The 70,458-nt window shown below is 39.1% G+C and overlaps 3 protein-coding genes across 18 annotated transcripts in view; 2 read left to right on the top strand and 1 right to left on the bottom strand.

Annotated features, from left to right (window-relative positions):
• Positions 1–23,640, top strand: part of PPFIA1 (PTPRF interacting protein alpha 1) — a 53,537-nt gene extending 29,897 nt beyond the window's left edge. For 3 of the 12 annotated variants that reach the window (XM_018081818.2, XM_018081822.2, XM_018081827.2), the window contains 19 exons: positions 196–275; positions 509–641; positions 1,167–1,169; positions 1,270–1,493; positions 1,639–1,873; positions 5,115–5,266; positions 5,999–6,171; positions 6,301–6,394; positions 11,925–12,006; positions 12,128–12,328; positions 13,125–13,187; positions 13,731–13,757; positions 15,164–15,339; positions 15,431–15,528; positions 16,208–16,383; positions 16,932–17,000; positions 18,460–18,625; positions 19,861–19,931; positions 21,248–22,646. In XM_018081818.2, the coding sequence (XP_017937307.1) occupies positions 196–275; positions 509–641; positions 1,167–1,169; positions 1,270–1,493; positions 1,639–1,873; positions 5,115–5,266; positions 5,999–6,171; positions 6,301–6,394; positions 11,925–12,006; positions 12,128–12,328; positions 13,125–13,187; positions 13,731–13,757; positions 15,164–15,339; positions 15,431–15,528; positions 16,208–16,383; positions 16,932–17,000; positions 18,460–18,625; positions 19,861–19,919 (2,211 nt within the window). In that variant the 3' untranslated portion in view covers positions 19,920–19,931; positions 21,248–22,646. Of the gene's footprint in view, positions 1–195; positions 276–508; positions 642–1,166; positions 1,170–1,269; positions 1,494–1,638; positions 1,874–5,114; positions 5,267–5,998; positions 6,172–6,300; positions 6,395–11,924; positions 12,007–12,127; positions 12,329–13,124; positions 13,188–13,730; positions 13,758–15,163; positions 15,340–15,430; positions 15,529–16,207; positions 16,384–16,931; positions 17,001–18,459; positions 18,626–19,860; positions 19,932–21,247 lie in introns of all 12 variants that reach the window. The other 9 variants (XM_018081817.2, XM_018081823.2, XM_018081815.2 and 6 more) reach the window with 8 other exon arrangements.
• A 2,083-nt stretch (positions 23,641–25,723) lies between these two features.
• CTTN (cortactin) lies at positions 25,724–49,052 on the top strand. Of its 3 annotated transcripts, XM_008923133.3 has the most exons (17): positions 25,724–25,859; positions 28,554–28,637; positions 28,905–28,978; positions 30,033–30,162; positions 31,880–31,990; positions 32,708–32,762; positions 33,278–33,388; positions 34,251–34,361; positions 34,985–35,095; positions 36,372–36,482; positions 38,178–38,233; positions 39,340–39,409; positions 39,878–40,026; positions 44,875–44,964; positions 45,057–45,246; positions 46,148–46,219; positions 47,249–49,052. In XM_008923133.3, exons 2-17 carry the CDS (start codon positions 28,554–28,556, stop codon positions 47,383–47,385), a joined length of 1,662 nt encoding a protein of 553 aa, XP_008921381.3. In that variant the 5' UTR covers positions 25,724–25,859; the 3' UTR covers positions 47,386–49,052. The 3 variants fall into 3 exon arrangements, with proteins under 3 accessions (XP_008921381.3, XP_017937339.1, XP_017937338.2); XM_018081850.2 differs by lacking the exons at positions 33,278–33,388; positions 36,372–36,482 and having other exon boundaries at positions 25,728–25,859; positions 47,185–47,260; XM_018081849.2 differs by lacking the exons at positions 33,278–33,388; positions 36,372–36,482 and having other exon boundaries at positions 25,729–25,859.
• Positions 49,053–66,204: 17,152 nt separating this feature from the next.
• Positions 66,205–70,458, bottom strand: part of SHANK2 (SH3 and multiple ankyrin repeat domains 2) — a 324,279-nt gene continuing 320,025 nt past the window's right edge. For all 3 annotated transcript variants that reach the window (XM_018081844.2, XM_018081842.1, XM_018081843.1), the window contains one exon: positions 66,205–70,394. In XM_018081844.2, the coding sequence (XP_017937333.1) occupies positions 69,821–70,394 (574 nt within the window). In that variant the 3' untranslated portion in view covers positions 66,205–69,820. The remainder of the gene's footprint in view (positions 70,395–70,458) is intronic.

The raw sequence follows: 70,458 nt of genomic DNA, 5'->3' as shown, positions 1-70,458 counted from the left end.
GCAGTGCTGTATTGTGTGCAACAAAACCAATTTTTACATTTTATATTGTTGATGGGTGTGTTTTAAAATCTGTTATTTCTGAGTTTCACAGAAATGAGACCAAAATCTTAAATGTTAGTTTATAAATCCCTATTTGATACTGATTGTTTTTTCTGAAGGCATATTGTTATGTATTTGATGTATCTATTTTTGCAGGATCAACTTGCAATAAATGTTGATGCATTAAGGGCTGAAAATGACCAAGTGAGACTCAGAGCCACATCACTCCATCATAGGTACCAGCAGTATTTCAATTTTTTCTATTTTCTTTAAAGTCACTATGTGAAATGTAATTTTGTGTTATATAGCTATAAAACCTATTTTTATAGAGCATATAAGACAGTTTTTATGCAGTGCCTAAAAGCAATTGGCACTAGTAGGAAGAGAGAAATCATTTGGGTGAATATTTTTGGTTTCTTTCCCTCTTCCCTTCCCTTTTTAAAGCTAAATGATTGTTTGTGTGTACCAGCAGACCAGATTTCAGATTCCCTATGACATCTTCCTCTGTGGGTGACACTCACACAGACTCCTTTGGCACCTCCTCCGTGCTGAGGCGTCCCCAGAAGGGACGTTTGGCAGCTCTCAGAGATGAACCTTCAAAGGTAACAGAACTCTGAAATGAAAATACAAATAAATCTGTGACGAAAAAATAGATTACATAGGGCTAATCATTGTAAGGAGTTTTTAGAACTGGAGTACCTAGCAATAAAGTAGATTTTATAGATCCTCTTTCACTAACTAATGCACCGCTACTGGTCTTTGTAATTGTTAGCAAAAATTGCAAGATTATGGTTTTGAACTCAAATTTTGGTTTTTAATTTTGCTAGACCTATAAAATATAATTTAAAACAGTCCTACTTCTGTGTCTATACACTATTCTAATGTGTTACTGTTCTGCAAACTATTTCAAGTCCCTTTCAGGACTGATTCCAAAATTTGCAAGGAATTGATAGCAAAATTCTACCATAATTCAAAGTGTGTATAGCCAAGATATGTGATGTTTGAATTTATTCAATAAGCCTGTCCATTTTGCATCTTCCAGTGAAATGAAATTTAAAAGTTACCTACATTTTAGCTTTTTTTCTTTACATTTCTCTAAAAACTGCTATCTTAATGGATGCATTCAGCATGTAAGTAGATTTTAAAAAATTATTTTAAACATCTTGAAAATCAATAGAAACATCATGTTTTTGTCCACTGAGTTTGGATTTTTTTTCATGGATTTTTTAGGTTCAGACTCTGAATGAGCAGGATTGGGAGCGAGCCCAGCAAGCAAGTGTGTTGGCAAATGTGGCACAAGCATTTGAGAGTGATGTTGATGTGTCTGATGTGGAGGATGACAGAGAGACCATATTCAGCTCAGTTGATCTGCTGTCACCAAGTGGTCAGGCTGATGCTCAGACTTTGGCCATAATGCTTCAGGAACAGTTGGATGCCATCAACAAAGAGATCAGGTATGGCCTTTCTGCTGTCAGGGCTTTGATAAAAATCACTTGGAAAACGGTCCTTTTGTACTGATCCTTCCTAATGCCCCACTCCTTCTGGTCATATGGCCCTTGTTTGAATGTCACATTCCTTTAAAACTCTTTTATCCCTTAGACTTATCCAAGAAGAGAAGGAGAACACGGAGCAGCGAGCAGAGGAGATTGAAAGCAGGGTGGGCAGTGGCAGCCTGGATGCCCATGGCCGGTTCCGCTCCATGAGCTCCATCCCTCCTTCCTATGCCAGTGGTTCCCTGGCTGGTTCCTCCCCCCCTGGCAGTGGCCGCTCCACCCCAAGGCGGATCCCACACAGCCCAGCTCGAGAAGTGGACAGATTGGGGATCATGACACTGGTAAGTGCCCATTAACTCCAGGTTTTTTTTGGAAGAGCGTTTCTTTTCTCTAGGAAATGGGTTGTTTGATTTTCCCCCTCCTCTCCTTCTTACTCAGCTGTATTTTTCCTTTTTCTAGATTTTTCTACTGCTTCCTTACAACATTTATAAAAAGTGTAAGATACAGTTCATAATGATTAGGAAAAACTTTCCTATTATTTCGTCATCTTGACCTAAGTATTCCTTCTGTTGTTATGGTCTTTCTTCAGACTCCCCTTCCTACAAGAAATAATGTTTTCTTTTCAACCACTTTCTCCCTCTGCTTTAAACTTCATTTTTAGCAGTCCACTGTTCCACTAAACATTCAGCTAAAAGGTGATTTGCATATTAGTCTTGAAGACTGTGGTGGTATCACTGCTGTTTTATTAATAATGAGTGCTACTGTCCTGTTTTAGGCTATTAAAACTGGTAGGGAAAAGACATCTGTTAGACCTTGCGGCTGATGAAGTAGTTCAGGCTTAGCAGTTCAGTGAGTTGAGAAAGATAGATCCATTCTTTTGACATTCTGATGACTGCTTAGAAAAATTAATCCTTCTAGGAGCTGCTTTGTACATGGAAACATATCTGTAAAAACAAGATACAAGTTTTCCCCTTTCATATTTTTACATAAATAAACAGTTTCTCTTCTTTAGGATACCTTTCAGGAAGGAGCATCTTGGATACTGGTATTTATTTGCAAGCACTCTCCAGGAAAAGCTTCTTTTCTGATTTAGTTCTAGACACTTTACCTTGTCTCCAGATTTCCATATGGTTTTGGAAACTGTACTTACTAATTGTGCTATCAAAATTCAGGATATGAGGTGCTTTATCTTTTAACATTTCACAGTAATAAGTAGATAAGCAAAGTACTTCTCATGCATAAAACCGTATACAAATTTAAGTGACTCTTTTCCAAAAAACTGGATTAGGAGAATGTGTCTTATAATCTAATGTAATTGAAGAAAAGTGAACTGTAATTAAAGTTGACTTTACATCATAATTTTGAATCAAAGTCACTTTATCTGCCGTTTGCAGTTGCATTTGGTGGTTTTTGTACCTGGAAACTGATTTGTGAAAGCTTGAAAACAAGAAGCTATGCTTCTAGAATTACAGAACAAGAGCTTTCTGGAAACTTCTGGAACAGCTGTTATGAATTATTGGACTAAATAATAGTTCTACTGTGTTTTTCAATGTTTTAATAGGGAGTTGCATCAGTTTATGATCATGTAGGCAAATTAGCTTAAGGCTACCTGCAGTAGTGGTTCTGCAGTTCAGTCAGTTGAAAGCTCCTCATGATTAAAAAGCATCAGCATGATAAACTGTGAAGCCTACAGCTCTCTTGGCCAGTTTTTGTGGACAGTTTTCATTCCATATAGTAAACATTTGCATTTTTATGGAGCATCAGATTTAATAGATAAAAGATCCAGCAAGAGTAAAATGAGTCAGGTGTTTTGTCAAGAACTTGGGGAGGGACTAGATTGTCTTTAAAGGTCCCTTCTATGATTCACTGGATGATTTATTAATGTAGTACTCTACAGTCAGATTGAACAAAACTTTCCATATTAATGCTGCATAGTTTACATGTATTCTAAATCAAAAATGATTAAAAGGCATCCTTTGTGCGAGGGAAGCAACACCCTCCTTGTCCCACTTGTCCCCCGCCTTGTCCCACTTAAAAGGGGACTGACTTTATTTTTGGTTATTGTCTTTTTAAATAATGAGAACTGTTAAACAAATTACCTACATTTAACTTTTATCAGCATCAGTGGGAATAACTTGTTTGTGTAACTCAAGGTTTCTGCCTTGCTCTGTGCACTGGCAGAGGTGAACAGTACCTGGGAAATGAGGAATTCTGGAGTGGATGGAGGGTAAAATAAAACTGGTGGTGGACTCTTGCTCAAACATTTCAGCACTTCAAACTTAGAACAGAATCCTGTTACTGTATAGAAACCAACTATTGTTGGCACTCCTGTCTTTCACGGTTATTAAATACTGGCTGCTTTTTGTGCTATGTAAGAAAGAGCTGCAGGAACCACTAAGTTGTGAGGAGGGACTAGTGCAGGCAGTGTATTTAAGGCTGCTGTGGGTGATATGTAGGTTCAAGGCAAGCCCTTGACACATAATGGGAAGTCTCTCACCTTTTAAAAGCAACACTTCACTGTTTTTCTTGCTGAAAATGCTGCACTTTTTGTGTGCTAATTTGCCTGGAGTACCAATACACTCAAACATCTACAGTACTTCAGTAGATAACCGTTTCTAAGTGTTTATTTTTTTCTCTTCCTCTCTTCTGGGATACATTTTAAGTAATCTGTGGTTTGAAGAGTACTTCATACTCAGTATCTTTCTCTGTGCCATTGTTGTAATTGTTTTTATATTCTCCCTAAGATGTTTTGTCTCTGTACTAGTTGTTTCAGTCTGTGCTGCAGTTTACAATAAATACAGCTTTTCCAAATTTCTTTTCTTTGCATGCATCTGTCAGCCTAGTGATTTAAGGAAACACCGTAGAAAGGTAAAAATCTTTAGTTTGTTTAATGGTGTGCTCCTTCATCTCCTTCCCTGACCCCGAACTCATTACTGGATAACAGGAACATAAAAGAAAGCATTTGCAGGGTAACTCTGTAATAAAGCAAGATTATGGTTTATCATTTTAGCATAAGTGTGGGTTTGTTTTGTGGGGTTTTTTTTTGTTTGTTTGCCTTTTTTTGCTGTGTGGAGACTGTTGTGCTGCTTTCTGTTTGTAACCACTGTTTTGCAGTCTTGATGCATCATTGTTTAATATTAAAGATCTGTGAAGTTATAATTTCTGTTATTAAAACTTTAAGATCAACCGTAGCCACAAATATGAAGACTTCATCAAGTCAGTAATCTTGCCAATGATCCTTTTCACAGGACTCTTTTGATTTTTGCACTTGCTCTAACTGAAGTGAGGTACATTAGTTTTGTGGTGCTACTACATTACTTTAGTTCTTAGCTCTCTGAATGAACTAAATAAGTGCTACTGGCTTATTTCAGTAGCTAAGACTGAAATTTAGTAGTTTATCACTGAAGGTAACAGGAAATTCAGAAAGAAGTCAAGCCAAAAATAAGCAACTGGAGAATGGTAATGGCAAGAGTAATCCTTTAACAGTGAAATAATTGATTTCTCCTTTCAATGTTTTGTGAAGTGTTGATGCTACATTTGTGTTTTGGCTTTTCCCCAAGTTTTCCTTGATTTTTCCATTAGTCTCCAGCTTCCAGAGAAGAGGTACGAGATGATAAAACCACAATAAAATGTGAGACATCACCACCTTCTTCCCCTCGGTCTCTGCGTTTGGACAGAGTCCAGAAAGGAGCTTTGCACACAGTGAGCCATGAAGATATCAGGGACATCAGGAAGTAAGTTCCTGGGACACTCAGACCTACCAGAAACTCAGTTTTCACATCATCAGAATAAAATCCTAAATCTGCAGAGCTGTTCAGCCTGTAGGATTTTAGTCTGGATGTTGAAGTGTTCCTTGAAAGTCAAGAGTATGAACACATACTGTTGCATAAACAATAGGAATACAAGTTTTGTTAATGATCAGAAATGGCTTTATATGAAGAATTCTTCTGGTACTCAAATCTGCATTAAGTTTACTTCATGTTGAGGAAATGAGAAATATGCAATTCCGCTCTTCAAGTTGGAATTTAGGTATAAATTTAGAAATAACTTGCAAAATAACTATCACTTGGATGGACAGATGGACTTTTCAAAGTGCCTGGGATGGATTCCATTCAAGTATTTCAAACTTTCATTGTCTGCCTCAGTTGGTCAGGAACTTGTGTTGGCAATTTTAGCCTCTCTGAATTGCACTTTAAACACTTCTATTGACTTGTAGTTCCATATTATAGTATATAGATTTTATTTCCCTGTCTTCTTTTCTTGCATTGTTTTCATTGTTTTTTTTATTTAATTATTTGTATTTTAATGGATAAATTTCTTTTCTTGACTCATAAAAACTGAAATTAGATGTCATTAGTGAGTTACTGAATGTTAATCAACTTGCACAGAACCCTGAACTTGTCTCTCACTGTTACACTGGTGAATTTGTTTTACATGGGCTCCTTTATGACTTTTTGTGGGTAAAGTTCAACAGGTTCTCAAGATGGGCAAACAAGTAATCCCAGTAGCAGTAACAGTAGCCAAGATTCCCTTCACAAAGCTCCCAAAAAGAAGGGGATCAAATCCTCCATCGGCCGCTTGTTTGGCAAGAAGGAGAAGGGACGACCTGGACAAACAAGCAAGGAAGGATTAGGACAAGGTGGGTTTGCTTTTTGTTTTGTACGGGGTGTGGGCTTGGGGGTTTGGCTTTGTACATGATCAGTAATATTACAAAGGATTAAATACTTGATTGAGAACATAAGGCTGGTTTTTGGGTTGTTTTTTTTAGGCGGCATGGGAGAAGCAGATGGTTCCTCTCAGGATGCCTTAGGTCTCAGCAAGCTTGGAGGTCAGGCAGAAAAAAACAGGAAAATGCAGAAAAAGTAAGTTATCGAATATTTTTAGTCCTCTGTTGGTAAAGTATTGCTTTCTTTAAAAATGTTGTGGTTTATTTTTTAGTTTCATTTTTGGATATTTCTGGCTAGTATGCTGCTATGGCTAATAAGCCTCTGAAGGTTTGGTTTTTTTACTATTTTTTCCAAACATCAATAGTAGCAGAGGTCATGGTAAGTTTGAAATGAATTTCAGTGCTGAAAACTTATTATTGGAATGCTGTAATAAACTCAGAGATAAAAATGGACTCTTATCAACCCCCCCCCCAAAAAAATTTGTTATATTTAATACCTGCTTTGGGCTGGATTCAGTTGGAAAATTTCCTAAAGTTGTCTGAGGCTGTTACTTGCTCTAGAGTGTGAAGGAGTTGACAGAGTGAAAGCACAAGATGCTCAGTGCTGACATCCTTCTGTATGAATTTCCTATTTCTTCTCTGCCCTTTTGTGTTATAGCTGCTAACTGCTTTTCTCTTCACTTATTTTTTTCACTTCTGTTTAAGGTTTTCTTGACATTCTGTCATATATTTTAACAGCTGAAATCTTTTTTCTTGCACCATATAATGCCAATTTCCCCTTTTTTAATCTATTGTGACTATTTTTTTATGGCACCTTTTAGGCGTTTACCTTTTCCTAGTCATGAGAATTTTTTCACTGTTTTTCCAAGAAATCTTCTTTATTGTTCAGCTTTTGAGTATCTATTTGCATCCTTGTTATTCCCAGAGTTAGAAGAGATGTAGCAAAGATTGTAATTATAGGTGTAAAATAGACATTGCTAGCAGTAGAAATCTTGATTTAAGGCTTAAATTGGTAATACAGGAAACACTGAAATTTGTGTAAGTAGGATCAGGCATTCTTTGCGTTTTTTCACCCAAAGCTGAACCATATACCTTGAACTTCTGTTGCTTCTGTTCAACCATTATTGTGTCAAAAAGCTGACAAAGATCAGACAGGTCTTGCTTTTTTACTTGCCTTCTGAAGTCAGTGAATATTGAAAAAAAAAGTGTGTTAATTTTCTCTTTGTGAGGGATTTTTTTGCAGTACGTAAGTTCTCTTAACAAATAAGAATAATGCCTGGTGGCTGCTAATGAAAACCAGCAGTGTGTTGGTTTGGAAAGTCGGAATGGAATGTGGGTTTGTTTGTATAACAGAAGGTTCAGCTGTTTTTCCTCAGACTGCTGCACTGAAGGCAATCATACGTTATTATGACCCGGTATTTTCCCCTTTTCTACAGAGCTTTAAAGTGATACCCCACATCTTGGTTGAATAAATAGTTAGTCTGGTCATGTCTAAATAGTGGGTAGGGTTGTTCTTTGATCAATATAGGTATTTCTCAATGCCAACCACAAATTTCAGTCTCAAGGAGAACAGTCTACACTGCCTTGCTTTAAGAAATGCAAAAAGTGCATTTCTGCCCTTCAAAATTATACTGGTACTACTTAAAGTGTAATTTATGGCTGCATGTTGTTGACTGCTTAAGAGGCAAGTGTCTGTCTTAAACAAATGAAAGCTTTCCCTAGGTATTCCTAAGTCCCTCTCCATCTTTCTTGGAGCCCTTTTAGATACTGAAAGGGGCTCTAAGGTCCCCCTGGAACCTTCTCATGGCTTTTTTTCAAATAAATGAATATAATCTAACTAATTTTAAAAATCCCAGTAAGATATTTTAATGCAGCTGCTTCAGAAGCCTGGCAGGTTTCTGAACAATGTTCTGAACAATGTTATCACAAGGGACCAAAGATCCCTTGCAATGCTGGATATCTAAAGGAAAAAGTGGGAAAGCTGCTCTGAATTACTTTTCATTTTGATATTGGAGGACGGTGGGTTAAAACAAATTCTTGGGGCTGACTGTTTGCTTTTATAAAATCTTGTATTCCGCAGAAAGAATTCCAATTACCTGAATACTTGGAACAATGACAGCTACTTCTAGTTATAGTTGTCTCTAATCCCTATTTGCTTACTTATCTTTCTGCTTTCTGCATGCCTGTGCACAAACAAGCTGAGGGCAGTATTCAATGGCTACTAACAAAAACCTATTTATAGCTACAGAATTAAATTACAGTCCACATTATTTGTTTTTGTATGCCTTTGAGTTCAGTTCAATCCTAGTTTTAAATTTTTCCTTCATTATTTTATTTTTCTTTTGTTTACCATTTCATGTGGTAGCGCAAAATCAGGGTAAGTTTATATTTATTTTATTGGGATTTTTGTGGAAGTATGATAGATCTCATTTGGATTTTTTAGCAATATATTAAAAGCTCTAACTTTTTTCAAAAGAGTCTGATTATGAGAGGAAATTCTAGATTCAAAAGAATATATTATGAAAATGTGTTGCTGAAATAAATCCAGTGTCACCTAGTGCAATGTGAAATGTAGTTCATTGTCTTGTCTTAATTTGCATGGTGTGAATTTTTATGATGGAAATATTTACCCCTACTGAGATTAAATTAGTTTTGTAGTTTGGGGTTTTAAAGTTGTTTAGCAGTAGTAAGTATTTGTGGCAGTTTGTTTCCAAGGTAGATTTAATTCTGTAGAACCCTTGCTTCTGTTTACTAAACCTGTGTTGGTTTTAGTGTTGTGTTCATCATCTTTGTGTATTGACAATGTTTGCCACAACTGTTTGTGCTTTTCTGTGTACAAACACAACAAACTTAATACTGTATTAATCAAAAGGGAAGGCAAACCTAAATTTAAGATACCTCTCTTAAAGTTTTACACAATAAGCTTATTTACATAACTGAAATAAACCTATAATAAGGATATTAAATTTCCCCTGACGTTCTACCTGAAGTTGGTCAGTTATTTTCATGTTGTCTACTGTTGCTTTTCAGGTTTTACACCTTTAAACTCTCACTTCCATCAGTATCACTCTTTCCTCCTGCCCACTACTGTGTTTTCTCTGTTCTGAGCTTCTTCCAAATCAGTTCTCTTCAGTTCCTTCCAAGAAAATCTGGAATACAGCATTCCCCTCTGGCTACAAGGCCTGAGTTTATCCATTCCCATGCTGTCTTAGTCCAGTGACAAAGTGAGCTTGCTCAAGGCTGCTTTATTTTCCTTGTTGGGGTTATTGTATCCTTGTCTGTCAAGAGCCATTCCAAACACAGATCCTTCAGATGGTCCTTGAAGGGTCTTGTGCATTCCCTGCTCCACCAGTCACCTGCAGTTTGGACATCATTTCTCATCCCCTATGTCCACAGTTCCTTTGTTCTCCACAGGTGGTGTGAGATGCCTCTGGAATGTGTCTAACGACAAGCAGCAGCATGTTTGGGCTCCCATTCTAAGTGAATTTCTGCTAAAGTCTGTAGACATCTATCCCTTGGTTTTGTCACCTAGGAGTTATTCTAGTAGCCAGCTACTCCTTTGGCATTTTTTTGTCCCTCACAGTACCAGGTTTATCCCATCTGTTAACACTGCTGACACTACTGCAGTATTTTTTTCCCTCACAAAGATGTGAGACTGGATTTTGCACCCACTTCCTAACTGGGGGAATTGGATGGCCTGTGAAACTCAGTTGGCCTGAGAGTTGTAATCTTTCAGGGATTTCATCACATATTACTGGAATGCAGTGAATGTCTTGGGAAAGCTGGAAGGGGATAGTTGGAAAAGGGAAGTTCTGTGCTATAGGAAAAGAAACATTTATGTATCATTTGCAGATGAAACAGCAGCTGTCTCTGACTTCTTTTTCTGAAATGCTTTGGGCCTGTGCTACATCTTGAGTTTTGGGCTTAATGATTTCCCGTGAAAGCAAATTTTTTATCTCTTACTGCATATGAACAAATTCTGCAATTAATTTTCCACTTCATGGTTGATTCCTCTTTGGATCCATTGAATAATTTCTGTATAAAGATACTGTATAAACATTTTTTATTTTGTTTGATTCTATTTCTGCATGTTTGCTTCCATCCCATAACACTCCGTTCCAGCCACACAATCTTTTTCTGCATTATTATACCACCGTGGGTTTCAAGTTTGCATCATAACCTCTCCTTAAATTTTTGATATATTCCCTGTACTATTCCCAAGGATTTACTGTGTCATGGTTCACATGAAGTACACAGTGAGATTTATAAAACTCCCAGAAATTACACTGAAGTTCTCTGAACTCCATACAATACAACCATCAAAAAGGATCACAAAGACATCAATTTGGAAGTTAAAGTTCTTGGAAAAAACATTGTATTCCTTTCTGGCAAATACAGTATTAAGCATTTTAATCTGTTCTTGCATTTTAATTTTTTCACTAATTTTTAAAACTTTAAGCAACAAAGCGAAGCAGAAGTGAATGTGTTCAGGGCTAATGATTTGTGGGATTAATGTGAAGTGTTCCACAGCAGCAGGAAAATAACTGATCTTTTATTCCTAATTTAGAAATAGATGTATCTTTTTGAAGTGTACAAATATGGTTTAGCTTTTATAGTCTTCTCTTCTTTGTTAGTGAAATTTAACTATTAAGCTACTGACTGCTGAACACTATTCTGCCTTAATTGTTGAGTCTTTAAATGGTACCTCAGAATCATTTATAACCAGTTGTCTGGTAGTCCCTTCCTTCCTCCCTTTTTTCTATTTCTGGGCAGCACATGTAATTAGGAAAAATTATTGGGAGGTTCTTCTGGTGCAGTAGGAATTTATTGTCATGCAGGTGAAGTACCATCTATTGATAAAACAGTTCCTAGTATATTTATTACTTCATTGATTGCTTTTTAGCATTATCTACCAATATAACAGGAGGATCCCATATATGTCTAAAAGACCTGAATGCTGCATATCCATTTTGTACTAGTAGCAAAAAAAGCTCCTACTCTGTCAGTAATCACTGTTCAAGATGCCCCGTGTTTTTATATATATATATATATATATATATATATATTTCTGAATATTTTATCATCTTAGATCTGTCCCGTGACACGGTTCAGAAGGCAAGGAGATTTTATTTGATTTAAATAGTGAGAAAATACATAGTGTAGGACCTTGGTTCCGTAGTATTGCTGCTTATCTTCTTAATTCTACATTTGCAGGCATGAATAAATAACATAAAACAGTAAAAACTGTTTAATTAGGTCAAGTTGTTTTTTCAGAATTTCTAAGGAGAGTGAGTGGAGGCTTAACCATATACAACTAGCTTTCAAAGGCAGTGTCAATATGCTTTTTTTAGACTTTATCAATTTTTACAGACGGGCATAGCCAAGCAGCATTACATGCCTATACCCTTAACACTAGTTTTGCAGCAGTTGAGAATTTAATTGCCAGATGAGTCTGACATCTCCTCTTTGGGTTGGGAGTGTTGGTTAGAGTGTCACTAGGGCTTTTAGACAAAAATTTCTGAAAGGGAAGATTCAGCATCTCTGCTGCTCTCAAATTTCCAGTCCAGTTCAGCTTTCATCCCTACATATTCCTTGTACATGTGCTGTACCTGCCTTAGGGAGTGTATCATATAAGGCATAAGTTAACTCTTGGAAAGAAGGTAGTTTGAATGCAGTGTTTAAATTGTAACATCAATTATATGTCATGACTGTGTCTGTAATTTTAGGCATGAGCTGCTGGAGGAAGCCAGAAGACAAGGTTTGCCTTTTGCACAGTGGGACGGACCTACTGTGGTTGTGTGGCTGGAGGTAAGTGGCCCTTCCAAAATAAACAAAAAGCCCCCTCAGTGTACAGCCTTCTAAAGAATTGAAGGTTTTGAAGCTAGGACTGCTTCCCAGATCCTGTGTACTCCCTGTTTTTGTGTTCCAGCTGTGGGTTGGGATGCCAGCCTGGTATGTGGCTGCTTGCCGAGCAAATGTGAAAAGTGGTGCTATCATGTCAGCCTTGTCTGACACGGAAATACAGCGGGAAATTGGGATCAGCAACCCCCTGCACAGGCTCAAGCTGAGGCTGGCCATCCAAGAAATCATGTCACTGACAAGCCCATCTGCCCCTCCCACCTCAAGGACGGTAAGGAAAGTGATCCAGCATGGAACATCTTTAGAATTTCCCAAAATTTCACTCTAAATATGTAACAGGAAGGATTTGAGCTTCTACTAAGAATTTATGGAAACATTAAGTTGTAGAAGGAACACATTATTTAAATGTAGGATGTTTCTTCCTTTCATGGGAATTAAATGAAGGAATAACTCAATTTTCTTTCTCAAGGGAAAGGGAAGTTTATTTCATTATGTGTAATCCAAAATATTTAGGGTGTGTGTTATTTGCCTCATCTTTTGGCCTTGGCAAAATTTATAATACAGACGAAGTAGACATGTGTGTGCAGAAATTTGTAAAATAGTTGGAGGTTTTTTTAATCCACATATCAGGCCATCAACTCCAAATAATTCAGACTGTATAAACTAGGAGTTCACCTGTCTCTCAGGAGTCTGTGTGCCCTGCAATCTAAAGTTATTCCTGGGATTACATACTAGATTACAAATGCATTTTTTGGATTAGGACAGAGCCAAGTGTTTACCCATTGATTAAATCAGTGTAAGCCAAGTGTTTACCCATTGATTAAATCAGTGTAAGCTATTGATGATGTTCAGCTTTGTTAATCTCTGAAGGAATTTGGTCCCCGTCAGTAGCTTTTATTGCATGCTATGACTTTCAGTAGATGTACCTGTACCTGACTTTAGCCACCATTGCTTTGCCCATGCCTGCTCCTTACATGTACCGATTGCTTATTTGTTCTGCAACCTCTCCTCTTTGTTACTGCTTTCCTTTCACTGGATGGGATTGATTCCCTGTGGGCTCATATTAGACCACGGGAAATGTCTGGGTAACACATGAAGAAATGGAAAATCTTACAGCCACACAACAAACGGTTAGTTTACAGTGTTGCCACTTCTGTTCTTTAGAGTGCTTTTCCCACGTTTTGAACTTTTGAATCAAGTACCTTTTGATCTTTTTTTCTTCTTTTTTTTTTCTTTTCTTTTTTTTTTTTTTCAAATTAACACACTAAAATTCTGGATTGTTGCTTCTTCTAATTATTAACTTGTTACCTGCATCTTGATTTTTTTTTTCCAGAAGGGAATAAAAAAAAGTAAATCAGCATTGATAAGATTGTAAACAAAACTCTAATCTGTAAAATGGAGCTCTGATTTGATTAACTAATAGCCAAATTGAAGTATTGGTGCAGAAATTTCTTCTCTTCACTAAACTTAATCAGTAGATGGGTTTTGCAACTTCCCATACAAAATAAGTGCCTTCTCTATGATTTTTTACATTGCATGATGCTTGCTTTTTCTAGATTTTTTTTGGTATGCAGTAGAAGTAGAGTCTTGCAGTGCACCATTAACTTTGATCTCCTTACTAAACTTAAATACTAATATGTGTGTGTTCTTTTGCTTTTCTAACCACGTAACAGGAAGATGAGGAGGGAAGCTGGGCTCAGGTTGGAAACTTTATCTAATATTACAGACTGTATGTAAACTGTCCCAATAATTAGAGCATAAAAGAATCTGTTTTTCCTTTATAGCAGCCTCTTTTAGTGATTTTTTTGGATGTGACTTGGGGATTGGGAGAGGGGGGAACTAGTCTTATCTCTGTACAATGCATACTTGGAAGACACCTCTTTATATTTAGGTGATTTCAATATTTTAGTGTTTTGGCTCTGGGAAGCCAGAATTCCAGGAAAAATAACTGCTCTGTGCAGGAAGTCCCTGTTAAACCCAGCCACCATCACAGGTGTGCTGCAAAACACCCTGAGCCTAGATAGTTAAGTAGATTTCTATGCACTAATTCTGTAATCCTTCTTGATTAATTGTTTTGTCTTAAAGTGGTGATAAATCCTAATTGTATTTTCAGGCATTGATATAGTTGGGTATTTATACAGGGATATAAACAAAACTCAGGATTTACCCATGCCCCCTATCTTTGGACAGCGTAGTCTCTTCTTGCTTGGCTACCCTCCAGCTTAAACCTGGTTAAGTCCCATTAACTAAGTCTCTGATACTCATTTGCTTATTGTCAGTGATAACAATCACAACTTGGCTCCCTGTGCCCACAGTAACTTCACTCTGCTACCTACTGATGGCTTGGAGAAGTGCATTTCCCTGTGGCCCTGTTCCTTTCTGGAAGGTGTTTCCTCCAGAGGGGAAATGAAGCTTTTGACTTTTAAATGCACAGGGGGAGAACAAAAGGAATTATTACCCTTTTGAAAAAAGGAACTGCTGGGTTTTGCTGCTCAAGGAATTATTAGATATATAGTTACAAACTCTTACAAACTCTCATCTTTTTAGATGTTTTCTCTAAAAAATGCCTGGTTGATTTGCAGATCAAAACTGCAATGAGAAAAGTCTCTTGGGATAAGAACTGGGATTTACAATGGCTTGGTTTTGAGTAGTAGGTTTTTATTATTTTGTGAAAATAGCTAAGTGTATTAAAAACTCTCTGCAGTTATATTTGTGATATCTTGTCTTTAAAAAGTCACATGACAAATAAGATTCCCCTCCAGTTATCAAGACAGTCAGCATTTGTAACATCTCAACACAATGAAATTCTATGGCTTTTGCTATCAAACCACATAGATTAGCCTTTTTTTACTTTTATTAGCTCTTGCATGTTTTTTTCATACTATTCCTTGAAATATATTAAGGCAGTTTTACTTGCTGATCTGCATATCTGAACTTGCTTTTCTCCATGAGGATTCCTTCTTCAGAAAACACACATGTAGTATTCAGTATTTTGATGTGCTTATCTTCATAGACTAAGAATTAAGTAAGCAATTTCTTTAAAATATGCTGTGTAAAATAGCTTTTTCTTTTATTTCTCATTTTTTAATTTTAAAAAAAAAAACAGACACTTGCCTATGGTGATATGAACCATGAGTGGATTGGCAATGAGTGGCTCCCAAGCCTGGGGCTCCCTCAGTACCGCAGCTATTTCATGGAATGTCTTGTGGATGCTCGAATGCTGGACCATTTAACTAAAAAAGACCTGCGCGGGCAGCTCAAAATGGTGGACAGCTTTCACAGGTAAAGAGATTTAAGCTGGAGGTCTAACTTTCAGTAAATGTTTTCATTGTCTCTAAGGTTTTTTTCCATTATTTTTCTCTCTTCTGAACAGAAACAGTTTTCAGTGTGGAATCATGTGCCTACGAAGACTGAATTATGATCGAAAAGAACTTGAAAGAAAAAGGGAAGAAAGCCAGAATGAAATCAAGGGTTAGTGTAGTGCCTTGACCTCAGTCTGATTCTAACATGTTTCCACTGATCAACCTCAAAAATTTATTGACAAAGAAAAGTCATTAGAGCAAGGAATCATTTATAAAATACTAAGTGTTAAATGAAGGAGATGTCTGGATGTAGGCTCTGACCAGTGAATGATGAAACACATAATTAAATCATTTACTTGTGCAGAGATGTGCTACAAATGTGAGAAGTCTTGAAACTCTTACTGCTCTGAAGTTTGAAACTAAATGTTTTAGGAGGATGGGGGGGAGTTTCCTTATTTCTTCTTTTTTTTTTTCCCCAAACATTTTATAAGAAAATATCCAAGTAACTTAGGTATTTAGATCTTCCAAATTTGTGGTAATTATGGAACAAGGAGGAACAAGAAAAAACAGGGTTGAAACTCAGTTTTCCAAGACTTCCCATAGAAATTTTGTTTCCTGCCTAATATCAGAAGTCTTTTCTGATATCTGAGACTAAAAATTTGGGGTTACCTTGTATAGAGCTTGCTTAGCAGCCTCGGTGCCTGCTCTTCTTCTCCTTTCCTATTACAGTATAAAACGCTTTCCAGCAAACTTATGTTTACTTTCCACTTGAAATTTATGATTGGGGTGATTTTGCTCAGAAAAGTTGTATTGTTATAAATCTGCCAACATTTTTTTTTCCTCTACAGATGTGCTTGTGTGGAGCAATGAAAGGATGATCCATTGGGTCATGTCCATTGGTCTTAAAGAATATGCGAATAACCTTGTCGAGAGCGGAGTTCATGGTGCTCTTGTGGCCTTAGATGAATCCTTCGATTACATTGCATTAGCTCTCCTATTGCAAATCCCCACCCAGAACACACAGGTAAGCAAGCAGAAGCTGCTTTATGGCTGGTAAGAAGGTTAAAAATGGAACTGACTGGGTTTTTTTCATAGGTATGTGCATGGCTTTCTATTCCCAGCTCTAGAAAGTTCAGAAATGGAAAATTGTCCATTATCATATAAGAGAAAAAACTTAAAATTATGCTTTTCTTATAGTTTTATACTTGTTAATAACAATTTTCATTGGTAGATTTGTTTGAGGGGAAAGAAATGGTTTAAGTATTTTCCTCATTGCCTATATTCACGACACAAGTGTACCACTCATCATTTTTGTTGTTTGCTAATTTTTACTCTGAAATAATTGCCAGAATCATGAACTTTAATGTCATAGCTAAGGGAAAGTTAAGTCTTCCTTAAATTTTTAATAAGTTACAAATTAAATTGTAACTTTTCAAGTATCAGGTATGTTTATTAATCTGATAAGAAAGTATTAAACAGCTTGGGTTCCATTACGTTTTTTAAATCATTATAGGTTACTAATTACTAATTTTTTGGAATTAATTACCATTTCTTTCATACCACAAACTTTAGGCTCGTGCTGTTCTGGAGAGGGAATTTAATAACCTTCTTGCTATGGGCACTGACAGAAGACTTGATGAAGTAAGTTACTTGAGCTGTTGACCCATTTTACAGTCCTGGAAACTTTATCAGAACTGTTAAATGAAAGAATTTAGCTTGAACCTTTTGAAGCTTTTGACAGGATAGTGACAGAAACCTTAACTTGAAACTCCTTGCCTTTGAGAGTTTCTAAATATGACAGAGTTTGTATATTTAGGTAAGATGACTTTGAATATGAAAGTATGGAGAAGATTTGCAAGTTTACTTTTGTAGCTTGTGTGGTTAATATCTAATAGCAGCACTTTGGGCTGAATCTTCTTTATCTAAAATATGAGAAAATTAGTGACCAGTGTGGCAAATTAACAAAGTTAATAATAGAGAAAGACACTTTGTCCTAACAAGCAGTATTTCAAATAGCTTAGAGTGTTTTTTGAGAAATCTTGTGGTGTTAATTTTGATTAATACTAGAGTAGAGGATCACCAGGTGTGTTCACACATCAAAGTGATTTCTGACGGACAGTCTGTAATCTTAAATGTATAAACTTCACTGAAATGGAATGAGTATAAAACTTTGGGTGTGAGACTATTTTGTAGACCCTGTGAACTCACAGCATAAGGGAGATAGTGCTGCATCTTTAACCTTTTCAGTTGCTCTGTGCTGTAATTCTGTGAACAGTTTCAAGCAGGTGTTACTTCCCCAAGGCAGTCTTAGCTCTGGGCTGCCTCCTCTTTGGTGCTGGTGGGAGTTTATGTAGTGAAAGTGGTTCGGATTAAGGCTGAAGTGGCAAACCCACAAACCTTGGTTATTTTTGTGTTCATCTCTTGCCTAATGCACTTGTTGCAGCCCTTCTGTGGCACATCCTGATAGCTCTGTTCTTTGTGTGCATCTCTACTAAGCTTTAATAACATATCAGAAAACAGCTTGATTGTTTTCTGAGGTACTTTTCCTTAGACTTCAAACTGCAAAAGGAGTTTGGAGGGAACAGATGTTTTCTCTGTTCTAGTGGCACAGGGCAATTTGATCATGGAGATCTCTTCAAATAACATAGATGCTTGTCTCCTAATTCTAAATTTGAGGTAAAATGGCATTCAAAGGATTGAACTGTTTCTAAATGGGAAGCTGGCAAATGGAGTGCCTAGTGGGTATATTTGCGTGGACACAATACCTTCACTGCAAAAGATGGGTTTGAAAGTGGGACTCAAACTGTATTTAGTAAATGCAACATTGTATTTCTGAAGTCGGAATATGACTTGAAAGATGCAGGTATATTAATGGGTGAAGGAAAATGCACTTGGGTAATTTCAAGTTAAATTTAAACAAGTGCTTAAGCAAAACACTGTGTGACAATACAGTATTTATTACACTTGCTATTTCCTCACAGTTAACTCAGTGTTGATACATTTACTTAAGATTGTCAGTAATCCTTATAATGTCAGTAACAATCCTTCAATAACAATCCTCCATTTTTGGCATTGGTAATGTTGTTTATCAATATGACAGGATGATGATAAGAGCTTTAGGAGAGCACCTTCATGGAGAAAGAAGTTTAGACCAAAGGACATCAGAGGTTTAGCTGCTGGATCAGCAGAGACTCTTCCTGCAAATTTCAGAGTTACAACCTCAATGTCTTCACCCTCTATGCAGCCAAAGAAGATGCAGATTGATGGTATTGGTTTTGTATTATTTTAAGCATGATGTGCTTTTTTTGCCTGAGATTTACAGGGGAATCAAGTTCAAATGACCTTTTTACTGCTTAAAAGCATCTGCCTTGTGCATGGTTGTATGTTTAACACTGTGTTTAACCATAGGGTGCTTTGCCATTTCAGGAAGGTCTACTAGATGTTGAGTTTCTTTTTTACATCATTGGAGTAACAAAATCAGAATTATAGTTAGAAATAAGTGTAATTTAAACTAGGAAAATAAAATGGCATTTTAGTAGAAGTCATTTAATAATCTAATGCATAATTAGTAATTACCAGCAATTAAGACCAATGGAAGTCCCACTTCTGAAATGCAGTAACATGCATTCAAGAATGATGTGAGAAAACTTACTCAGATAATTTTGAGATTATTAAAACTTGAGTAACCTGTGCATTACCCCCTACAGTGGTCACTTAAATATTGATCATACTTGAAATCACTGCTTCATTGGTGTACACTTAATGGTCTATATGTATGCACAGACACTGATATGAATTGAAAAAAACAACAAAACAACAAAAGCAAACCCCAAAAGTCTCCTCTGGAAGTGGAAGTTGATTACATCTCACATGAGGGATCTTGTCTGTTTAAAAACAGCCTCTGTAGTATCATGAGAATGAACTTTGACTTGAATTTGTTTTACAGAAGACAGCTAAAAAATGTATTTTGTTGGATGAGAACTGCAGCATAATCTATCAGAGTTGTCTTAGGTTCTGAAAATTGTATTTATGAGTAAAACTCAAAGAAGGAATCTTTGCATTTGATGAGCTCTTTTAAATCTTAGATACTGTCACTAGCACAAAATATTTTCAAGAATTCATGTGGAAAACTCCATAAGTTAAAATAAGTGAAGTCTTTGCTAGTCTTTGCTAAGTGAAGTCCCTTTCTGAGATATTAAATAAATACTTATGAACTACATAAAGTAGTAAATAACTTATAAAATTACCTTTACCAATGTCTGCGTGCTAGTTGACCTGCAGGATTTTTAGAATTCTTTGTTAGCCACTGAAACTGGGAGTGGTTAATATATAGAGACTGTAAAACAAATTCTGCTTTTCTAACTTGTAACCTTAGAGCTAGGTGAGTACCAGAGCTGTAATCACATTGCTGTGATGGTTTGGGGTTTGTTTGTTTGTTTCTTTTTTTGAAAACTAACATGCATGCTGTGTTCTGCATGTCTTCCCATGCTTCTTGAAATAGGCAGTGTATCAGGAACACAAAGATTGGATTCTGCTACAGTAAGGACCTACTCCTGTTAAAGCCTTCTCCTGGTGAGTAAAGTTGATAGGTCTGCTGGTAAAGCAGCTATTTATGGAATAAAACATCAGGTATTTTATTACAGTGGTTTTACACTAAGAAAACTGTTCAAGTTTTCAGAGTAGATTTATGCTGAAAATCTAGAGCTTGTTTCCTACAATGAAGAGTGAGTGTTTAAATACTTAGTTTTGTCAATATTGTAGCTTTTTGAAGGTTTTCGGCAGCCTGTGCTATGTAGAAAGTGTTGAAATCAAAAACTGGGTGAAACACAGCTACTGAAAGTGGGAGGGAGGGAAGAGAACTAAGTTGGGCATGTAAAGGAAAGAAAATAATTTAATCTGTGACACTTCACTTCTGATTGTTGATCTTTCAGGGTCTTTGCTTGGTTAAAGTTATCCCACTAAAACACACTTCAATATTGAATGGTTATAGGGATAATTCCATAGTTCTCCAGTTCTTGGATGCTCTATGCCAGTATGATTGCTTAGGTTGGATTTAGGTGATTGCAGCCTAAATTTGGAGCAGTGCTGACAATAAAAGGCAGCTTGATAGCACAAGTGTAACACAAAATACATGTATTGTGGCTTGTGAAAGGTCTGTAGTCCTGCCTTCCTAGAGGATTTTGAATGTTTCTTCAGCAGCCTGTGCTGTATTTTCTCATGAACAGAATTTCTCTCCTTTTGCAAGTAAGTCAGGAAACTAAATTTTTTAATATTTACTATAATTGATTTAAAAAAAAATTCAGTGAATCTTTCTCCTTTGTTGGTATTTTTTATGGACTGTAAATTGTCTCTTCTTGCACCTTCTTTCTTCTTACTGGTGGCATCCCTTCCAACTCATGTACTGACTGCCTTTTCTTCAAATTCTGAACCTTTTTGCCTGTAGGAATTTAGTTGTAAAAAGTTCTTCTGTATGGAATTCTGAGAAGGGAAACTCTTGCACATGGAAACTCAGATCATGTGAATCTGTCAGTTCATAATCTCAGGGGCTATTTTAATTTTTTTTTAGTTCCAAGGAACTGAAGTTTTAAGTCTTCCCCTCCCCCAGATTGTCCCCATGGATTTTCTGTAGTCAGGTGACCTGGGATGAAAATCTTCCAAGCAGAAATACTTGACCTTATGTGCTTTACTTTGCATTGCAATAGGAGATTGCAGAAGGCAATAAAATTCCATACAGCATGGCATAGCAATATTTTGATACGTGACTGCTGCACTACTGAGCTGCTTGTGAAAGTGCTAGAATGAAATGTTAAAAACCTGCTAATGGAATTTTTTGTGTGTTTCTTTTCTTGTTTGTTTTTTCCTTGTTTGTTTTGTTGTTGTTTTTGCAGTTTACCCACACTATTTCTACCGGTGATATGCAGCATTTTGAACATTTGGAACCCTTAACCTGTTAATACTTGTTAAATGGACACTTTGAGATATTTTATTACAGAGTTTTTAATTAGCAAATAAATTCATGAGTACTACAGAGAAAATATTTTAGAATCTAAATGTTTCCTATATTTATGTGACTTCTCATTTATATAGTTACTTACTTTTTCAGTTTCTATTCAGTCTACAAATCAAATCATTGCTGATTTTTTATTCTAATTTTAGTCTTTCCAACTGAATGTACTGTAATGCTTGTATGTATATGTCCCTATGAGCAATATAGGGTTTTTGTAAATTATGCAGTTACTGTAATTATCATTGTTTTTTAATAATGAAACTGAAGGTGAAAAGGATTTTAATACCTTTGTAAAAGTATCATGACACCAAGCAGTATATATTTTGTCTTTTTGGAGCTGTTAGACCTGAAAACAAGCCCAGCTTTTTTTCAGATATTGATATAGGAGCTGTGGTACACAAGTGTTGTTCTCCTCAGAGCTGTATCTTTCCACACAGAGGACTTGTCGAGTAGTGGCAGTTTGACTTTATTCAAAATAGAACGTGTTTTAAGAGCTGGGAGGAACTGAGGAGAACACGTTTTAGAAGTGATTTTGACTCACTCATAACACACTCTGCTGTATTTGTAAAGCGACTCTTCACAGTGACTGAAAACAAGCCATAAACCAAGAACTGTTTGTATTTTTTCTTTTCCTTAAGTGAGGAAGACAGACTTCATAATGATTCCTGGTCATAGGCCACAGGCCACAGAGAGGTTTTTAGGGTTTTTTTGGTTGAAAACACTTGTGGAAAGATGCTGGTGGAACTAGTTTTAATGGACCAATCTTAAAGCACTGCAGCCTCATGTCAGGTGAGTAGGGAAAGATGAAGGTACAATGGGCTGAAACCTCAAGCAGTGCATCTTCTAATAAAGGCCTTACTTTTCTTATGTAAGTCATCTTATATGTTTTGTAAACTTGTTCTAAAGAGTTGTCTGGACTTTAATTTTGATGGGTGTTGCTATTTTGGACTGTATGAGTAGAAAATGTATCTGATACTTGTAAATGGCATATTAAAAAGCCAGCAAGAATCTGTTCAGATGGTGCATTATTTATTATGCAGCAATATATATAGCATGTCTTTTTTCTCTTATTTTGTTTTCCACTTTTAACTTTGCTTGTAAAACTGAAATTCATTGTTATTGTTCTGGGTTTTTTTCTATTAATCTTTTGTGTATCTTCAGATTATGTAACAATATGTACAGTCTACTTTTGAACTATTTTTATCACAGTATTATTTATTGCTTTCTTTCAATAAAGTACTGATGCATTTTCCACTGCCAATAAAACACTATGGAAAAGCTGAGATCTAATTGTGTGCAGGCAGAAACTTTTGCAGTGAGCGGACATGATTGTTTGCTGCCCTGTAGATCTTGTTTCAGATGATGACCTTTCTCCAGTAGGAAAAAAGTACTCCATTAGAGGTGACATTTTCTTTGGAATTGTTCAAGTTCACATGCATTAATCAGTTTTGGAAAAAAACAGTTTTCTGAAGAAAATGGTTTTATTGCCTCCTTCTACTCATAGTTACAGCTGTGATTTGCTTTTAAAAATGGTAACAAAAACTACCACACAACTTCAGTGTGTTCTGGTCCACGTGACGGAGATTGAAGTGCTGTTCTAGGTAGCACCAAGAGCTGCTTTGTTAACAAAATGAGATTATGACCATAGTGATATTTGGGGAGAAACACAGGAGTCGAGGGAACCAATACAATATTGGGTCACAATAGGGCTGTTTATGTCAATTTTAATACATTTGTAAACCATTTCTTGTGTAGAAGAGAAGACAGAAGGATAAAGTTACAGAATAATGGAAGCAGTAGTGAAGCATATTCCATCATGTCCTCTGGATCAACAGAAGGAATGCCTGGAATGGAGAAATATTGTCACTGATGCTCTAAACATTGTTCAGTAATGCATCTGTTTGTCTGGCTTGTCTGTATGAGTTGCTCTCTGTTAATTTGCAGGCTCTTTTATATTTTCAGAGAATCTATCTTCCTAGAAAAAGCTGAAATGGAACTGCAAAAGGAGCTCCTGACTCGCTGTTCAGCTGAATTTCACTGTTTAGAGAAAAAATTGCATAGACGTTGCTGGTCACTGATGTAATAGTGGGTGTTCAAAGTCGTGTATTGTTGCTTCTCAAAAGTGAAACCAATGCGGGGTAGACTTGTAAAATGTGAAAAGAAAATGCATTTATTATTTTAAGGCTGTAAAACCTTAAGTGTTATGGAACAATGGAACTGATATGAGAGCTAGAATAAATGAGTGAAATGGCAAAAAGCTTTCACAAACTGGCATAACTGTGTGGTGGCTTCCTTCTGAATTACACAGCTAAACTGTCTTGGGTAAAACAAGAAAAACATTTATTTAATTTTCATGACACACACAGACCCCCTCCCTGCCCAAATTAAAAATAGTGTGGAAAAGGCACATGGGTATGTTATAGTAATCTGTAAATAACACTTGATTAAATAGAGCTTTTTGTAAATGGCCCGATGTCTCTAAAGGCTTTAGTTGGGAAAAGTGCTGTAAAAATTATAGTTGGCATTCTGTCTGCAATCAGGAGATAGTAGAATTATCTGAGTGAACTTCAAACTTGCAATTTTTACATGTTTAGAGGACAGGGAATCTCAAAATAGATGTTTTAACTTTGTCTTGCTCCTTTCAAACTGCTATACAATTAGAGCACAGGAAGTTGCTTTAGCAGTGTTTTAGGGACAGGAGTGACTTATGCCAAAATTTGGAGAAAGGTGAAGTAATGAAGTAGAATAAATTCAAACAGAATTTATTCTTGGAACTTGGTAAAGATTGGGAGGGAGGACCAACAAAGTAAATTTCCAGATAAATAAAAATTGATACCATGTTATGTTTGTGGGTGATAATTTTTGAAGAAAATAAAGAGTTACTTGGCCTTTAAAGGAAAATTTTTCACTTTGCATTGTCAGCGTTGTAGATTTGGTGCACTGCTTAAACTCAAGTTATTCTAAATTTAATTAATTTCATTTTTTGTTAATAGTAGGGGTTTTGGGGGGCAAAAATGCAGTTTTGTTAACTTAGGTAGCAGTGCCTTGTGGTTTTGTATGGGATGTTGGAACAGATGGGTGAAAAGTGGTATGTATAAATGTGGTTGGTATTCCTACCTGTACATAGAGGGACATGCGAAGACTCCAAAAGGGCCCAGAACAGAGCCAGAAGTAATTACCAAAGGATTCAGACTCTCTGAGCCTGTGTTCTCCTCCAGCAGGCAGCTTTATGAGAGGAAATTTAGCCCAATTTTTAAAGTAGACTTTATAGGGAAAATTGCACTATATTTAATCCAGAAAAAAGTAATTGAGCTTGTTTATACTGTGAACTGGCTACACTTGGAATTAATAAATATTCCTGTTCACCTGGATTTTTTTATCTTAGCCTTTATTACAATTTGTGTATTTATTTGTCATGTTTATTTGCTGGAAATGTTGCTCCTTAGAGTGTGTTTCTCCTCCTCCAAAAGACAGAGTGGGCAAACAAACAACTCCAATTACAGTGTTAAGGCTGCATTTTTAAACCCATTTGTTTTCCTTTTGGCATCTGTTCAGTTTAGGTCCCTTGGGAGCAGCCAAACCTTTTTGCCTAGTGATGAAAGTGATGGAAACTGGAAAACCCTTGGGACAGGGTAGTTGTGGTTTCCAAAACGTGATGGGACAAAAGTATTAAAATTGATAAAGAAAAAAAAAAAAAAAAAAAAGGAAGAGGGGAAAGGGGGAAGAGGAAAGAGAGGAAGGAAAAAATGAGAAAAAAAGAAAAGAAAAAAAATGAGGGGGGAATAAAGAAAAAGAAGGGAAAACTAAAAAGGAGGAAGGAAAAAAGAGGAAAGAAAAAGTGAGAAAAAAGGAAAGAAGGAAAGAAAAAAAGAAAAAAATTAGGGGAAAAAGAAAGAAAAAAGGAAGGGAAAAACAAAAGGAAGAAAAAAGAGGAAAAAGAGAAAAAAGGAAGGAAAAAAATGAAGGGAAAAAAAGAGGAAGGAAAAAAGAGAGAAGAGTAAAGAAAAAAAAGGAAAAAAGAGGGAAAAAGAAAAAGGGGGGAAAAGGAGGAAGGGAAAAGAAAAAAAAAAAGCGAGGAGGCAGAGAAAAACGAGGAGAAAAATAGAAAAAGTCTGTTCCAAGCTGCCCCAAATTCCCCTGGCCGTTTTAAAACTCCTGATGGTGCATTTTTGGAATAGCGCTTGTACAGCGCATTTTTCACAGCGATTTAAAGAAATAGGGGAAGGAGCAGCTGCCCTACTGCCTCCAATACACACATTTATTATCATGGCAGTGCCTCTCATCCCGAGTGTCGCTCCCGGGGGGCGGTGTTCCCAGCACAGCCCCGCCCGGGGGCGGAGCGCGGCCCGTCCCGTTCCCACCTGGAGCCGGGAAGAGGAAGTGGGAGCTGGGGAGAAGCGGAAATTGCAGCAGCAGGAGCCGCCGCCAGCCCGGGAAGCACCGGGGCGATCCAGGGCCGAGGAAGAAGAGGAGGACGAGGAGGCGGCGACACCGTGAGCGCGGTGGGGCCGGGCGGGAGGGGCCGGCGAGGGGCGGCGGCGGAGCATCCTGCAGGACCCCGAGATTCCTTCTGCCGGCAGGGGCACAGCCGGGGCTGCGTGGCTCCGTCTCCTTTTTTTAATGTTATTTAATGTTATTTAAACTCGGCGAAGCAGCGCAGCGCTGGTCACTAGAGGGGAGAGGAAGCGTCTTCTCCGGGACGCGCCGCGGTGATGCCGCGCCGGGGCTCTGACTGCCGCACTCCCGAGCCCCCTTTTCCTCGGTGCCCTCCATCCAGCTTTGCTTCTCTTCACCTTAAAGCCTCGGCGTGTTCCTCCAGGAGCTCGTCCCAAGGCCCTGGGAAGGGGAGAGTTCCCCAGGGCGCCGCTAAAGGCGCTGGGTAGGATGATGTGTCCGCCCATGAGTCAGGAGCGGGATTGGCCGCATAAATCTGCGGTGTACATTTAGGGTCGGTTTGTGTTCGAGCCGCAGCGTTTTGCTTTTTCCTTCAGAAATTTGGCCACGTGAACCACTGAGTCACAGAGAGATCATGTTTCTCCTCGGTCTGCCCTGGAATTGATGCTGGAAGAGAGGCCGAAACGAGCAAAAATTCCTGCTGGCTCTGCACTGAGATCTCTTGTCACTGCGCTGCTTCGCTCTCCCGTTTGTAATTCACTTCGTATAGTGCAGGGTTGAGGTGTGGAAAAATGTTGGCGTTTATCCACATAATTTAGGAAGAAACATGTTGGATTCTGGATTTTGCATAGAGGAGCGTATGAAATCCTTCTTTGCTGCGCTATTGTTTGTGAGAATTCCAGGAGGAAGCAATGAAATCTAGGCTTAAGGATCCAGCTTTTGTTCTTTTAAATATCTGAGCACAGCTGAATTTAGGAAACACATCAGTCAAGTGAACGTATGAATCAAATACATGGGGAAAAAAAGGGTTTTGCACTAAATATGTAGAGATTCGCCATATGCATATGTACCTGTGCTTCAGCTCTTGTCACTTGAATTCCATTTCTAAACATCTTGCACAGAGGGTTGGATACAAAGCCATCCCTCTTAAGAGAAGTTACAAAGTTAGAACCTGGATTCCATGTTGAATTTCATTATTGAGCTGTTTTGAATCTGCTTTCCAAGGCTTTGCAGTTTTTTTGATGAGAGATTAGATTTTAGTAGGAAAATGTAGGAAAATCTGAAACGCAATCACATCATAGAAGGCTTTAGACAGGATATTCTAAAGACAGTGATAAAATACCAATGTTCTAAAGGTTTATGTTATAAACCTGTAGTTAGTTTTCTGCACATGAAGTACTGTTATAAATGCTAGTTCCTTAATAGCCAGAGGAATTTGGAGATGGGAGACCTGAAGGAGCATAAGGGGAAATATACTTTCAGGATGTCATCTGCTCTGCTTTTACACCCTCCTCCCAGGCTGCTCCATCATTTGTTACCTTGGTGTTTCACTATCAGTTTTTCAGTTGTTCTCATTCATGTTGCCAGTCCTGAAATTTCTGAAATGCTCCATAAAACTGGCTCATCAGCTCATTCTGTCAGGCTGTAGAACAAGCCTGACAGAGCGAGTGGTGGACTTTACCCATGGATTATTATTTATGCATTTAAAAGGGAGTTTTCATTCCACCTACTGAATTATGCTTGTGTGAGTGAAATAGCCTGTGACAATCATCCTTATAATCTATTCTTAATTAGAAAGATAAAGGTAAGTGGACAGAATGATGGTATGTGAAAAAACTGAGCTCTAGTAGAATAGCAAAGAAAAACCCTTTCTCTGACGTGTATCTGAAAAGCTGGGAGAACAGGAGGCTTGTTTTTTGACGTTTTAGTTTTGCTTTTTAGAATTTATTTGTCTTGACTTACTTAGAACAAAGGGTGTAACACACAGCCACATTCCAGGCAGTTCAGGAATTCTGCTAACTAGTCATGTTCAAAAGTGTTAATTAAAAGCATCCAACTTGATACTCCACAGGGGATAAAGTTTCCCCAAAGTGAGATGCCCCAAGTCATTAACCTCTTGGAAGTGCTGAATGTTGTTTCTGGATGCCATTGCTTGCCTTTTTATGAGTCTTGCTTCCTGCTCTCGGTACTCCAGCTCTTTGCCTCTGTTTCTCCTGAAATCAGGCAAGATGCTGACTTTGTTCATGTGTCTCAAAACACAGAAACTTATGTTCTCTGTTGCTGGATTGTGTGCAAAGTCTTACAGTTGTTTGGATTTCTGTCATCATGCTGAAATTCATTACACAACACATGAGGTTGTGCAGGTATAATGTAGTTTATACAACCTAAAGAACAGTATTGTTCTCATCATTATTAATGACTGGGGAAAAACCACCTATTTCCACACCTTAACTATATGCACAGGATCTAAAATTAGAATTTGGAAGTGGATATTGGCTTGGAAACCTTTTTGAGGAGAAGTCTTTGAGTGCAGTGAAGGTAGATGAAAAGACACATATTAATTTTAGCAAGGGAAGGCCTCTTTGTTCTCTTTGAAATCATGTCATTGATGGCTCCTAACCTTTTTACAGTGCAGATAGGTCAAATCTACTTTCACTGCAAGTACAGCTTCTGGTGGTGTGATTAAATAACATATTTTACTGGGAATTTTGGGTTACATCTCCAGCAGCTTGCACATAAATGAGTTGATATGTGACTAGAGTGTGACCCTGCTCGTTCTTGTGGTCTTGCAGATGTGGAAAGCGACTGCAGGCCACACTGTTTCTGTCAACCAGAATGATGGAGCTGATGACTGGGAGACAGATCCAGACTTTGTGGTATGAATTTTGGATTTTACTGACTCAGTGGGAGTGTGTTATGTGGCATGTTAAGAGTAACTCTTCGGCGTGGGAGCTATGTCTCAGCAAAAGAAACTGATAGGTGCATGTTCCTGGAAGTGAAGTAAAAGTGAAGCTGGTAGTAGCTGCCTTTCTAACTCTTCTGATCTCAGTGATTGCTGGAGGCTTTTCTGTGACCTCTAAACTGCAGATAACCGGTGATTTCTTTGGGTTTCTAACTCTTTTTTTTATGTGTGTCCTTCACAGAATGATGTGAGTGAGAAAGAGCAGCGCTGGGGAGCTAAAACTGTCAATGGATCCGGCCACCAGGAGCACATCAAGTAAAGCAGCTCTCCTGTGGAATTTATTAATAGTCACAATCCCAGGCAGCTTTTAATCAATTCATGTTCTTGGTTACTTGTGCCTTCATAATTAAAACAAGAGTCCCTGTAGAAGATTGATTATTTTCCAGGTTGCTGGTCTTTCAAATCCAGACAGTATCTTCAGATCTCAGGATCAGAAATACGATGCAGAGACTCTTAAGTCTTTCATTATCACTGGAAATGTAATTTTTCCAGCCTCCTTGTCTGGAAAGTTTCTTTGTTCTGCTGTGGTAAAAGAGCCAGTAGCTCTAGGGGAGAAGTTGAGTGATCTGAGCAGTTCCAGTTTGGTACTTTAAAGAAACATTTGGACTCTTAATTCTTAGGCTTTATTTAGAAAACTGTTACCAAACTCATAAAAGCTCCGGTGAAGTAACAAATAGAGCTCTCTGATAGAAAAGCAAATGAATATCACGGAGTGCTATGTGAACAGAAATTACCCATCTCCTGAATCTTGTGTTTCTTGCAAATTTATTTCTTATTACTGTGAGTTCAATTCCTGCATATTGTAAAGGGTCACTTTGGGAAGAGGAGGTGCATGTCCCCTCACATCCTTATTTAGCATTACAGTTGTGCCCAGTTAGAATTAGTCCTGTTACCATAGGGACTGTATGATAAGAGATGAGCCCTGTTCTGAAAAGTTACCATCTAAATAAAAAGCATTGGAAAGAATTTAAATTAGGACAAGAGGGAAAAAAATACGTTTCAGGCACATATCAGTTCTAGGTACTGGATTGTTCAAACAGCAAAATTCCCTTCCATATTAATCTTAAAACCAACAGTTTTTTTTCTTTTTTTTTTTAAACAGTGTTTTGCAGTGGAATAAATCTAATTTCTCAGAATATGAGCAAGTTTTTTGTGCACTGAAAAAATGGGAAGGGCTTGAAAAATACAAATTGTCAAACTTCTTTTTGAGATAATATTTTTGTCATCTCTTTATTTTGCATCTTTTTGAATTTGTCTGCTGAAACTTTCTTAGTAAAACTTGCTGCTTCATTATCATTGTCTTTTAAAGTATTCATCAACTGAGAGAGAATGTCTTCCAAGAACACCAGAACCTCAAAGAGAAGGAGCTTCAAACAGGACCAAAAGCTTCTCATGGCTATGGAGGGAAATTTGGAGTTGAACAGGATCGGATGGATAAAGTAAGTGTGAATGGGGTTCTGGTAATTTGCCAGCCTTAAATTTTTGCTGGATTCCTGTATTCCAGGGTTAATTGCTGTGTAGTTCTCAATGGGCCTCTGAGAACCTGGGCTAACGTTTGAGTCTGGGAAAGTAGAGCACATCCAGCCATCAGGCCTATTCTGCTGCTGCTCTCTGGTGTCAGCAGTTTATCCCTCACCTGTGTCCATGGGGAAAAATGAAAGGAACAAAAGTGAGCACTGCTTCCTGTAGGCCAGAATTAATCATGGTCATGCCCATCTGAATGATGCTGGTGGCAGGAGATGTTTATGATTTATTTTTATGAGTTTTATTTTTTGTAGTGCTTGATATTTGATGAAATGCAGAAAGTTCTGGTAAGAACACAAAGCAAACAACATGCTTAAATCTTCCCTACCTCAACTGGTGTAACAACAAAGAGATCATGTAAAACCACATAGAAGCTAAAATTTCCAGATCTTCGTGTTTTCCATAAATGTAATGAGAAGAATAAAGGGAGGTGGGAGCCTTTTCAGTCACATTTAACAGTTATTCTACTACAGGCAATCTGCAAAATGAACAAGAGTATGACTGTTTCAGTCAGGAAGAGAAAGGAGCTTTTGTGATGCTTATAAGTTGAAGTAATGTCCTATTATTGACATCCTCATTCTGTTACCTGGCAATTACTTCAGCCCTAATATTACTTCAGCAGTAATATTTTGCTTTCCTACCTGCTGGGAATGTTCCCTCCATCACCTGTGTGGAGGAAAAAGGGCAGACACTGTAAAAACCACATTATTTAGGTGTCTTGACACCTTGTGTCCTCACATTAATTCGTCTTGGTCCAACTGCCTGACGCAAGATAAGCAAGTTTTGGATTAAACTGACGAATTCCAAGTTATTCTGGCCAGTGCCCAGTGTTAGTACAAGGCAAGAAAAAAGCATTTTTGCTGGGTTAAGTAGCACCATGAAGATGTGAGGCTTCCAGCTGGGAGGGTTTCCCAGCACTAGGTTAGTGTAACATTAGCAAACACTGCTTGGATAGACTTTCGTGTGTGTAATTACATATCCCTGTGTCTTACCTGAAGCCAGTCATGGTGCGGTGTAGCTGAGCCTCTGCCTGCTCTGTTCAGCTCAAGTTCCAGGGCCAGGCTCCAGTTGGAGGCTGCAGGGCTAGATACCTTTGGGAGCTCCGTCTTGATGTGAATGCAGTGCTTCGTGTTGCGATGCCATTTTGCAAGTGAGGAGAAAGTGTGGAGAGAAGATGCCTAATTCTGATTTATGCAGGAGATATGGGTACCTCCCTAAAAGAATAACACCTAGTTGTATTTGTATTTGGTTGCAGTCCCATATCAGCTGCAACAGATCTGTAGCTGCAAGGCTGCGTATTTTATCTGGAACTTTAAATTCTCCATGGGCATCATCACGACTCTCACCATGTCTTTCTTATTTTCATTCCTGTGCTTCTGAAGTACAATTACTGAGCATAAAATAGTCTCCATAAAACACAGTCATTGCTGTCAGACTCTTGGCACTTCCCTTGCCTGGGCTGTGTTTGGACTTTCCAAGTGAGTAGGAATTCCCAGGGAAGTAGTTTCAACAGGAGGAGTGCCAGTGACATGTGTTGGTAACAGCTTAAACCCTGGTTACTCGGTGCAGTGTTTTCTCTTACATACAGAACTGTGTGGAACTGCTCCTTCTGAACTTAACAATTTCTTTTAGTCAGCTGTTGGACATGAATATCAATCCAAACTTTCCAAGCATTGCTCCCAAGTGGATTCAGTGAAAGGGTTTGGAGGGAAGTTTGGAGTACAAACCGACAGAGTTGACCAGGTAAGCGATTTCATCTCCTGCTGCAGATCCTCACAGTGCTTTAGTTTCTCCTTTTGTATGTGTAATTCCAATACCTTAAAATGCTGGTGTGGTCTACTCTGCTCTTCCTGCTCTTTTAGAAGTTTAGTAGCAAACTAACACTGACTGTAACAGAGATAAATTACTGTTTAGAGCAAAGCAGGAAAAAAACCCTTATGAAAAATTGAGATTAATTGAAAAGAGATGTGTGTTTTTTTAATTAAAAAATTAATTTCATTGTGAATTTAAAAATTAAATTTTTTTGTGTGTGTGTTTTTTGACAAGGTCAGTGTGAATGCTATAGAAGGAGGGATTTGGGGATGGTTTATCCTGTATCTCAACATGAGCTACTGGGCAGGATAACTTATAGCCTGTTCCAAGAATCTGTAACAATCCCTGCATGGAAATGCTGAATTTCTGTTGTACTGAATTGCTGAACCTGTCAAGACTAGAGTTTGTTACTGGTACAATTTGCCTTAGCAAGGGAGGACAAAAATCCTTGCCATGGACATGTGCACTAAATTACCATGTAAATGAATATGACCTGTAAGTTAAGTAGGTGTTTATGCTCCCAATCAAGAGGGTCAGAGCAGTATGGAAAGACACAGGAGCTTTCCATGCTGTTTGTCCACTGGAGTTCATGCAGTTTTTCTTCTAATATCTAACTCTGTCTCACACGCAATTTTATTTCTCTACCAGTCAGCTGTTGGGTTTGAATATCAGGGGAAGACTGAGAAACATCCCTCCCAAAAAGGTAAAGTGGGCAGGTGGTCGCCTCTCTAGACACATTTTCTATAAACTATAGAGTAGATCTTTATTCTTTCACTGTATGTAAAATACCTTATTTAGTGAGACCTCTGCATGACATTGTCAGTGAATCAGATGTTGGGTTTGGTAGAAGAGAAGATAAAAAATGTATTTCAAAGCAGTTTCATGAGCTGATGAGGTTTTAAGGCGAGGAAACGGTGTGTCATTGAGAGTCTTTCTTTTCTTTTACAAGGAAGGTTCAAGGACATCTTAGAAATACTGGGAGTTGTTCTTTGGAATATTGCACCCTGTTGGAAATAGGGAGCCAATTTAATAGGAACCACCATAAACTATAGGACTGCTGCCTGTCTTATTTTTGTGTTCAAGATTAGGCTTAACTTTGTGTGCTAAAGGCTAAAGACTTAATAGTCAGTTCTGAAATAATGTTTTTTTCCCCCCCTTTCAGTTGCTAGGATATGATGTATCCATGAAAAGTGTCTTCATTTTATTTTTGTTGTGCAGACTACTCAAGTGGTTTTGATGGAAAATACAGAGTACAGGCTGACAGAGTGGACAAGAGTGCAGTGGGGTTTGATTACCAGGGGAAAACTGAGAAACACAACTCCCAGAAGGGTGAATAGACACATTAGTGGCCTCATACTCTGATGTTGTAGGCAATGATCACAGGCTGTGTTGTAAAATATTAATATTTTGGCATCTCTTGCACTCCCAACCTGCTGAAAGGTAACACTGAATAAAATTTATGTTGCTGAAATCTCTGACTTCTGAAAAAGACACCTAAAATGTAAGTTCTGCCTGGTTTTAAGTGGTGATCCAACTGCCATTACTTTGGAAGTAGGGCACATAGTTTTACAACTTCTTTTGAAAAACTGTGGATTAAAGTACTGGGAACTGTAAGCAGTTTAACCACCACAGAGAAATGCTTCTAAAAGCGTCATCTGTCTGTAGATTAAAGCATTTATCAGTTAGCAGTGTTTAGAGTTAACATTGTGTTGCTAATCAGGTTTCTAGGCATCTCTGATCAAAAAATCAACGATTTTATTGAAAAATTGTGACATTTTTGCCATCTATTTTCTGTTTATCTCAAAAAAATGTTTGCATTTTAGAAATGCTGAACAAGAAGAGGGTGTTTGTTTAAAAACATCCAGGCTGTTGCTGACATGGGTTTGGAAGTTCACTGTGGCATAAGCGTCTTAAGAATTTTATTAAGGAGTCAAGTAGCTGAATTGCTGATATTACCAAGTGACTGAACTACTGACAGGATTCTATTTTATTTTCCATCCTGGAGAATGTAATCTGAAGGATTTATGTATTCTGAAGGATTTATGGCTTCAGTGCTTGAAATCAAGTTTAACTAAGGATGTCAGCGCTTCTTTTAATACATGATGTAATGTTAGCAGCTCTGATTATCACAATTTTTAAGGTAATATTTTGGGTACTGAACACTTACAAAATTCTTCACTCTTATCTCTAGATTATTCCAAGGGCTTTGGTGGTAAATATGGCGTCGACAAGGACAAAGTGGATAAAAGTGCTGTTGGCTTTGAATATCAAGGCAAAACGGAAAAACATGAATCACAGAAAGGTTTTTATCATCTTATTTTAAAAATAGAAGTTCAAATCCTTTTAAACTTGGGAAAGATATTTTGTTTGTGGGGTATTTTTTGGGGTGTGGGTTTGTTTGGGTTTTTTTGTGGTAAATGTGTGTTTGCCCCTTGTGTGTGCAGATTTTGGATTGCCTTAAATGAAAAGAAAGGCATTGTAAACTCTACCTGATTTTCACAACCCGATTTCCAGGGGACCTTGGTTATTGAAATAAATGCATAATTGCGCAGATCTGTTTTATTCAGGGGCAGCATCAAGTCCTTCATTCTTTATATATCTATTGTGCATATATTTATATGTGTGTGTGTGTGTGTGTTTTAGCTTTAGATGGAAAATGCCTCAGATTCTTCAAATCTTTAAATATTATTGAGTCTGTGTGAGATTTTTGGTGATTCCTTGCATTGTAATCCCAGAGTTATTGCCTGTGTATCCTTCCTTTCTGTTGAGGAAGTGTAGCAGGGTGAGTGACAGATGTTATCATTAAAAGTGTTATCATTAATGACAGGGCAGCTTATCCCATAATGTTTTGTTTTGGTTTTTTTTAATAAATACTGTTTACAGTCATAAATTGCAACTATGTTTTCTGCAATTTCATGCACACAGATTATGTGAAGGGGTTTGGAGGCAAGTTCGGTGTGCAGACAGACAGACAGGACAAATGTGCCCTTGGCTGGGACCACCAGGAAAAGGTGCAGCTTCACGAGTCCCAGAAAGGTACATCAGCTCACAGCTCTTTGTTGTTCTTTTGGGGTTCCCTCATTTTGAGTTTCCTGTTCCCTGTGTGAACCCTCCTCCCCTGGTGTCTTTGGCCACAGTTACAGGAGCTGATATGAGTCTCCTTTTTCTTTGTTGGACTGGTTGCTTTTTACTGGTTGTACTGGTGTTTGCAAAGCAGGTTTAACACAGCTGATACCGAGTCCCTGAAAGCTCAGACTTAGTGCTGAGTTCTCTCTGAAGAAGTTTTAAGAGTCTACAATTAGCCTGGATTATTTTTTCCTTTTTCAGTTCGCTCATGCAAAGCACAGATTTGCAATTTCTTTGTACTTGCCACAAATAATGTGTTATGGATATCCCTGTTTTCATACAGGGGAAATCTGATATCTAATGTTGTCCTTTATCATGGCCTGTGAGGTGCTTATTCCTGTGAAATACTTGGTAGCCAGAAGAAAAGCTGTAAAATACAACAATTGCTCCCCATCACTGTGTCTGTCACCACCCTTAACTTGGAGAAATTAATATTTTTAAATTAAAGAAATTAAAACTGACTCAGAATATTGTTCTCTTGGGTGCTCCAGCAGATTGGTTGTGAGAGGATTACCTGAAACCCTTTTTTCTGTGCCCTCCCTCATTTCATAGCACATATATACAAATATATATATATATGCGTAAATGTTGTTCCTTAGGCAGCAAAAGGGAATGATCTTTGAGCTGAAAGGTTGTTTTCCCCTCAAGCTGTGTGACAGCAGAAATATTTCTCCTTCCTTTAAGCAATGCTCTGTATATATATAATATCTGGAGAGTAGTCTCTGTAGACCCCATCTTCACACCTCTTTAAAAGTCAGATCTCTGTGCAAATGTTAACCACACTGATGAAGGAAGCTCATTTTATTCTCTTGTATCTTTTGTTATTTGTTCTGTTTATTCTCTTGTATCTTTTGTTGTTTTGGTTTGGTGAACATAATATCTATGTGTCTGTGTTCATAACCGTGATCAAATGCAAGTGCGTTGTGCACTATGGATGAAAAATGTTGAGAAATGCTTTTTTTCTGTGACTTCAGAATGGTGTTTTTACATCTGATAAATTATGTTGACGTCTTCCTAATCTCAAATTGAAACTTTTTTTGGATTTACTTTTACAAAAGTGTCTTGAGATTTTTTCCCCCACCATCCAAAATGACTGAAAATACTGCAAAAATAATTTTGAGTGTCTCTGACTAAACTTCTTTATTTTCCTCCCTCCGTTTTAATTTATCACATGTGGCTTTTTCAGACTATAAGAGTGGTTTCGGAGGGAAGTTTGGTGTACAGACAGAAAGGCAGGACCCATCTGCTGTGGGGTTTGATTACAAGGAGAAACTAGCCAAGCATGAATCTCAACAAGGCACCGTTTTCACTTGTTACTTTCTTAACAGTGCAGGCACTTCTCACACAGTCTGGAATAGTTGTCTGAGTAGATCCGTGCTAGGAATGTGCAGACACTTTCTTGCGCTTCTATTCCTCCATGATCCAGCAAATATTCTCCCATTTTATTCTTAAACTGTTATATCAAGTAATCCTGTGTTCAGGAAATATGTGCAGTGTTTAGTTAACAGTTCTACAAAATCATGCATTTAGTGTGATAATAACAACTTTGTTGTCAGGATGATGTTAATGAAGTCATGCTTAGCAGTTTAGAGTCTAAATATTAAGTTTTACCTGGACAAATTGGTGGGAAAATAGATAAGGACCATGCATGTAACCATTAACAAGCAGTGGGTTATGGCAAGATCTTTTAGAAATTATTATGATCTTTAAAACAAGAAGTAGGGAATGTTTGTGGTTCTTGGGTGAGCAAATGCTGTTATAATGCTCTCTTTATCCATTGTGAAATAGTTGGGGTACAAATCATGAATTCCTGGTTTTCCGTTATCTTAAAGTGAGGAGTCTGGATCAGGAAAATGTAAGTGTAGTATATTTATTCTGGCTGAAAATACATACAAAGCTGGAGAAAATGAGGTTTTTCATTCTGGTGTGTTACAGTGACACAAATCAGACTTTTAGAGTGTCCGATGAGCCTTATCAGAGCCTGAATACAAACCCTAAAATAGCTGGCAGGGAGACCCAGGTGTTTGGAGGGCTGAGAGGAGAACTGTAATTGTATTCCAGGGATGTATAGGAAAGCCTGTCCATCCACAGAGTCTAAGGGCACATTCCTAAAGCTCACTGCCACCAGAAAGGGGTATTTTTCCAGCCACACAGTGTTGCTGCTGCTGTTGTGCTGCTCTGGTGCTCATCAGACATTCCTCAGAGTGCAACTCCCTGGAAAGAGGAGAAAACTACTCTTGTTATTGTTTTTATTGTTAATGCCACTAGTGAGTTAATGTGACTTGGGAGTGTATAACAGGTGCAAGAGTCAGCCTGAGGTGAGAGGAAGAGTGAGCAGGTCAGGGGTGGCGTGAGACAGCATGGCCACCCCATTTTTGTGGTGGTGAGGTGTTGCAGGCTCGTGCTCTCTGGTGGAATTGCCCTTTTTCTGTGTGTAGAGCAGGAGTTATTACCAATTACTTTAATGCTCATCAGTTGAGTATCATAACCAAATCCACTGGAACAAGAAATTTGTTCTATTTTCCTGCCATTCATAGAATCTACCAAGTTTAAGAGTGAAAAATAAACACCTCTGTGGTCACTGAAGACAGAACATTGCTCCTTTGAGCAAAGCAAACTGGCTTAGGCTCTGTGATCCCTTCAGAGGGCTAAGAATTGGTGCTGTGAAAGCCTGTGTTACGGAAGTGAGGCATTAGAGGGGCTCATCCCTTACTCCTTGCTTGATGCCTTATCAATCCTCAGCTTCATGTTTACTCAGAGAATGCATGTGGGCCCACGATCTGTCATCTGCTGGTGTTACCTGGAGGCTCTTGCAGTTCTTGTGTCCTTCCTGCACCAAAACCAAGCTGCATTTTCTTTGGCTGCTGTCACTGTGCCTTCTGCATGCAGCTGAAATGGCTATATGCATCTGAGATGGCTGTTTGCATTTGGCAGGAAGATGGGAGGGACAACAAACTCCCTACTCTCTGACCCTTTTTTATCCTGCTTTTAGATTATTCCAAGGGATTTGGAGGGAAGTATGGTGTGCAGAAAGATCGGATGGATAAGGTGAGTTGCTCAAGACAGCCATGACTTAAATAGGCTATAGGGGTACAAAATAGTCTGGTTAGATCTGTAGTGCTCAGCTCTGTCTTTCTGGGTACTTCTCCAGTCTTATAGTAGATTTCTGTGCTTTTCTAAGTCTTCAAAAAGCAAGTTTATACACACAGAACCACTTTATACACATCTATGCATGTGTACATATGTGTAGTGTATCTGTTAAAGTAGGGGACACTGAAGGAGGGAAATGAAAGAATAGAAAAATTAATACAAAAGAATAAGAAAATCCGTAAATTTCACAATTTTAGTCATGTCAGCTAGCTAATGTCTTATATCTTGAGGAAATGCTTTTAGTGGGATGCTTAAAATAGGTGTCTGATACCTACCCAACTTTGCCCACTTTGATTATCAGGGACCTTCTGCTTAGGAGAATTTGTTTTGGTGTTTAGAACAGTGAAAGATAGGGCAGTTGATACCCCCTTTTCTACCTGTCTGCTTTCTAATTTAAGAAAATAGAAGATGAAAAAGTCCTCACTGAGATTTATCTACTAAATAAATTTACTCACAGCTTTTTGTAGGACATTTGAAAGTGAGAAAATAGCAAAGTTTGAAAGTCTGTAGCATTTCTTTAACTTGTGGCTTCAGGACTTGGGACCATTCATTTAAAAAAACTCATATTTTGAATATTTTTTTTCTAAAATACTTACTCAGTTTTAACAATATCTGCTTCTTTAAGGGAACTGGAGGCTTTTACAATGGTAGAAATCCTGCACAACGTGAATTAGAACAGCAACAGCTACACAATATATGTTTAGGACATTACCTCATTTATAGTTCTGATGAGTCATCTATTCATAAACTACCTTTTTTTTTTTTAATTAATAGGATTTTTATGTGTTTGAACCTGCCCCTGAAGATTAATTCTTTGGCAGTTTGACTTTCACAAAGGGAGCAATCCTTTCTGTAGCTTTGATTCTTCTTGATTTCATTTGATGTTCTGAAAAAAAGCCTTAGGGACAGTATCACAATAAAATGTCACAGATCGAAGCTGCCTGAATGTCTTCATGATTGTTGTGGGTGTTTTAAAATGTATTCTTTTTTCTCCTCACTGTTAGAATGCAGCAACTTTTGAAGATATTGAGAAACCAACATCAACTTACCAGAAGACCAAGCCAATAGAAGCTGGTAAGGCATTGGCCCCAAATCCTTGGTGGAGCAGTGCTGAGTAAAACTGCTGTATGTGCAGGTCTCTAGAAACCTCAACCACTCTCCCTCCTCCCTTTAGAGGTTGTTTTGGTTTGTTGAGGTTTGTTTTCTCTTTTTTTTTAATTCCCTTGGGGGTCATCAGAGTTGAGGAAGGGAGAATAAAAAGCATCAGAGCGGAGAACAGACTGAGTACAGGAGTGGTGGAGGCTGTACCATGAAGGAGAGGAGGGATAAATCTTACAGAGGTTTTTCTATAAGAGAAATGTGCACAAAAGGTTTGGGCTTGGAAGGGAGGAGGGAGAAAGAGGGATAGAAGGACTTTTTTTGAATGGACTATGAGCTCAGGGGGCAGAAAAGCAGAAATTTTTACCGAAAACTCATTTCAGACCACCTTTATACAGCTCCTGAAACAGCATTATTTGACTTGAATTCTTTTCCATGTTGCAGTTGCTAATAAAACAAGCACCATCCGAGCTAACTTTGAAAACCTGGCCAAGGAAAAGGAGCAGGAAGACCGAAGGAAGGCAGAAGCTGAGAGAGCACAAAGAATGGCCAGGGAGAAACAGGAACAGGAGGAGGCTCGAAGGAAACTGGAGGTCAGTAAGGTTCAAATCCCACTTGAGCAGCATGTCTGGTGTGTTTCAGTGCAGTGCTAGGAGAAAAGGGAATCTTTAAGAAAGATTTTTTTTTTCAGCTGGGCTTTAAAACTGCTTGTGTTTTTGTCTGTATTTGTTCCTGTGCTTCACCTGTGTGTGACTGCAGCCATCCCTTAGTGTGCACCATGTGTGTACCAGGCAGCACACAGGGGGATAGGGTAACACTTAATAGTATAGAATTTCTTTAATTAGCTTGTCCCAAAATATACTAATTTTGACCACCAATCCTTGCAGCCTGACCTTTCCTTCCTGTACTTCTGCCTTTTGGTAATACCAGATTCCCTTGGCCATATTGGAGCTCATAAAGGGAGAGAGCTCTGTGGTCCTCAAAAGGCTCTGCTTGTTCACAAAATTTAACACCATGGTGGTAATTGGTGAGGCTGGTTTTTTGGAATCAGTGTTGTGGAAGATGGAGGTGGTACCACTCACTGGTATAAGCACACAGCCAGGAGATTAGGGGAAGATAATCTTGCAAATGTTAATTGATTCTTAGTTTGAGAATTAAAAAAATCAGTTTAGCTTTGGTGTGGTTTAAAGCTTCGTGATTTTTTGTGTTATTCATAAGCAAGATAATTCCAGAAAGTGTTTAGTCAGAAATTACATTTTATCAGCTTTATAGAATTTGCATATCTGGTGAAACTCTGCTGCTTAGGTGGAAGGACTAGTGAGTGCATTAGTAGTGATTTGTCCTTTGTGTCTTGTTCATTTGCCTTGTTACACAGTGAACTGGGGTGACTTGTCACCAGTAACCCAGGCCAGTAAGACCAATCTGCAGCTGGGTGACCTTCTATGCAGGCTGCTGCAGGTTCAGAGCCTGTGGCAGTTTCCCTTGTGTCCCATGCTGGTATTTTGATTTGATGACCTCATACTTATAATCTGTAATAACCCTGATATTATGGCAGGAATAGGGAAGCAGTTGGTGCTGCAGTAAGAATAGTCCCTCTTTTCCCCTTCTCCTTTGCTTCTTCTTTTACAGATATCAGTTTATACTAGAGGAGACTAAGCAGAAGACACACAGAGATAATTTTTAAATTCTGAATAAATGCTCTTTGGCCAAACATGTGCACTGAAACACTGTGTAACACTGATGCCCACACATGCTCCAGCCAGTGCTAATAGAGTCCCAAGCAGGTACAACCAGTAGGGATACTGAGCAGGTCCTGATGAAAAGTACAGGAGATGCCCAGGAAAAATGGCCTTCCTCACCATCTTCATAATTGCCTCTTTATGTGCTGAAGAGACCTAGAGGAGGAGAATGCTTTCTGGGAACCTCCTCACTGCTCTTCTTGTCTGGCTGTGGGAGGAATTTTCCTACTTCCTTTTTTTAACCCCCTCTTTCTTTCCTCTCTTTTGTTTTTATTTTCTGCCAAAAGTATCTTTCATTGTTAGAGCTAACATGTGCCAGCAGCTGCAGCCCCACTAATAAATCTTCTTGTCTCAACATCCTCTGTGAGACATCTGGAATCCAGGAAAGACAGATGGTTTCTCAGATCTCTTTGGTCCTCTGACTAAGAACAAATAGGGCAGAGCCAGGGGCTGGTTTCTCAGATGTGGTGGATACTTCCCCCTATATGAAGGCTGCCGCAGGATGTCAGGGTGTGGTGTTCATCCCATTCCATCAGTATGGTCTGATTCATCACAGATTTAGACTTGATGTAACTTAATTTGTTTTCAGTTTGAAAAGTGCGTGGTAGGCTTATGGTAACCCAGCTCTGATCTTCCTAAACTAAGAGAAATACACTGCATTGAAACCCCACGTTACTCAGATTAACTAAACCTGCCCAAGCCAGTGTGGCAGCTCAGGCGGCACTCTCAAGGCACCCTTTTCCTTATAGTCACACCAAAGTGGAAAACTAATCCTAACAAATAAACCATAATTTGTGTTAACTAGACCCAAACCAGTTCCCCTACCTGGTTCAGTGGTTTGGCTCCTGAGCTCTGCTCTTCAGGCCAGTGCTGTGTCAAATAGCTCTGTAGTTTTGCTGTGCTTGTGTCTAGTTTGACTTCTGAAAACCTCTGGATTCCTTTTGAGCTGTGTTTGAAGCTTGGGAAATTCTGCTTTTATAGGATAAATCAGCTCTGTACATTGAAAGTCATCTGCTTTTTTTCCCAAGATGTGCACTGTGAGCATAATATTCACTGTATACAAGTCTCACAAGTTGAGTGGGAGTTCAACTGTGTGTATCAGTGGTCTCTTCTAATGCTGCCTTTCATCCATGTGCACTTTTAGTACCTTCCTCCAAGCACTATTTGGGTTTCTTTACTGTGGTAGAGAAAACTGGGAGAGGAGGAGATCGCAGAATTGTGGAATGGTTTGGGTTGGAAGGGACCTGAAAGATCATCCAGTTCCAACCCCCTCCCTGGGCAGGGTCACATTCCAAGGGTTGCTCAGGGCCCCATCCAACCTAGCCTTGTACATTTCCAGGGGTGTGGAGTCCACAGCCTGCTATAGATGCTGAATGTCTCTCCATTAGACTATTCCTGTCACAATGCAGTTGGAGCCATATTTTTAACAAGTGAGGAGATCATACAAAGTACTCAGGCTTTCTGCTTAGCTTTCCCTTCCATTGCATGGGCTTGTAGTCTGGGCTGAGGGGGGGAAGTAGTTCACCTGCTCCATTGGCTTTCTTGCCATTCATTTTGGGTGATCAGATGTTCACAAGTAAGATCTATGGATGGGCAGTGGTGAATTTAGGCTTTTGTTACCAATTTCTCATTGCAGTTTCCTCCTGCTGAGGAAACAGTTCTCCAAAAGGATTTAAATGTAGTTCCACAGATTCTCATGAGTCATTGATATGCTATGTCTTTTTTTTTTTTCCTCCTTGCTATCTCATAAATTACATATTTCTTTACTGGTATTTTTGCTGTAAGTGTGGGTTAAACTCAAGCCATTATGCTTAATTTTTCTTATGCTTCATCAAAGATTCTGTTGCCTGGACACATTTGAAGTTTTTTCCCCCCAAAGCTGGTATTTAAATTTCACCATAACCAGATGATTAATGTTCTTACAGACTGAACGTCTCCATGGTTAATTGTGGGATTCTGCAGACACTGGGAGAGGGGGGATGAGGTTGAGGGGAGCTGAAATGGCACTACTGGCACTGCCCCTTGCTCCCAAGCTGAGCATGGAGAGGGCAGGAATGTGACCCACACCATCCACAGATACTGCAAAGGGTGGGAATGGACTTCGACTTAGGTAAACTTGGTTTCTTTAAGTGAACTTCACACAAAAGGAAGAAAGTCTCACTTTTTAGAAAGTATGTGGGCACATGTACTCCCACAATGGGAACATACATATGGGCTGCGTTCCTTCAGGAGTCCTCTTTGCTAGTATTCCCGGTTTGCTTTTCACATGTCACGTACTCAAACGGTGCTCAGGGAGCTCTTTGACGGCTACTTTGAGTCGATGGTGCCTCATGATTTCATTATCTTCTGCTGCCTTGGAGAATATGAGACATTTCACTGTGTGGCAAAACCCAGCCTGAGGGCGGGTTGTGCAATCTAAATATTTTATGGCAGTTATGGTGTGTCTGTCCTAAACTCCAGTCTGGATTGCAGAGTCCCATTTCCTAGGACAAACTGTTGCCATGTGTGACATCATTAATGGATTGATGGTATATAATTTGTCCCCAAACTTAGTTTTGACTTCTGATAATCACTTTGGTGGTGCTTTTTCATCTGTAGCCCAGGAGCTGGAAGTGGAGGGGAGGATTTGCATGAGGACAGACTTTTTCTAGAAAGGACAGCACTAAGCTTTGAAGCTGGCTCTGCTCTCAAGTCACACTTGGCTTTCTTTGTTAGATGTATTTTTTTCTGAGCTGTGACAAACAAAGGAAAGAAAGATTTTTTTGTAACAGAATCCTGTCTCTGGACTGTGATTTCTCCTGAGAATCCTTTGGGGATTTACAGCTTGATGGACCTGAACTACTGGAGTGCACAGATTCCCATAACACATATTCTCTCTTCTTTTTTTACAATAAAGACAGCTTGGCCCTTGATTCACAGTTTTCCCCTATGGTAAAGAGAGGCAAAATGAAATAGCTACCTGACAACCTTCTTTTAAGTCATTCCAGCAACGTAGCATTTCTTGTGCTACAGTGTCCTGGCTCCCTAATGAGTGGCTTTCTAGGGATTATGGATTTGCCCTCTGGATTCACAGGTGGGATGGCACAGCATGAAGTGCTTGAGTGCCAGATTTCTTTGTGTCACAGAATACAATAGCAATGCTGCTTTTATTTCTACCACATCTAACTCTTCTGAATGTTTGAATCCCTCACTGTCAGTATGTACGACCTACTTTTGTGTGTGCTGTTCAGGCAGGATGTTTTGTAGACCTGCAAGAGCTTGCAGGACCATTTCTCACCAAAGATAATGGATCAGTTGCACAATTAGGACGTGTGGGCTTGAGATTCTTTAAATTTAGGCTAAAACGGGATGTGAGGCCCAGCCAGCTGGTGAACAGAGTGAATATAATGAACACCAAAACCCTGCAGCTCCTATGGAAATGTGCCAGAGAACAGTGGTTTTTAAACACATGCATGCATATGTACTGTGGGGTGTTTGTTTTTTCACTTTTTTCTCTTCTGCTTTGTTGTATTTCTGAGCCTCTGCTGTACAGCCAGTCTCAACTTTCAGCAGGTCTAATGATCCAGCCAGTCCAGTTCTCTGCTCCCAGAAGTTTATTGCAGGATGTGCTGCCTCTCTTTCTTAGTGGAGGGTTGTTTCTTGTTTGGTGTCATCACATCAGTGATTAAACTGCACTGAAGTTTTACCTTCTCCTCAATTCAGGAACAAGCTAAAGCCAAGACACAGACTCCACCACCCTCTCCTGTCACACAGCCAGCTGAGCAGAAGGCACCCTCCAGCCCAGTCTATCAGGTGTGTTGGAATCACTTCCAGGATATGTTTTTTGATCCTGAGTGTAGGAATCTTTAACAAAAACCTGAAGAACCTCACCTGTCTCTCTGCAGGATGCAGTTTCCTATGAGGCAGGGTCTGCCTACAAGAATTCTTGCTCCTCCTATCCAGCTGCACATGAGCCAGAGTCTGGCTACAAAGCTGCAGAGTCAAACTACCAGGAAGCAGTGAGCCAGAGAGAGGCAGAATATGAACCAGAGACTGTCTATGAAGTGGCAGGAGCAGGAGACCGTTACCAAGCAGGTAGAATGTTTGTTTCTGATATGAAAGCCTTTAAGATGAATTTTATTGTGCAATAACTTAATGAGTAGTTGTGCTGATAGCACACTGTCCTAAGCTTTAAAAAGGCTTGTTCTAATGAGACTTTTTAGATTCTCCACCAACAAACTTTAATTAGAAAATTAAGATATGGCCAGAGCAAGGTTGAATTTACTTAATTTTAGTGAGATGATGTTGGAGTAGTTACAGTCCTCTCTAGGGTTTCAGTTCAAAAAGAAATTTAGGGGTAACCGTTTCCACCCTGTGGAATGTTGCTTAACTTGAGAAGAAAGCACAGAGATGGAGATGAAACGTGTACTGAGCCAGCAGAAAATTCTGTCAATACTTCTTGGAGTTAGAAATCGATGTGGTGTGTTCTGTGCCTGTGAGAGGGTGGAGTAGGGATGTATGAAACTACTGAAACTGCAAAAATAAGGTTCTTTTGAATTCTTATTTTTTTCTTACCTTTTATGGTTATTAAATGAGATGTGAAGAATGAACCTGCTCTAGTACAAAATCCAGGGAATTTTAGAGAGGCCCCTTTTTCCTCCCTCCAACTTCTATTAAACTTGTATTAAATATTCTCTTACACAGTAATCTTGGGCTCAGTTTTGTTCTGTCACATTTTACAGAAGCATTATAAGGATTAGCATCTTTATTTTCTACTGTCTTAAGTGCCTGTTTTTGAATGCTTCCTTCCAGGCTTTAATTGTGTGTAATTTAGGGGAAAAGTCCAGTTCAGAAGGAATGTCAGCACTGCTAAAACCTGGCATTCCCTGCTTCCTATGTGGGTTTAGCAATGGAATTAAAGGGGGAGCACGACAGAAAAGAATTCAGGATGATGGGTAGTGTACTTCATGTTTTGATTTTTGTCCTCTCTCTTTAGAAGAAAATGCTTATGATGAATATGAAAATGAACTTGGAATTACAGCCATAGCCCTTTATGATTATCAAGCTGGTAAGCAAAGCTCTTCTTTTTAACCTTTGTCTTTGAAATCTCTATTCTGCACAGGTAAGTCTGGATTTTTCCTTTGCCTTTTTATCTTTTGGTCTCTTGGAGTGGTATATGAAATGAATATCTGAAGAATTAGGAAACCAGTGATTTAATAGTTGAGACACTTTTGAAAACTCATGTTTCTGGAAATGGTGGGACTTTTCAAAATCTTTTTTAACCAAGTGTTAACACTCTTCATAGAATCCTAGAATGGGTTGGGTTGGAAGGTGACCTTAAAGATTATCTTGTTCCACCGCCCTGCCATGGGCAGGGGCACCTTCCACTAGACCGGGTTGCTCCAAGCCCCATCCAACCTGGCCTTAGGCACTGCCAGGGATGGGGCAGCCACAGCTTCTCCGGGCAACCTGTGCCAGGGCCTCACCACCCTCACAGGGAAGCTTTTTTCCTAATATCCAATCTAAACCTACTCTGTTTCAATTTGAACCCATTCCCTCTTGTCCTGTCACTACTGTAAATAGTCTTGCCCCATCTTTCCTCTAAGGTACTGGGAAGGGCCAAAATTAAGTCACCCCAAAGCCTTCTGTCTTCCAGGCTGAACAATCCCAATTATCCCAGCCTTTCATCACAACACAGGTGCTCCATTCCTCTGATCATCTTGGTGTCTCCTCTGGACTTGCTCCAACAGGTCCACTGTCCTTCCTATGCCCCAGTAGCACTGCAGGTGGGGTCTCACCAGAGCAGAGGGGCAGAAGCCCCTCCCTCCTCTGCTGCCCATCCTGTGGGATGAGCCCAGGAGACATTTGGCTTTCAGGGCTGTGAGTGCACATGGCTGGGTCATATCTTGCCCACCATCACCCCCAAGTCCTTCTCGGCAGGGCTCTCCCTAAGCCCTCAGCGCAGGGAGCTGCTTGAAATCTCAGCTGGTTGATCCTATTGTGGTTTTTTGGAATCTCTGGTTGATCCTGCAGTAGTTTTATTGGAATCTCTGGCTGCTCCTGTGTGAACACTGAGCTTCCTGAACTCTCTCTGCAGCGGGGGATGATGAGATTTCCTTTGACCCAGATGACATCATCACCAACATCGAGATGATCGATGACGGCTGGTGGAGGGGGGTCTGCAAAGGCCGATACGGGCTCTTCCCTGCCAATTATGTGGAGCTCAGACAGTGAGGAATATTGTCCACTGGTTATGCCTTAATTCCCCAGTCACATGACTTAATACACTACAGATCATGATGCTTTTTCTGAGGACAGAGGGGGGGTATATACACATATTGCTTTTATATTTAATACTTTGCTGATGCTTTTTAAGATGTTTATGCCACAGAAAATCGCTAATATATTGTAACAACTATGTTTTGTCACTAAGGCTCTTCAGATTATTTTCATGCATTTGGGAACGTTCCTTCTCTGCCAAATTAGCAATTGTCATAAAAAAGCCTTTTGGAGGACAGTTAGTTTAGCTGTCTGTTGTGATATTGCATGTTTCACTCATAAGTGAGCAGATTTACTTCAGTGTTTAAGTCTAGTTAGTCTTCCACTAAGTGTTTTCAGCTAAGAAAATCATGGCTATGCAGGTTGTTTGCATTTCCACTAAGAGGGAGTGGGGAGGACTGGGGAGGTGTATAATTTTTTAATTTTCTTTTCCAGATAGTGCTTGAAAAAAACAAAGAGAATGTTTGAAAGCTACAGCTAATGGTAGTTAATCCAATACTGTCCAGTATTTATGGAATATTAATGTTATGAAGGAAACAGTGTGGTACTTTTTCCTTCTCTGTTAAAGTGAAGTTCCTTGGCTCTTGCATTGATTTTTTTTTTCTCTCTTTTTAAATTATTTTTCTTAATCCTGCTCCTCCTGCTCATGTTATCCCAGAGGAGGGCTGCAAACTCTCTAGCACTGATTGTCCCAAATTTCTTTACTTTTTGTTTTTGCTTCATCCTTCTCTTTCCCAGGAAAACTTGGAAAAGTTACTACACGAGTGTTAAATCACTCAGCGAGATTCTTGCTTGTTCAAAAGGAAACTGGTATCGATATCTGTGACTACCTGCAGGAATATTCTCATTGCTTTAAATGGGAGAAAAAGAGGCAGGATGGGATTGCAGTTGTGTTCTGTATGCAGTGCATCCATGTTCATAGCAGGAATGGCCTGCTCTGCAGTAGTGACATTTTATGCTACCATAGTGAAGTCAAGGAATGTTAAAACGAATAATTAGATTCAAAACCCATATAAACAGTCTGTCTTTTGAAACCATACAAGAGACAACTATACTTTTTGTATGTTCAAGAGAAACTGCCAGTAACGTTCTACTTAACAACAAAATTAAACCTGGTAGTTTGGGTTTTTTTGCCAAACCTGAAAATCTTGTCATTCTAGAAAGCTTACCACTGCAGATTTAGGGTCCCTACCAAAGATAGCAAGTTGCATCTAATAGTGCACATGTTCAATATATGTACTGTCTGTTTCCACCTTCTGATCAAAAGGAAAATGGCAAAACTGGTGTAGCAGTTAAGAAAGAATGCGAAGAATTTTTATAAACTAAATTTGGACCAATGAAATATAGAAGACCTGTATAAAAATGGTAAAATGTGTAATGTGTCAAGGAAGAAGGCATCATGTTAACCAATTCTTGGGATGGTTGGGACAATCCTTAATGAATGTCATATGTGTCTCATGATTATTATTTTTTTTCTCCTTTCCATGGTTTCATTTTCTGTGTCGTATTTGCATTATTAGGGTTGGGTTTTATATGCAGTTTATTTTATCCAATTTTGCATAGAACACGTCATAGGGATATGATTTTTGTAAATTAAATATTCAATAAACTTTTTGAACCATTTGCATGGAATATTTTGTGTGTTTTTAAATTGCTTTGATAGTTCACCTTGTCTCAAGCTTATCTGGGACTGGTTTTGCTACAAGGAATTGTATTTCCTATGGAGAGCTGTGGTGAAGGCACCTATCCTTCTAGGTTGCTGCTGCCTTCCACATACTTCCCTTCCTCAAAACCCCATTTGCTTTGTCTTTTAATCCTTTTCCCATGTGGAAATATTTAGATCAAAATTAGACTTCAGGTGAACTTAAAGAAGAGATGCTTTTTAAAATCTTTTTCTTGAGTATCTTAGCATCAGATTCAGTTTTATCTTTTGTGTGCCTGTTACTTCTGCTAGAAGTCCCAGTGAGTCGTGATTGTGGTGAGGAGAGTTGCTTAGGGAATACTGGTGGCAACAGGACACTGAGTGTTACTGAAAACACAGCCTTACTTACAATCAAATAAATTTTTACATCACTTTAAAGCTGTTTTGTTCTTGTTCATGACAGGGTAGGTGCTTCCCAAGGCTTTGCTCCTGTAAGCCTTGGCATCAGAAAGGTGTCCTGCCATGCTGTCCATATTTTAGAGTTTCTAATCCTCAGCTTCTCTGAGAATCTGGTACGCCTAAGAAAGAAAATCCCAACAGCCTTTTCCTAATCATTCATTAGTGCTACTAATTAACAGGAAACCCGGAGCTTCAGTTCTCACTGCCACAAGTCCCAAAATACAGAGTGAGAGCAGATAACTTGAAAACACATAATTTGAGAAGACGATGTGGATGCACAGGTGGGCTTTGCACCAAAGGGGTGATGGTGGGGTGTTGTTTAAGCTTTGTGCTGCTGAAGGCAGATTTGAGGGGTGAGCAGCCTGTTGGGGTTGGGGGGAGGCAGAGCCCCTGAGTGTCGGGGGTGACAGCGGGTCTGTCAGCACCTTGGCACATACTGACGAAGCAATAGATGTTGACCAGATCAAAGTATACCCCTGAGATGGACTGAAAGAGAGGACTGAAAATGGAGGCCCTGATCCTGACAACATACTGATGCATCCTGAAGAAGCTGTCCTGTGGGAACAGAGAACACTGTCTCATGAGAACAGGAGCACTGTCTCATGAGAACAAGGACCTGTTTTGAACGAGAGTGGTTGGGAAGAACATCAACATGAGAGAAAAATAAGAGCAGGTGCTCGGGACTGTTGTGGGAAAGAACTGGGCTGTTTTGAGAAAGAGCAAAGTTGTGGTGAGAAAGTAGAGTTTAGAAAATGCACCTATTAGCTGTAAGAATTCTGGTGTGAAAGTTTGAACTGTCCTATCCGTGTGCATTACGTGTGTTCAAAAACTGTACTTAAGGGGCTGCGCAGCAGCCCCGGGTGGCTGTCCCTGCTTTTTTCTTGGAATAAATTTTGCTGGAAACTTTTTTCGTGTCGCTTTGGCCGTTCCGACATTATCAGCGACATCTGGTGACCCCGACGTGATCGCAACGTTGAAGACGGATTTATCTCCAATTGTGGAGCTGCCGTGACTTCCTCCTAGAGGGGAAAGAGCAGAGGATTTTCTCTCCTAGAGGGAGATTGGACCTGTGGGGCGAAGCACAGGGGGAACGGAGCCCGGTGTAGCTTGAGAGCGGGGCAGTTCCCGCGAAATGGTCCGGACCTGAACTTTTTGACCCTCATTAGGTAAGCTAACGGGGGTGCCACCGGGGACTATATTTTAACAATGGGACAGCACATAACGAAGGAGGAAAGTGTAGTTCTATCTATGTGGAAATCCCTCCTTAACCGAAAGAATGTCAAGGTTGCTGAATTTTATTTACGACGTGCTGTTATAGTACTGAAAATAAGGCTTTGAAGTTACTACGTTAAGTTGCATTTCATGTGTTTGCCTAACACTTGCTCCGTGAGACTTTGAAAGATTTAGAAGCGTACGGGAGGCAACAATCTATGCAATAATTCATATAAGAACTAAAACTCTGAAACGCAGTTGCCCAGAAAGATAAGCAGGTTGCCGATGTAACAAATTGTCCTTGAACTACACCTCCAAGCAAAAAATGCAGAAAAATTTAATAATTCACTCCCGGAGACAGAAAAGAAATCAGGACCTCCCCCCCTCCATTGCCACTGCTGCAGAAAAAGCAGTTTTTCCACCAGATAACTCCACCGAGAAAACAACTAAGAAAAGAAATCCAAGTCAAGATTTATAAGTGAATGGAGAGGGACAGAGATAAATTAGAACAACGGGGGCTGGGCAGAAAACAAGATAGCAAAGCCCATCCCTGTATAAGCCTTCGAACTCAAAAGTCAGCATCTACCTCCTTTTCTTGCTTCTTCACAGCCTGAGTTACCTATTTTTTGTTCATGTACTAATTGGTTGTTTCAGTCTCACAATGCATGTAAGATAAAACACAGAAAAATATGCAACAAATCAAGTTTGGTGTCATGGAAGCCTGAAGACGACGATCCCTACTGGGGGGTGGAAAGAAAAGGGGGGGCAAAAGACTGCCTTCTGATATTTCTGTTAATTCTTGTGTTAACTGTAGTGTTTGTTGAATGTGGTTTTGTGAGCTCACAATATTACTGTTACTGTGTGTGCGTGTGTATGTGAAGAAACAAAGTTCTTTGCCAGGAGAAAAAGGAAAAAGAAAAGTAAAAAGCCTTCCCTTGAAAAGATTCAGCCTTGCCAGGGAAAGAAACAGAGTGTATTTCACATGATAGAGATGGCCTGTTGCTTGGTAACTAAGCAGAAACTTTATTCACTCCCTCAGAGCTGGGAGGAGAATCAAAATATCCTGCTTTGTAGAAATTGCAACTTTGTAACCTTCTGATTGGAGAAAGAAATTGTCTTACAATTTCATAATATAGTCTCACTAACTGTTTTCTGAAGTTGTTCATTAAAATAACCAAAATTGTTTCAGAATGCATACATAAATGTAATGGAGAAATAGAGTTTTTAAAGTAACTGCTGATAGACAACTGCCTGTGATAAGAAAATTCCAGTGTGTGTGGGGGGAGTGACTCTCCGGCAGAGCTGCTAAGCACAGCTGCTCTACCTTCCCTCTTCCCCCCCTGCTCAAACAGCTCTGTAAACATTCTTTTGTTGCTTCTGTATTTTACAGATAGCTTTAAGGTAGATTTTTTTGGTGGAATACCTAGCTCAAAAATATCTTATTTGACAGGGGCAGTTTTTGCCAGAGCAAAAAGGGAAAAATAAATAAACTGTTTCTAGCTGGAAGTTTCCACCTTTGTGGAAAGAGAGATAAAATCTAAAGATATAATACAGGAAACTGCCTAATAACAGGCAGTGTTTCAAGTTTAAACTGCATCTGTCCTGGTCTCTTGCGCTAAGCAGCAGAGGTGTGTCCCTGTTATCAGGTGACAAGCTTAAACCAGAACTTTTGCTGCTTTGCAAGGTGTGCATTCTGGATCCCCTGGTATACTCTTATGAGCAAAACCCTAGTTTAAAGCAGCCTGAGTGAGTTTTACTGTGGCTTTATGTAAATTGCTAAAGTTGAGAGCTACTTTACGAGTGTTAACTTCTTAAATACATCGATGTAAGTTAAACTGTTACACCTATTTTGTTTAAATAAGATGTTTAAAGTTTTCATGCATATCCCAGAAAAATATATAAATATCAGCAAAAATTCAGAATTAGCTGCTTAGAAATCCTAGCTGATCATATCATTTCAGAGGCTGGATGAGACTGCTTAAGTTTTAAAAAGACATGACTGTTCTCCAGTTTCATTTTTTACATTCAGAGAGGCAGGAATCTGCCCTATGAATTTGTGAATCCTGTTCAAATCACAAGCCATGTGTGGCTTGATAATAGAAAAGTAAAAGATACAAAACTATATTTAATCCAATTATGCAACTAAGACCTTATAAAAATCAGTAATCCCATCCTCTGAAAGATTTCCATATGCTGGGATTTTGAACAGCCAATTGTTTCTTCATAATGAAAGCTGCTATTTGCTTTTATTGAAATTATAGTAACCTTCCTGAAATTCAATGTTTTCCTTTACAATAGAAGAGAATTTTTCTGCAGTACAACATGATAAAATGTTGCTCAAAATGATAAAAGCAAAGTAAAAGGAAATACAGAAGTTAGAGACCTAAAAAGATGAGCTAAAACTAAATGTGATTGTTCTAACCAATGGTCTTTGAGAAGCAGGATTGAAGAATGCTCCAGGAAAAAAATCATAAAACCAAGCCATAGAACCTATCTCCTACAGAGAGAATTATACTGCAAAGAGTCATCACTAGGCCTTCAGCTTCAAAGAAAAACTGCAAAATTACCCATGATACCCACTTAAAACTGACTGAACTATTAATAACAAATTTGTGAGTTTTTTATTAAAGGTGAAGAACAACTAAAAGAAGCAGATGAACAAGAGCTGAGAGTTAATTACATCCCAGACATCGGAGACAACTTGGACTGACTTCTCACAGAAGACACTGAATTTCAAGCTGTATTAGCAGACTGTAATAGTGATTTATCTATTCATTTTTCTAGGTACCGACTATAGACAGAAATCATGTGTTGCTGCCAATCACTCATTACTCATGTAACTCAGACATTGGTTTAATTCTCCACAATTTAGGAAGTTTTGAAAAACTGTAAGGACAAGTAATGTTGTAATTTGCTGGTTTTCCAGAGCTAAAACAATTATGCAGAGATTCCTAACTCACTTATAGGACAAATTGTTGTCAAGAAAACATTTTACACATCAAATGAACATTTTAAAATATAAAAAGGGGGGAAAGAGACCATGCAGGTGCATAAACAGATGCTAAATCGGAGTAGATCTCATTTAAATTTGTTAGGCCTTATATTCCTTGTATGTATTCCTTTTCAGGCCAGGTACAGTTGTTGGACGTGACTGCCAAAGATGACAAACTGAGAAGTGCACAGCCAATAACTACTTAAAATATAAAGTGTGTAATTAAAATGTAAAAGTATAATAGAAATTCCAGCTATGTGTGAGTGAAGTGTGACTGAGGTGGCCACCAATGAATGACTGAAGAGAGATTGTGTGAGAGAGAGAAACTGTGTAGAGATATATGTATGTAGACTTAAAAATACTTCACAGGAGTATCAAGATTTTAAAGGAATGTGTTACATGAATCTGTCGGACCATAGTGAGTCCTTATTCTAGATGGTAGATGAACTTTCTTTTTTCTTGGTGAAGTGTTGTTATCCATCCTCGTTGGGAAATGCTGCATTTCTTCTTAGCTCTGAATCAGGGGTTGTCGATACTGATGCCTTGCTTGATCAGCCTGTTGCAAAGGGCCCTGCAGCAGACTGTTAAGGCCATCTTTGTCACACAAATACAAAAAAGGGGGAATTGTCAGGGGTGACAGCGGGTCTGTCAGCACCTTGGCACATACTGACGAAGCAATAGATGTTGACCAGATCAAAGTATACCCCTGAGATGGACTGAAAGAGAGGACTGAAAATGGAGGCCCTGATCCTGACAACATACTGATGCATCCTGAAGAAGCTGTCCTGTGGGAACAGAGAACACTGTCTCACGAGAACAGGAGCACTGTCTCATGAGAACAAGGACCTGTTTTGAACGAGAGTGGTTGGGAAGAACATCAACATGAGAGAAAAATAAGAGCAGGTGCTCGGGACTGTTGTGGGAAAGAACTGGGCTGTTTTGAGAAAGAGCAAAGTTGTGGTGAGAAAGTAGAGTTTAGAAAATGCACCTATTAGCTGTAAGAATTCTGGTGTGAAAGTTTGAACTGTCCTATCCGTGTGCATTACGTGTGTTCAAAAACTGTACTTAAGGGGCTGCGCAGCAGCCCCGGGTGGTTGTCCCTGCTTTTTTCTTGGAATAAATTTTTGGAACCTTTTTTCGTGTCGCTTTGGCCGTTCCGACATTATCAGCGACACCTGAGCCCTCCCTGGGCACAACTTGGTGGCAGGACAGGGCTGGAGCAGGGCTGCCAGAGCCACTGAAAGGCAAACAGGCCCTGCCTGGCAAGAAATGAGCTTCCAGCAAGGAGGGAAAAGCTCAAAGTGACCTCACTGTGGGCAAACTTCATAAGCAGCATCACGAGGAAAATACTGTGATCCTTTGTCAGAGAGTGAAATGAGGAAGAACCGAGTTATTGGAAGAACAAATTAGGTGACCCTATCAGCAATATTAAGGGTATTAAGTTTTGGGAGCTTATTCGTGGATTACCTCACCTAACGGAGAAAACTTCATCTCTAAACCACTAATCTCACTATCATAACATGGCAAGATGTTCTATGCAGATTGAGATAATATCTTGTCAAGCATATTTAGGTATCAGCATTATGATTGTGCTGTTGCCACTAGGAGATTAGGAGTCAAGTCTTAAACATTTAGGATCACTCAAATTTATCAGTAGTTATCCAAAATGCTGCTGGAAAAACACCCACCCCAAACTATCAGCATTTCCCATCAGCAGGGCTGGTTCAGCCCTCCTTGTGGGTAACTAATGCAAGCAGCAAGCAAGCCCATTAATTTCTGTTAATGGATTCTGTTACTGATTCATTGTCTGACTTTGGGTGAGCCATTTACTTTCTTAGCACCTTGAATTTATCATGTGACTGCTTAATGCAATCCTGTTGTCACTGGGGTTCAGCTGACAGGAGGCAGCAGTGGCACTGATTTTATTCACTGTCTAATCAATTGATTTTACACTTCTGAGTATCATTCTTCTAAATTATAATTAAGCACATAATAGGAACAATCAACGAAGTATTTGTATATAAATATTTTAAAATATTTCATTTGCCTATGTCTATAATAATTGTTAGCAACAATAAACAGAGAAAGACAGAGTTTGAAAAGCTATTACATGGGAGGTGGAGAAATTCTCAGTCATGAGATACACTTGACTGTTCCATGTTGCTGGTAACTGTTGATTTTTAATTTAACTAGATTTTCAACAGCAGGAACAACCAGATTTTTGACTCTTAACCAATGAAGAGGAGCAGAGGCAGGAGAAATTACCCGGAAATCCTCTGAAGAGGTGGTTTGGCTTAGATAAAATGCACACCAGCAAATTTTCACCTTGCGTGTGGTCTGTACATCTCTGCATTTTTTTCCCTGTGCCAGTTGACCTTCCAGCTTCAATCATCTCAGGATATTCTAGTTTTTAGGTGCCTTTTCTATCAAGTAGAATAAATGCTAGTTACCAAGGATATTTATCTGAGGCCCCTACTTTTAGATGAGAGCTTTTGCAAATGCAGACTGAGCCCCCTAAGTTTTTCTGAGACCCTTCAGTCTATAACAGAGACATTCAAAGTGCAACTCACGGATGTTTAATACTCAAGTCAATTCCTGGTGGTATGAAGTTCAAGAACTGCTGTTTCATGTAGTCAATATTCACCTTGCTGCAGGCTTTCTATGTTATAGATTCTGGCTGCAATAATACAGGCATGTCCATATCCAAGTATCAACAGGATGCCAAGAATGTGGTGCCTAATTTGTACTAAATTTGAAAGAAGCTTCTTCAAATTCTCCTCACATTGAGCCCATTGCTTCTCCCTTGATTTACAGAAGCTGCTCTAAAGTTACTTGGCAAAGGAGAGATTGATATATTAGTCCGTGGAAAGAGGAAAGAAGCAAAAATTGATCTCAGCCATGCTAAGTGTCCAGAGCACTGCCTTGGATGGCTTCCGGAAAGGGAATTTGAATTGATGAAAATAGCTTTACTTGACACATTTGTCCTAGGAGCTGGGACAGAAGAAGGGGCAATACATCTTCAGCTGTCTGGGGAGTGCCTTGCATGCAGCAAGGGAACCCTAAAAAGAGGTGCCTAGTGGTCTAATACAGCTTGCCACAAAAACAGGGTTTGATGGCCTTGTGGAGTCAGGCAAAATTGATCAAACAATTACTTTTAAGTAGCCAAAAAAAAAAAAAAATCAGCTATTTCAGCTATTTCCATTACCCAAGGCCACTGAAAATGGGGCACTGCTTGCAGGGAATGGAATTTCAAATACCCTCTTGTATTTGAAATGGCTGCACACCTAAATGGTCACCTAAAGAGATGGTGGCACTTCAGAGTTAAAAATACCTTCTTGTTAGCCTTCAGAGCAGGCATGGGGCCAATCTGCTCCACAAAGGTTCCAAAAATCACACAGCTCTGTGGTTAGATGCCTTCACCTCTCCTCTTTCTGCAGAGAAAGGAGGCTGGCAAAGTCACAATCACAGAGCTGAAGGGTGAGTTTTGGTGTCCTTGTCCTTCCAGCTGCTCAACTCAAAGCCCAGGGGATGCCTACAGCTATTCTGGCTGACATAAACTTCTAGCAGAATTCTCACCATAAAACAAGATGATGGTCCTCAGAGAGTTGGGCTCACATGACTTCCCAGGTCAGCATTTTCAGTTTCAAATTCCAGATTTTGTTTTCTAGAAGTTTCAGGCAGCGCAGCAAAAGTGCAAAAAAGTCAGAGATGCTGAAATTAAAAGCTAAAGAAGATTCTTTAATTCTCTAGACAGCAAACTCCACTGCAAGAACAGGAGTCCTAAATGAAGAATAAACATCAGGCTAATGGCAAGTCAGGAGCTGGAGCACTGCTGAGAATTGGATATTCTTTTAAAAGGTTTGTAAGGCCTACAAAAGCTTTAGAGAAATTATGCAATTTGCTGTCTTGCCTACACAGTGCAGTAATTATTACTACCAGTAATTATTGGCCTTTTATTTGAAAGCAAACCATGTGACAAACTAAACTTCAGGTGGGTCAGCAAAAGTACAAAGACACTCTTAAAATAGCCCTGGGCTTTTTGTTGAATCTTGGACAGGAATCAGCATTTGCTCAGACTTTGGAAGAGGAGCTGTTCTGTGCCAGATCCAGAGCGGGGCCAGAGCCCAGGAGGAGCTCTTTGTTTCATGGAAAATTTCATCCTCTCAACCACCACTAACAGAGCTCTTGTATTTCATGGTTGAACCACAAAGAGTCAAGTCACCCTAAATAAAACAAAGTTAAGTGCCTTTATAATGCAAGGTCAGCCAACATTTCCTTGTCTGCTATGCTGAGGGATGGCAGGAGAGATTAGTTCTGTGGTCAGGTGCTGTTTCCCAGGTGCTTGTCATCTTCTCCTTGCCCCACCTCATCCCTTTACTGATTTTCTTCAGCAATGTGTGTTCATTTAACCTCCACAGTGCCAGGTGATGACATACTCATTTACATTTTTGCTGTTTCTAACACTATTAATAATATTGCTGTTAGTCAAACAGCCCTGGCCTCTGACCTGTGCACATCACAGCCTGTAAGTGTTTGCAGCTTTATGCTCAAATTGAAGATTGACCATGATTTAATTTAATTTAGAATTACTTAATTATTTAAAAGTCATGTAGATGTGGTGCTTGGGGACATGGTTTAGTGGTGGGCTTGGCAGTGCTGGGACAATGGTTGGACTTGGTCTTAGAGGGCTTTTCCAGCCTAACCCATTCTGGGATTATTCCCAGGCACATAAAGTGCTATTACCATTTCTGGTAAAATATAAACTACTGCATGTATCATCTTACCCTGAATTCATCTATATGCTAGCTACAGAAAAAAATCTTAATTAACTAAGCCTTTCACTGCTCTGGCACAACAGTGTTAATGTGGTCAAAAAAGCACTGATAAAAACAAAAGCAATCAAAATCTTTCTTATTGTAGCAATATACCCAAACTCAAATACAGCCTGGGAGTACCTCAAGTTGATAATAACATTTCTTTACTAAATATTGGGTGCTATTTCTATTGTAGTCTGGAAACAGATTCTCCAGTGGGCTTGTTCTACCTGAGTCTACTAATTTTAAAATTGCATTGCTGTTAATTTGGGTTTGAATAACCTTTTCCTTCTGTAAAGCCTTGATGTTAGTTTTGGCCTTTGGTTTTTCTAGCTGATAACTACAAACAAATCCTTACACTGAAGTTGTAAGTATCTGTCATAAGTTTACTTGTTCTGAAAAAGCAATCAGGGAATTTTTCTTTCCCCTCCATTGCTGTAAAAGAAAGATCTTAAACAAGGGAGGGGGAAGGTGTTTACCTAGGGTGATTGACACACACAAAGGAACTAGCTAGCAGATCCGCATTCCAAGCTGGTGGCCCTCCAAAGACTGTGGGGAAGGGTGATGAGTACTTTTTTCTCTCCTTGGAAACGGGAGGCACTTCACTTTTGCCCTAACTCAGGCAAGGCGTGTCTTGGAGGGGTCTGAGGCTCACTTTGTTTTTCTGCCTGGTCATCTGGCTGTTTTCTGGCCCCAGTTTTCCTCTGTTTTTTCCTGCGCCCTGTTCTGCCCTCACCAGATCTGCTTGGACTTCATCGGAGAGGCTTGACCCATGTGCAGAGGAACTTTCTGGGGAACAGATCGCCCTTTCCCTCCTCTGCTCCAGTGTTTGGCAGCGGCTTGTGCCCATTGATGAAGGGGGGGAAATCCCAGCCACAGTCAGCCTCAGACAGCGTGAGTTTTGTGGGAGGAACCCTTTTGTTTCCCCCTTTCCCCTTCCCCTTCTTAGTTCTGAGGGGAAATCTCCGTCCTCGGCCTCTCCCGCTCCCGGGGCCTCGCGCGGCGGCTGCCAGAGCCTGACAGCGCCCCCTGCTGGCCAACCCCGAGCACTGCAGGCTCTGCTCCCCCCGCCATCCAACGGCGCCCCCTGCTGGCCGTGCTGAGAATTGTACTAGAGGACAGAGAAGCATCAAACTGTTTCCTTTTTTTTGAAGGACTTTTTGGGCACAGGATTATTGTTTAGTTGGTTTTGTGTTCTTTTGCTGTATTTGCCAATACACATATATCCTTTAATAAAGGGTTGTTATTTTTCTTTTTTCCATACTTCCTTGACTGGAACCTCTTAATTTTGGATTTACAATTGCTGAGAGAGAGGAGTTTGGTCTACCTCATAACTCACCCTCCTTAGCAAAATACTTTCAGTCTCATTAAACTGAGACACCCTGTCACCCATTAGGGGACAGTGAATCATCTACTGATTTCTGTTTGTTTCTAAATATTGGTTTTGTCTTTCAAGTCTCTCAGAGCCATTCCTCATAGGATTTGTAGTAGTTAAATACGTGGGATTTTTGCCCTTGATGGAGCATCCTCTGATTAGAATGTTTCTTTTATTTGTTATTTAATGGCTAAAAGAAAAGAAAAATTATGTCTTTTGCTAACACTTTCAGGATTTACAGAAACTGCTGTAAGTTGTCTGCTGTCCTTACAAACTGAACTAAACCCCCATCCTAGTATTTGCCCTGATAAATTCTATTCTAAGGTGGAAAAGGGAGATGGGGTGACATGAACTTTCAGCTGGGAGGAGGAGAAAAAAACCAAGAAAACAAAAGCATTCAAGCAAAATAGGCCGAAATTAAAAATCCTTACTCTTAAACAGTGTGAAGAAAGGAGTAAGACTTCCAGCACTCTGACCCTGGCTCTTCCTAAAGGAGAGGTGAGAACCATGCCATCTCCTGGTTCTTCAGCCCATAGCTGAACCATATGAGCAGGCAAAAAACAGTCAGTGATTAGAGGGGAGGATGAAGTGTCTCTGAAGGGGGTTCAAGTGTCTTTGTCTGTCATAATTTATGTTCTGGTCTGCAGGATGCTGGCAAAGGAATTTGTGGTGAATCAGGTCTCAGCAGGTGCCAATCCTTCACTTTGGTTTTAGGAACCTCCATCTAATGTCAAATGGTTTTTGCAGAGAGACTGGCTTGTCTGGGTTCTTCAACAGAATAGAGGCAGCAGCCCCCTCAGGGGTTTCTTTTCCCTTCTTTCCTTTTCCTTTCTTTCCCTTTCCCCTCTTTCCCTTTCCTTTTCCTACTTGCTCAGCCCATCCTGGTAATGTGGGGACACCCTGTTACAGAGGGATGTGTAAGAATGGAGTCATGTCCACAGGGCCATACAGCAAAATCGGTCAAGAACAACTTGAATTTGTTCCTCTTTAACTTCAAGTGTTACAAAATCTGATGTTTGCTTTCCTGGCTCTATTTTTTTTCAGAGATTTATGAAATGATGTCAGCTGTGATGTAATACACATAAAACCCTTCAGTTAGAGTGGAATGGGAGTGATTGATTCCAACATGAATGCAACGATCTTTAGCTGCTTTATTTATTTATTTATTAAAAAAAAAGAACAAAACAAGCCATGAAAACAAGCAGAACTTGAAGGTGAGGAATAAATGGCATTTGTTAATAGTAGATCAGGGCTAGTTGCTTAGTCTTGTGTAATCTTGAGCTATTTTATTTCACTTGTTTCATGCTGACAAGAGGATGCACTGCTTGTGCAGAGGTGGCAGGATTTTATCTTGCCTGAAAAAATTGTTGCCCCTCTCCCCTGAAATTTATTGACACTGCAGCCAGGTTTGGCATCACTTAGATGCATATCCTAGGTTTTTGTTTCCCTGCTCCAGTGCTTCATCTAGTGCTTCAATATTAATCTAATTATTCTTTTTCAGTGTAAAATACATCATAGAATCATAAAAGCCTGGAATGTTTTGGGTGGGAAGAGACCTTAAGCTCATCTCATTCCACCCTGCTGCCATGGGCAGGGTCACCTTCCACTATTCCAGGTTGCTCCAAGCCCTGTCCAACCTGGCCTTGAACACTTCGAGGGACGGGGCAGCCACATCTGCTCCGAACAACCTGTGCCAGGGCCTCACCACCCTCACAGGGAGGAATTTATATCACAGTAAATAATTTAATATGTAAGAATGTAATCACCTACTCTAGCAGGTGGAAGGAATCAGGACAGCTGGGCTTCCCAGCTGTCAATCCCTTCTGTCCTGCCCTGCTCTCTGAGGAATGGACTCATCCTGGGAGCCTCCACAGCCTCTCCCATGCCATGGTGGGTTAAAAAGTTTGAGCTCCTACAGAATAAGGGCTTCACCTGGAAGGTGCCACGCCTCACACCTCTGTCCAGCAGGGAAACACTGTTTTAGAGCCTCCATCCATCTTTCCAACAATGGGGGTTGCTCCCAGGGTAGGCTGGGATCCCTCCACCCTGTTTTTCCAAGCCTATGGCTTTGGCAGATGAGTTTGCAAGGAGGTGCTCAGGATAAAGCGTGTGCCATGAGAGATAAACACAGGCCTTCTCCTGTATTTATGAACTTCCAGCCCCTGGGGTGGTGAACTTCCATGCTATTCCTTGTGGGACACTACACCACAGCCGCATTCTTCTTACTGTCAGGATTTTCTCCCAGCTTCCATCCTGAATTCATCCCCAATCAGTAACATGTTCCAGCGCCAACGTTCCTTTCAGTTACAATCCCTGTGCTGGCAGCTCACCCACTCATGTGAGTGGGAAAAGCAGACATCTCATTTCAAGCCTCCTATTTGCCTGGTTAAATAGACCCAGTCATTCCAAACCCTGCTGCAGCCCCCCTTCCAGATCCTACAGCACAGCAGCTGGTTCCCACACCTCTCCTGCTGGAACCCGCCTGGATGAGCTCCTGTGAACACCCTCCAGCCCACTCACACTAATAGGGCCTTACTTCTTGTGCAAAATGCCTTTTTCATGGCTGTGTGTTGTGCATGTCTTTATCAAGACAAAGTTTTCTTTCCTGTCCCCTCCAACAGTCCTGTGGATTCATGGAGAGATTCTCTGCTTGTTGTACAAGAGAATATTCCCTCTTTCCACTGCACTGGTCTTTCAAGTGTATCATTGATCTTCCCTGTGAATAAACCATCCTCTTCACCAGCACAAACAGTACTAGCTCTACTATTAGTGACTTATCTTTAAAGGGTTGTAGTTTGCACCAAGGTGGTACCAGAACACAGGTTTGAATGAAACCATTTGCAGAAATGCCAGACTAAAAGGCCAGGTGTGCAAATGATCTGCCTTGAATGCATAGAGAGGTGAGGAAGTGGTCTCTGAAAGAAAAATTCTTCCCTAAAAATTGCTAAATAGCTTCTGGAAGTCAACTACCCCTGTTTGGGTTCTCTCTGTAATGCAGAAAATTAGCATTATGAGAGATTTCAAATGGCCTCAGGGGAAATGTACAGTGTAACATCTGTTCCTGGGGCACTTAAGTCTTACATGTGAGGTAAACAGATCTACAGATTGTTGCACACATTAAAACTAACATCCAATGCTTTGTAAAGAAGGGAAATTGCTGAGACAATGTCTCATATATATATGAATATATATATATTTATATATCATATATAAATAGAGGATATAGCAGGACTTGAAGTAAAAAAAATTCTAACACAATTGTATTTTTTAGATCAATTAGACAGAAAGCTCCAATTTGACTACATCTAGATAAAAAAGAAGTAATTTTTGTTCATTTTTCAACACTGTGTGTGACAAGGAAATAATAAGAAATAACCATATCAATAAAAAAATAAGTAAATTATAAGTAAATTCTGTCTCAGCCCCCTTTCTGTCTGATCTCCTCTAATGAGAAACTTGGAGCTCTCACCTTGCCCTTCCCACTGCAGGTCTGAATTTGGCTTCAAAGGAGCCATCAAGCTGCACCAACAAGATCAAAACAAAAGGACAAATGTATTAGTACACGTATTAGTAGTTCCTCACTGAGTATTTTCTAGGGGCAGCTTGGGGGGGGAAGAGCCATGTTTGGCCATTCCCAAAACTGTTGGGAATCCTTTACATTGTGATAACAAGGCAATGCTTCCCTCAGGATTTGTTTTTTTAAGAAGAACATCCTTAAGGCAAAGGAATCTGAGGTTTCAGAAGGCTGTGCATGGAGAGGTGAGCTCCTCTTCCCAAACCTCAGCTTAAGCTATTCCAAGGCTTTTTTTTCCCTAAAATTTACAAGTAATCACTTTAAATCGCTTTTAAGAAAGCTGGGGGATTAGAGACAGTTGATAATGGGAAAATATGAGTAGAAAATAACCCATTAAAACATGAATTAGATTTTGACATTTCTGTATATTGTATTCTCCAGAGCAAACAGGTACACGGTGACATTGATTCCAATACATTTTTAAGCACATGCAACACTGGTGTCCTATTTGTACAGTAATTTCTAATGCTGCCCAAGAACCTTTACATTGAAAGCATACAAGAACTCACACACACGTGCACGTATTCCTCCCAGCATCAGTCCTGAGGAAAAAAAATTTACTGGAGAAACCAAACTCTGCAAGTACATTTGGGAAAATAAGCCCCCCTGGTGTTCTGAACTGCTTCCTGACCTAAAGACCTCACTCTCTTTTGGAGAGTTTGGAACTAAACAAGCTGCTGTTCATCAGATTGCAATGTCAGGAATTGGTCAAAACAGTCTGAGATTTACAGTACTGGAGACAAAAAACCATATTCCCATTAAAAAACGTGCTGGATGCAGATGAAGGAGATGCTCACATTCAAAACATAAAACTGAGAAAAAAGAAGCACACATAGACTAGAAAACACATTTACAGCTCTTTAAAGACTCCTCATTCATGTATAATTTGTGTAATTATAGAGTCAGCCTTTTTATGACTTACATATGGAGGCCAACTTAAATAATAATACAAAATCTTCTAAAACTATTTGTCATAGAAAGAATGACAGTTGTTGAAAAGAAAGAAATATTGCAAAAGATCTTCTATTGCTCTGAGACAATGTCCATCAGACTCCACTAGATGTCAGCGGTATAGAACCAGTTTGGTGCAGACTTAACAGCATTAAGTCCACTTGGTTTATTTAGTATTGTTACCTCGTCTGTGAAACACAGCACATGTCAACTACACCAATAACCAAGTATTTATGGCAATAAACAACCAAAAAGTAACAGTCTAATTTCACTTTCTCCCTCCTCATTTACTTGATTTGAATAGAAGGTTTAAAATCAGACTCGTCATGCCAAAAAATGTAGCAAAATAAGATATAAATCAATTCAGTTTATCTGTTTTTCCTAATGCAGCGACACTAACTGCTCCCTCCGAAGCCCAGCACTGCACACTCTGTTTGTCAGGTACTAAACCACCTTTAAGATAAAGCTTTTTTATGTTAAATACAGTATAGCTGATCTAGGCTGGAAATTATAAGGCACATACAATTTTTTTTTTAGAAAAACACACATTCTGATGTATTGTTACAATCGTGATATTCTGGATGGCCCATCAAAAGACAAAAAGAATGAAAGTCCTCAAAATGCAGAAAAATACAGGAAAAAAATCAGAAAAATGCTTAAACCAAAGAATAAAACAGAACATAACACATTGATACAATGTACACAATGACAGCAATGATCAACTCTTCTCATTTCTTTGGCCAACAAGCAGAGACAATTGCAAAGCATTCTTCGTTTTGGACTGTAAATACCTGACTTTATTTAGATACAAAGATGTTTAGCACTGGATTGCCACAATACCTGAAATAAATAAATAAAAAGAACCCAAACAGGCTGATTATCTTCTGTGTTTTTAACAAAACAAAGCTGCCAAGTATTTGTTGTTGGAGAATTATGAGAGAAGTAGCTACAAAAATTATGAACCAGAACAACATCTGAGAAGAGAATAGTAGTTAAGGAACATATGAAACCAAATGGCAACAGTTCTAGGCATTTATTCCAATATCTTAGAAAATAAAAATAAAAATATTCTTCATTGCATCACCATTTAAAGACAGAAAACCAAATTTTTAACTTAAGCCAAAAGAAGATGTGAATTGTTTCATTATTTTTCTTTCCATTTGAAGCCTTGTTTATTCACAGTAAAACCAGACCCCACTGGTACAGTTTTTAAGTCACAAGGAGCACTGTTCCCTTCTCTCCTCTGGAAAACTACTCTGTCCTACAATATCTCCAGCTCCTCCCCCCCAAAAAAAAAAAAAAAAAAAAAAAAAAAAAATCCCACTTTTCAGTGCCTTTTTAAACTGCAGAACAGAATAGGACCAGTAGCACTGAGTTCAGGGCATGCATCCCTCCCCCCATGCTCAGCCAGGACAAAGAACATTCCATGGTTATTCCAAATCCACCTTAAGGCAAATAGATACGAAGTTTTCTATCTCTTCCTAATTTTTTTTTTTTTTACTTTCCAAACTTCAATTATGAACCTGAAATTCAGTACATGAACATTCAGCATAAAAAATGCTTTAACCAAAAAGAAGAAATAAAGAGGAAATGCTTTTTCCCAACAATAAATCAATTATTTTCTATTAATTCTACCTACATTTCATTAAAGCATTTCATGTGTTTTCAAAACAAATTGCAAGTTTTTTGGCAACTTTTTTTTTTAATAAAAATCCAGACAGTGTTCTCTGTTTGCAATCAGAACCACAACCTTAGTGCAATATTATATTTATTTCTTACAGTAATTTTGGTTGCCATACAAGAGTATTAAGGATTGGGGAAAAGTGCAAGTTACAGGAGCTTGATTTTTTTAATCAGTTGAAATAAGAGGAATTAAAGCACAAAAATTACAGCAACATAGATAACGTGAACACAAGTTGTTACACAAACTATAGCGAGAAACATATTAATATCTAGAAAAGAAAAGAAAAAATGTAATGGAAAAATTATCAATATTTGTGGCTCATACACATAATCATCGCCAGATCAACTGGGTAATGCTTTTTAAGAACTGAGAAAAAAGAAAAAGAATTCACTATTTTTTTATTAACTTAAGTACCACAAATAATTAACTTTTTGTGATATGTAAATTCTGTAAATCAACAGTCACATCTAGTAATTTTATAATATATGAATTAAACTTAAAATGTTCTCAGACACCTAGGGCAAGGAGTCTGTGCAGTTATACACAATTTACATCTTGTAGGATTTTGGTATTGTATACACAAATATTACAGAAACTAGGCATGTAAATGCAATTTATTTAAATTACAGTATATAAACAAAAGTTGATCCTAAAACCCAGAATATCATAGATCTCTAACGACTTGTTTTTCACTATCAGAGTAGCATGAAAGAAATGGGTCTTCTCTCCTCCCCCCCAACATTTCCAGACTGGTGAGAACACTCAGAGGTGATGTCGTTATCTGTTACTATTGCTTTCTGTAGCCAAACCATCCCCCACTTAGACACCAATTCATCTTGGCAGAGGTGTATTTTCGTGGTGAAAGTAGGTCCTCTCAGGTCTCCTTACCTTCATTTTGTAAGACACAGTGTAAAAAATCAACTATTTTGTTGGCTCTTTAACGTGTTCAACCTCTTTTCTACTCCTTGCATTGCACCTACTCTTTCATTGCCTGAAAAGATGCAGGAGAGCAAGAAACACACTTGTGTAAGAAAGGGATGATGTCAACTGGAATTTAAAAGGTGTGTCAGCACTTGTTCAACAGAAATTCAACAAGGTTGTGATTCAAAAGCAGCTTAAAAGTCAACTTCTACATTTTCTTTTACTACTGTTATTCTTTAATGTACTTCTGGCACATGTTATAGAGGTAATAGCAACTATACCCAAAGAAACAAAACAAACCAAAAACAAATAAACAAACAAACAAAAAAAGAAAAAAGAGCATGGCATTAGTGGTTTATTTACTGAATTCTGTCGTATCACCAAATGGAAGACAAAGATGGCTAAATTACCATTTTTTTCACTTCTTAAAGTATGTGATGGCCTCAAGTTGCCAGCATCAACTATCTGAGTGGAACTGCCATTTTCTACACCACCTATGGAAAAATTCAGTACTCTTGAAAGGAAAATGACTTAGTACTTCATTTTTTTTATTACAAGGTTCCTTGGAACTTCCAAATACAAATATAGAGTAGTAACAGATGTTAGGTCAAAATATTTGTTGTTCCATAAAGGGGGCAGGAGGCTAAATAAGTTGCTTTTTGTGAGTATCCAATGTGTTGGTAACTACAACCACTTTTGAAGAAATATTCATCCTCCTCTGTAGAAGTTCTAGCAAAGATAGAAAATATAACACAGCTCTGCTGGTTCAGATGCATCCAAATGAGGTTGATTTTAAAAAGGTCAAGACTTACTATTCCACAGAAATAGTAGTAAACCACAAAAAGTTTTTTTTTTGTTGTTTTTTTTTTTCCTTGTTTTTAACTTCCTAGCACTGAAGTGGCACAAAGGCTGCCCAGTAGACCAGCCACTTATTTTCTTAAAATATTGTGCTTATAAACTATCTGTACAACTATTTAAACTTGCAGTAAAGAAAGATATTTAAAATGCTAAACTTTATGTACTCATACTAGGGCTGTTGCAGACCTAATTAGACATTTGTTTGTGAGCAAAAAATAATCACAATAAAAAAATTAGAGATAGGCTGGACCATATCAAGGACCATATCAAGGAAAGAAAGTCAGGTACCTTGTAAAATGTAAGAGAACCTGAAAGTATGGTAGGTAGGCAGTTTAGCCATCCACACTCAATTTACCCACCTTGAACATCTTGAATATTCTGTCCATAAAGACCTACAAAACTCACAGATATTCAGAGGTGTTAATTACAAGGGGAGTCCAAACATGTAGAGAGAGACTTGTTAACTTTAAAATTTATGTCAAAAAAATAAAAAAGAAATTTTTTTTAAAAGTCATGTGAACCAAATGTGGGTGTTTCTCCCCTGCTGACTGAAGTCTCCTGGAAAGCTCTCTCTGCCCCCAGCACCCAGCCCTGGTTTCTGGCAGGGTAAACACATCTGTCCTGTAAAGAAAGGATGAGCAGCGTCCACCTCCCCCCAGCACCCTGTGCCTGTCAAGAAGCCAATACCTGTTAACAGTGATAAAATGAGACACTGGAGCCCTCCCCAAACCTCTTGGGCTCTTGGAATACATGCATCCTGAGACACTCTACATCTCTTTCCATCTTGGTGTCACCTTTTTGTCTTTTTTTTTTTTTTTTAAACAATCTGAAACATTTCCATTTCTAACAGGCTGAAATCCTAAAATCCTGGCACCCTTCCCACTGACTTCAATGGGAACATTCATCTGCCTTTTTCCTTCTTTTTTGGCCTGATGTCGAAAATAACTAAGCACTTACCACTCACTGAATTAAACAGCACCTCTCAGGGCCCAGCATATTTGAGTGTCCGACTTTTGAGTCCAAAAGATGCATCTGCACATGACCCAAAATTTTTCCCGTCTTGTGGAGTTCACATTGTGAATTAGCAGTGGTTTAGCTGGTTGAAAACTGGGGATCTCAGGTTCAAACTAGCTTCATTTTATTGTACCTCTAAGTGTGCATCCCTCCTTGGGTTTTATGCAACATCTGCATTATCTTACAGGTCAAGTCAATGGAGCGTATATTGAACTTGTTCTGCCACCTTGGAAGAGTGCTAAATATAACTGCAGAAATAAAGAAATACCAGGTAAAACAGAGCAAGGTTACCTTTGAACTACTTCCAGCAGAACAACCAGCTTCACTGCCAACAAATCAGAGAGCTAAACCAGTAAAAAAGAGTAACGTGAACTCCTGTACCCATCTCAATATCATGCCTCTGCTCCTAAAAAAAATGGGTTTGAATGGTAATGAAGCAACCTGTACTCTTAAAATGAGCCAAGAGTTGGGGAAGGAAGCCTGCTCGGAGACTGAAGGTCAAGAAGAGAAAAAATAAAATTCAATTATTTTTTCTTTTTCTCAATAAATAAAAGCCCTGAAATGTTTGCAATTTGAAATGGAAGGAAAAGCAGTACATCACGATCCCAGCAAAGGGCATCAAGAGATAGTATTTTTGAAGTTAACAATTGTCTCTCTCTCATATCTCCCCACAACTTTGAAATAAAATGGCCCCACTTACTTTAACATCTTTAGATTTGTGTTTGGGCATGTAGCATACAGTCTGCATCACCTGAGTACCAGGAATTCAACTGTTTTTCCCTTCCCCATCCCCCAATTTTGCTGGCACTCGCAGACACACAAGGCATTTGGGGTATGTCAGTACCAGCCCATCTCTAGTTATCAACAGAAGTTTGTGAGGCAAAATAGCTATTCTTATCTGTCCAGCAGCTGCTTCAAAGCTCTTTCTATATTCATTCTGTGCCCAACTCTAGTCACTCCAAGGTCTATCAGATCTTCCTTCTGTAGATTTGGTAAATGTGTGCCATCTATTTCATTGTCCATGAATGTTTCTTTATGTTCACCTAAGTTTAGACTTTCCAACCAATCTGCCACATCTGGTTTAGTCCACAGGTGGACAGGCTTAGTTGTAAAAGGCTTATTTGAGATTGGCTGTTGTAATATTGAGGGAGAAGGAGACCTGCTGCGCCCTGTGGTCAAGCCAAATAAGTCCCCAGAAGGGGGCTGGCTAGGTAGGCTAAATACATCAGACAGAGTTGGAGAAGGAGATGAAGCTGAAGCAGAAGCAGTCAGAGAGGCAGGTATGATGTCTTTATTAATCTCTGTTGGTGAAACCACAGGGCTTGGAGCATGTCTTGCTCCTGAGGTCCTACTGTCATAGTCTGGGGACCTGCTCTGCAGTGTGATCGGCTGGCTGGCTCCGGGTCGGACAGTGAAAGTGATTGTTGTACTTCGTGTACCTGAGACAGTACTCATGACTTCCGTGCTCCTGCAATTGCAAACAGACAGGGAGAGTTAGATCTGGCAGCCAGCAGCTGCAAGGCTCAACATGT

The sequence above is a fragment of the Manacus vitellinus genome, unplaced genomic scaffold (genome assembly GCF_001715985.3).
Source record: "Manacus vitellinus isolate BGI_N305 unplaced genomic scaffold, ASM171598v3 scaffold_57_pilon, whole genome shotgun sequence".
Classification (NCBI taxonomy): domain Eukaryota; kingdom Metazoa; phylum Chordata; class Aves; order Passeriformes; family Pipridae; genus Manacus; species Manacus vitellinus.
Note: the sequence above shows the minus strand (reverse complement) of the source record. Positions and strands in the feature narration are given on the sequence as shown.

Coding starts and splice junctions, on each gene's coding strand:
- CTTN (XM_008923133.3), top strand. CDS start 28,554: ATGTGGAAAGCGACTGCAGGCCACACTGTTTCTGTCAACCAGAATGAT. Junction 36,483..38,177: donor CAAGCATGAATCTCAACAAG/GCACCGTTTTCA, acceptor TCCTGCTTTTAG/ATTATTCCAAGGGATTTGGA. Junction 44,965..45,056: donor CCTCCAGCCCAGTCTATCAG/GTGTGTTGGAAT, acceptor GTCTCTCTGCAG/GATGCAGTTTCCTATGAGGC.